General features: G+C 42.7%; 1 protein-coding gene across 1 annotated transcript; it reads left to right on the top strand.

The window, feature by feature from the left end:
* Positions 1–14464: 14464 nt before the first annotated feature.
* SF3A3 (splicing factor 3a subunit 3) lies at positions 14465–60764 on the top strand. The gene is made up of 17 exons (XM_089688793.1): positions 14465–14618; positions 18506–18553; positions 18649–18701; positions 18775–18880; positions 22884–22956; positions 24078–24169; positions 31336–31418; positions 33850–33988; positions 35235–35303; positions 36258–36325; positions 46666–46773; positions 47961–48030; positions 48418–48579; positions 50291–50401; positions 50521–50611; positions 52800–52855; positions 60535–60764. The coding sequence occupies exons 1-17, from the start codon at positions 14523–14525 to the stop codon at positions 60610–60612; spliced, it is 1503 nt and encodes a 500-aa protein (XP_089544919.1). The 5' UTR covers positions 14465–14522; the 3' UTR covers positions 60613–60764.
* The last annotated feature ends 4221 nt before the right edge of the window (positions 60765–64985 follow it).

The raw sequence follows: 64985 nt of genomic DNA, 5'->3' as shown, positions 1-64985 counted from the left end.
ATGAAGGGGTTTATTTACTAAAGCTGGAGAGTCCAAAATCAGACTCCCTTCTGCATAGAAACCAATCAGCTTCTAACCTCAGCTTGTTCAATGAAGCTTTGGCAATGAAACCTGATTGGTTTCTATGCAGAAGTGAGTCTGATTTTGCACTCTCCAGCTTTAGTAAATAAACCCCGAAGCTTCAATGAACGGCTATGGTGCTCCACAGCGTCACGGTAGTTCACTGAAAACTATGTTAAAAACCTTTTGCGCTGCTACTAAAAAAGATGGGACTATTGGGACAGCAGCACACACCTGGCTATACCACTAGCAAAAAATAACAAACAGAAAATTGATGTTGCGCTAATCACAATAATGCCACAGATATTCCAAAACAAATAATGAGATGAGAAGACAATAGATAATACACCATAACATAATCAGTAAATGGAAGGAATATGGGAGTGAAGGGAAAGGTGAAATAATAAAGGTCCAAAATGAGGACCAAAAGGTGTAACAGACAATAAACCGTGACCATGGGCAAAATGATCAGGGAAAAAAATATTAACTAAATCACAGTAATAGTGGGACATATGAGTCCGCAATAACATAAATGAAATAACGTGAATACAACTGATGAGAAAGTGGAGCAAAATGTGAAAAATACAAAATGAAGTGCTTAATATTAAAAGTGGACAAACCACTTATCAAAGAAGAATGACAATAACAACGCACAGTGAGGCCAAAAAATGTGACCATGCGATTAAAGGATCATAACACAATGTGCATCAAAAGGCCATGTGACATAAAACGACTAATAAGTGACCATATAAATACCATAAATAAATGTGGCAAACATATATAGAGTACAACTAGTATAAAACAGAAAATGGTAATACAAACGCACAGTGAAACCACATAAATGTATTACTGTGCAACGTAAAATACAATTACACAATGATGAAATAAATAACGTGACTAAAAAAATCATAAATGCGACATAAAGTCCATGTGCAAAAACGTCCAACAAAAACACATAAAGAAAAAAAAAAGAAACACAACGTGGATAGTTAAATGATTGTTGAATCCCACACCAGCTAAATTGCCTCCTCACCTCCGCGGTCAGACCCCAAGGGGCCAAAAGGCTTTCAGGACACTCACTGCAGGGGCCCTTTAAGTGGAATCCTAAACTGCGATGTAGGGATGATATCCCCCTCACTGGTGGACCATACTGTTCAGCGGTGATAATATATCGTTCACCTTTGGACACAGAAATCCTCCAGCGCACAGAACTCCTGCCAGGGGTTCGTTGGACCAGAAAAAACAGCCAGGGAGACAAGAAAAAGTGCTTCCATAGTGTAATATTGTAAATGAATCAAATTTTTTGTAAAGACATATGGGTGTACCAATATGGCTGCGGCCGTTCCTGTCGGAAATGACGTCACCACATTCCGCTCTCTAACCTACGCGTTACATCACTGTCATGTCACTTCATCAGGGTCAAGGTAAGATTCACAGAAGAAATGTTAGTGATCTTCCTCATACACATCCAGTTGTCATTTTTGGTGCATTTGTATTTCAGTTAGATTGCTTTTGATGGAGGCTCACTAATGAGAATCTTAAGGGATAGTTTACAGCTACTTTGCTCTCTGAAGAGCTACCCGCATTTGGTTTGCTCTCCAGAGAACTTTTAAAGGATAAGTTCACCTTTTGGACAAAAATAATAAATGCACATTTTTGTTGCAGGTAAAAAAAGTGCATTTATTATTTTTGTCCATTGGAGCCTGGAAAGCATTGCACCAGCTATCTGTAGATCGCTGATGCCATGCAGGTCTCCTGTAGACCTGTCAGAATATCTGCTTGCAGTACTGGATGTACGAGGAAGCAGATATTCTGACAGGAAGCTTCAATGAACTGCTATGGTAGTTCACTGAAAACTACAAGCCGACTTGCAGTTCATTCACTCACAGAAGTCTGTGAATGAATGATGCAGCCATGTGGGCGAAGCTGCAACTATGGGTACATGTTACATGTTCCACCCTAAAAACGGGTGGAGCCTATCCTTTAACAGGCGGTGAAGAGGAGTTGTATCGCCTCCATCTAGTGGCCTTCATCTAAAGGTGAATATCCTTTAACAGGCGGTGAGGAGGAGCTGTACCGCCTCCATCTAGTGGCCTTCATCTAAAGGTGAACTGATCCTTTAACAGGCGGTGAGGAGGAGCTGTACCGCCTCCATCTAGTGGCCTTCATCTAAAGGTGAACTGATCCTTTAACAGGCGGTGAGGAGGAGCTGTACCACCTCCATCTAGTGGCCTTCATCTAAAGGTGAACTGATCCTTTAACAGGCGGTGAGGAGGAGCTGTACCGCCTCCATCTAGTGGCCTTCATCTAAAGGTGAACTGATCCTTTAACAGGCGGTGAGGAGGAGCTGTACCGCCTCCATCTAGTGGCCTTCATCTAAAGGTGAACTGATCCTTTAACAGGCGGTGAGGAGGAGCTGTACCGCCTCCATCTAGTGGCCTTCATCTAAAGGTGAACTGATCCTTTAACAGGCGGTGAGGAGGAGCTGTACCGCCTCCATCTAGTGGCCTTCATCTAAAGCTGAACTGATCCTTTAACAGGCGGTGAGGAGGAGCTGTATCGCCTCCATCTAGTGGCCTTCATCTAAAGGTGAACTGATCCTTTAACAGGCGGTGAGGAGGAGCTGTATCGCCTCCTTCTAGTGGCCTTCATCTAAAGGTGAACTGATCCTTTAACAGGCGGTGAGGAGGAGCTGTATCGCCTCCTTCTAGTGGCCTTCATCTAAAGGTGAACTGATCCTTTAACAGGCGGTGAGGAGGAGCTGTATCGCCTCCTTCTAGTGGCCTTCATCTAAAGGTGAACTTATCCTTTAACAGGCAGTGAGGAGGAGCTGTATAACCTCCATCTAGTGGCCATAATGTGGTATATTCCCGATTCACACTATTCTTATGAATGGAGAACATCCGACCTGGAGAGTAGATAAACTAGTAACAATTTTGCCAGCATTCACACCTGCTTATTCATTCAGTTATCTAACCAACCAATCACATGTCACACAATTTCTAGAGTTTATTTAGAATAGTGTGATAAACTAAAAAAAACATTTAGTAAAAGGAAATACCTAGTTGATGGGAGAGGTCAGAGGAGGATGACAAGACTAGTTTGAGCTAACAGAGGGGCTACTGTATTAAAAAGTCCTTCTGCATCTCAATTTTGTGCACAGCTATAGCGTTCCCCCCTCTCCTACTAATAACCCAATATCCTAGTATCTTATGTTAGGGCACCACTATGCTGGCCCAGCACATGGCATGCTTGAAGTGCTGGAGATTGGACAATGCTATCAATTATTCCAAGATGTACAAGCAGCTATGAGACAGGTAGGGCAAGAGGGCAAAAATAAGGCTCCTTTCACATGAGCTAAATGCTGATTTTGCATTGCGGGAACATGTCACAACTGCCAGCCTGCGAGCCAGCAGTGCTGTCTGTCAAACTTGGTTTGTCACGTTAAATTTGCCTCACTGCATTTCAAAGTTTCATGGCTGCTACAACATGTATTCATCTGCATGTGGGTGGGCAGTCTGGGGATGGTAAAAATGCAGATCAACTGCCTGTTTTTACAACCTATTGGCTGTTGTGTGAAAAGAGACAGCTATATGATACGGTATATTTAATTACCCCTCATTCACATCTGTGCGGGTGGTGCTGCTGCGGGACCTGAACAAATACCTGCAGCTGCACCACCCACACAAAGGAATGCGGGACCCGCAGACTGGTACCATTAATTTTAATGGCACGCCGCCCGCACTGGAAATTTTATCTATACTGAGAATATCGATTCCCGTGCGGGCTGCGATTTCCCAAGTAGTGCAGTCCCTGCATTCCTTTGTGTGGGTGGTGCAGCTGCAGGTATTTCTGTGGGTCCCGCAGTGGCGCCACCCGCACATATGTGAACAAGGGGTAATGCCTTCTTTCCTGTGTGTCCCGGGGCACAGGCGTCCATTCAAATAAATGGACTCTCGTGCCAGTGCAAATCGCGGCCCATACGACCACACAGATGTGAACGACGGGTTACATCGTGCCATGCTGGACCAATGTAAGTTGGCAATGAAGATTATTCCTAGAGTTCTGCTATAAAGCAGTGGATGCAGAGAATAAAGCTTGTTACGCTCATTGAACTGGTTACAAAGATCCGACTTAAAATGTTCAGTAAATCTTCTGAATCCATAATATTTATTGATTGCGTTTTCCAGAGATTGATAGCACAAATGCAGTGGAACTCTGCTATGGTTATGCTGTTAGCTGCACCACTTTTAGTTTTAGTTTCTGTGCCAGTGACCACTCTCCTGCTTACAGCTTGGTACAAAGCATTTCCCTCTATAGGCATTATCTGTGTTTTTTTTTGTACATTATAAATTAATATGAGCTTATATAACCAAGCATACATTCTTAGCCTATTTGTGAAATTAACAAATTTAGTGAACTTTGGTTGTGATTGTTTTAAAATAAGCACAAAATTCTATTTTGTAGAACATTCACTTTAGTAAAAAAAAAAACTGATAATATAAAATAACTGATATAAGCATTAAACTTATAAAAGTTATTAATTAGAATTACATTATTTATGAGGTTTTAATCCTAGCTCCTCTGCTCTACAAACATTGTATGCTTAATTAAATGTGCAAATTGCCCCACTTAGTGGTTAAAAGTGATAACTACGGGAATGCTTGAAGGTTCAGAATAAAAGAAACATCAAGAATCTAATAATACTTAAAAACGTAGACTCTTTTTTTGTTTAATCTACGATAGTGTGATGGGGATTTAAAAGCAATGTAAGGTTTTTATTGCTGTCTGTGTCCCCATTGCAGAGATTCAAGTTTTCCATTTGTCCTGGTGAACATTGTCCCAAAGTCTAAGAGTTATGGAAATTCCAAACTTTTGAGTTGTCACCAGAACAGGAAACAAAAACCAGAAACTGTCCAGTGGGGGCACTTGCTCTGGTACCAACTGTCTAAAATGGATTTATCTCACTGCAACGTGTACAGAACAGGACATAAAGAGAAATCTCTTAAATGGGACCTAGATAACATTCCCAACTCTATATGAGACTGGTGCTACTCCCGTAGGATCCGCAGGAATGCTGTCCAGGTTTCCCACAATCTTCACCACGCAGCCAGGCACACAGGCTCATTCACATATTTCTTCAATGACCAGTTTAGGGGTGTTGTTTGTGGTGTTTTTATTTTTGGAGAACTTGGATACGGTTGAGGGAATTAAGTGGGTTACTCCAAAAAGAAAAAAAACAGAACTACTGTATGTACACTTGAGGACTCAGGTATTCTTCTGGATAAGCTATGATAACGTCTGTGCTTGAAACAAACAGTAGACTTCAGCTTTAAGATAGTAGTTGTCAGGGATCGCGGCTCCATGATCCCGGATCGCGGCGCCGTCCCCCACGCATGCGCATTGGCGGCAGATCGCGCCGGGACACAGGCACTAGGTCCCGGTGAGCCGCGGCTGACAGGACGCCGCGCATGCGCAGTAGGAGCCGCGGGCGCGCCTCAGGCGTCCAATGACAGCCGGGGGCGCGTCCTAGCCGGCCAATGACAGTGCAGGGCGCACTATTTAAAGATGCCCTGCACTGTCACAGATTGCCGCAAGGTCTTTCTGTGATCCTGAGTTCCTGCACCTGTCTAGTGACCCTGATTGACCCTGACTACGCTGCCTGCCCCTGTGATTGACCCGGATTGCCCTGACTATTCTGCCTGCTCCTGTGATTGACCCGGATTGTCCTGACTACTCTGCCTGCTCCTGCGTTTGACCCGGATTGCCCTGACCATTTTACGGACTGACTTGCCCTGCTGACCCTGCGTGTGACCCGACTATTCTTCGCCCACCGATTCTGTACCCCGCTTACCCTCACGGGCCCACGATCTGTTACTACCCTGCTGGTGCCGCCATCCTCTTCACATCTGGCTCTCCCGGTACCTGTCCCCGGAGGTCTCCTCAGCCACTGGTGGGCCTGCTCGGAGGTCGTGACCTGGCCCGGGACTGTTTCAAGTCCATCCCCACCATCAGGGGCCCTGGTGAAAGCACAGCCCGGGCTTAGACCCCACGCTCTGAGTAGGTCTGTCAGTTGGCAGCCTGAGGCACCACCTGGTGGATCATAACAGTACCTTGCGGCCATGACAGAGCCAGGAAGTGGACCGGCGTCCCTAGAGGATATTTGCCAGCACCTGGCAACTTTGACCCAGGCCTTCCAGAATTTCCACAGTCGCTGCGCCCGACTGGAGGACCGCATGGAGTCATTAGCCCCCTTGACTCCCCCTGCTCAGAGTCCTCCATCTGCAGAGCCTCCCGCTACCCCGGTATCCGGAGCGGTTGCCACACCCCTAGCTCCTGAACCCCGCGTTCCCCTGCCGGAACGATTCCGTGGTGACCGGAGCCGCTTCCGAGCCTTCCGGAACGCTTGCACCCTGTACTTCGACTTACAGCCCCGCACGTTCACCACCGAGACCGTCAAGGTGGGGTTTATAGTCTCTCTCCTACAGGATGAGCCCCAGGATTGGGCTCACCGTCTGATGGAGAAGCACGACCCCCATCTTGACTCCGTTACCGAGTTCTTTCAGGCTATGGCCGTTTTGTATGACGACCCTCAGCGGGCTGCTTCCGCAGAGGCTACCCTATACTCTCTGCGGCAGGGCCGCCGGACAGCCGAAGAGTACGCATCCGATTTTAGGCGTTGCATGGGAGACACCAGATGGAACGATGCGGCCTTATGTCACCAGTTCCGCATCGGGCTGTCTGAGTCTCTCAAAGACGAACTAGCACGAGTAGGCCTACCTGACTCCCTGGAAAAACTGATTGAGTTGGCCATTCAAATTCACCATAGACTAAGGGAACGTCAGCTTGAAAGGAGCAGCCAGGGTCAAAGGGTGGCATGGATTCCATCGAGAGATACAGCTCCAGCCCCAGGGAACCATCCGCGAAGCACGGAAACAGGGGACAACCCGGAACCCATGCAACTGGGACAGGCCGTTCCCACTTATCGGTCGAGGAACGTCAGAGGAGACGATCACAGAACCTATGTCTGTACTGCGGGGAAGCTGGTCACCAAGTGCGCTCCTGTCCTGCAAAAATGAGTAAGTCCACGCCCGTTTCTTTTACTTTACCTGCAGGAAGGGATGATCAGTCGAGTTACCTGGCCATTCCTGTGTCTTTACAGCTCCCCGGAGGAACATTGTCGGTGACCGCAATCGTTGACTCAGGAGCCTGTAGTTGCTTCATCGATCTGACTTTTGCCCACCGGCAAAAGATCCCTCTCCAGACCAAAGAAAGGGGGTTCAACATCTTCTTGGCAGATGGGTCCCGTATAAAATCAGGGGTGGTGGACCAGGAGACACCACCCATTTTCACCACAATGGCAGACCATCACCAGGAGTTCCTACGTTTGGATGCCATCGCATCCCCCCTTTTTCCAGTCATTCTGGGGCTCCCTTGGCTGAGGGCCCATAACCCCCAGATTGACTGGGAAAAGGGAACAATTCAATTTCGTTCACCTTATTGTTTGAGTCACTGCCACGTCACAGGATCCGTGGTTCCCCGGTTCCTCCTGTGCTTGGATGGCGACACCAATCTATCCCAGGTTATTCCTCCGGCCTACCATGACTTCTTAGACGTCTTCAGTAAGCGAGGAGCTGACATTCTTCCTCCGCACCGTTCCTACGATTGCCCCATAGACCTCCTACCCGGATCTGAAATCTCATTCGGCCGTATCTTTCCCTTGTCCGAAACGGAATCGGGAGTGCTGAGGGAATATATTGACGAAAACCTTCAGAAAGGATTCATTCGTCCATCCACATCCCCAGCCGGGGCCGGGTTGTTCTTTGTAGAGAAGAAGGACAAATCGTTACGGCCCTGCATAGACTACCGTGATCTGAACAAGATAACGGTAAAGAATCGTTATCCCTTACCCCTAGTCCCTGAGCTCCTCCAGAGACTGAGATCTGCAACGATATTTACTAAATTAGACCTGCGGGGGGCCTATAACCTTGTCCGTATCAGGGAGGGGGATGAGTGGAAGACGGCGTTCCGTACGAGATTCGGTCAATATGAATATTTGGTGATGCCGTTCGGGCTCTGTAATGCTCCGGCGACCTTTCAGCACTTTATCAACGATGTTTTTCGTGATTTTCTCAATATTTTCGTGGTGGTTTATTTGGATGACATCCTAATTTTTTCCCCCTCACTGGAGGTTCATCGAGGTCACGTGTTACGGGTATTAGAGCGGTTGCGTCAACACGGGCTATACGCGAAGGCAGAAAAGTGCTGTTTCGAACAGCACGAAATCACGTTCTTGGGACTGGTTCTCTCTTCCGCGGGGGTTGCGATGGATCCCCAGAAAGTCACGGCGATCTTAGATTGGCCAATACCCGCCGACAAAAAGGGGGTACAGCGTTTCATCGGTTTTTCTAACTTTTACAGAAAGTTTGTTAGGAACTTCTCCGGTCTGGTCTCCCCGATCACGCAACTGACGAAACAAGGGGTTCGCTTTAAGTGGACTCCCGAAGCTCAGACGGCATTCGAAAAGCTCAAAAGATTGTTCACCTCTGCTCCCATTCTCTGCCATCCAGATTCTTCTCTCCCATATGTTTTGGAAGTGGACGCCTCCGAAAACGCGGTAGGGGCGGTTTTGTCCCAAAGGAATGGTACCAAGGAACTACTGCACCCTGTGACGTTCTTCTCCAGGAAGTTGACACCGGCGGAACGTAACTATGACATTGGAGATCGGGAGCTCCTGGCCATTAAAACTGCTCTAGAAGAATGGAGGTACTTACTGGAAGGAGCCACGCACCCAATCCTAATATTCACAGATCACAAAAACCTTGAGTATTTAAGAACGGCAAAATGACTGAGACCTCGCCAAGCGAGATGGGCTCTTTTCTTTTCTCGATTCTCATTCCATATAACGTACCGACCCGGCACTAAGAATACCAAACCAGACGCTTTGTCCCGCATGTTTGAGGACCCCGACGACGCCGTGGTACCTGACACCATCTTACCTTCTGGAAGCTTCCTCGCGCTACAAACGGAACTTCGCTCCCGGCTTCTCGATGCTTCTGTAGGACTACCAGCTCCGACTGGGTCACCCCTCCAGAGCCATGATGGGCTATTTTGGAAGGAAGACCGGATCATGGTCTCAGAAGAAGTGCGAACCTTGGTCCTAGGGCACTGCCACGACCATCCAATGGCCACTTCGGGGTAACGAAAACTCTGGAACTACTACGGCGCTCGTTCTGGTGGCCGGACATGATCAAGGATTGTGAGCGTTACGTCCGGACTTGTCCCACCTGTCAAAGAAACAAGCCCTCCAGGAGCAGGGCATGGGGATTGTTACGTCCATTACCCATACCCAAGCGGGCCTGGCAAATGATAGCCATGGATTTCGTGGTCGAACTCCCACCATCCCAAGGCTACACTGCAATAATGGTGATCGTCGACCGCTTCTCAAAGATGGCACATTTTGTGCCCCTGGAGAAGACCCCATCGGCACCGGAAACGGCACGGATCTTCATCAAGGAAGTGGTGAGGCTTCATGGGGTTCCTGAAGATATAGTGTCAGATCGAGGGGTCCAATTCACCTCCAGGTTCTGGAACGCCTTATGTAAATCGCTGGGAATCAAGCTGTCGCTTTCATCCGCCTACCATCCACAGACCAACGGCCAAACTGAGAGGACCAACCAGACGCTGGAACAGTATTTACGGTGCTACACATCCTACCTTCAGGATGACTGGCTGTCGTTGTTGCCTTCCGCAGAATTCTCATACAACAACTCGAGTCACTCAGCTACGGGTCAATCCCCGTTCTTCTCCAATTACGGGTATCATCCCACGTTCCTCCCTGATCTAATTTTATAAAGGTGTATACTTGTGAGCTACTATGGTGTAAAAAAGGTGCTTTCGGTTAATTATTTTAAATAAAGTGGTGCATCAACACATAAAACACATACTCAAAACATTGTGTGAAAATTAGACAAAATAAAATAATGTATGTGTTGCGCTCCTCAAAATATTGTTTGGTGATATATAATATAATATATTATGACGTGTGTTTGAGATAAATTAAATAAATAAATAAAATAAATATAATCTCATAATACTGTAATGTGGATAAAGTAAAAACGTGCCCAGTGCTATAATTAATATAAAAATAAATAAAATAATGTGTATAATAATGATAAAATATATGATATAATGTGCCACAAATCAAGTAAACAAAGAGAAACCTCTTTGATCAATAATGAATATGTGCAAAAAAATTTATGCATGTGCAAAAAATGCAAATATTGCCCTAAACAATGAGAAATATATATATATAATGAAATGCAATACTCAATTAATTATTAATAAATAATACTAAAAAACGTGCAAATCATGTATGGTTATCACTCCACTTGTACCACCTGAGACGGTGATTAGGATTACGTGCTCCTAATTCTTATTTAGGCTGAAATATAAACGTCCCAATCTATGTAGATATATGAAAAGTCTAAAGTGATAGTAGACTGTGATGTTGCTTTCCTTCCACTAGATGGCCTCCCAGTTCCTTCCGAGTATGAGGGATGAGTGGATAGATATAGGTATCTCCCCTCGTGTGGTTTTGGGTCTGTCTCCTATTTCCTCTTCCTCCCCTTTGCTCCTCCGATTTAGGCCATGAAAAAGAAGAGAAATCCCCACATGGTGCTTATATCCTTTAAAAAGGTTTTAATGTGTCTCCTGACAATTGCACACTCACATTGCCAAAGATCAATACAAAGCGTTTTTTTAAAATTATGTGCCCGCGCACAAAGACAGTACTCGCCGTTCCTCTGATGTTGGCGTCGTGACGTCAGAGCCCCTCCCCTACGCGTTACGCCACAGGGTCACGTGGCTTCCTCAGGGGGATGTGATGACTACGCTGCCTGCCCCTGTGATTGACCCGGATTGCCCTGACTATTCTGCCTGCTCCTGTGATTGACCCGGATTGTCCTGACTACTCTGCCTGCTCCTGCGTTTGACCGGGATTGCCCTGACCATTCTACGGACTGACTTGCCCTGCTGACCCTGCGTGTGACCCGACTATTCTTCGCCCACCGATTCTGTACCCCGCTTACCCTCACGGGCCCACGATCCGTTACTACCCTGCTGGGGCCGCCATCCTCTTCACATCTGGCTCTCCCGGTACCTGTCCCCGAAGGTCTCCTCAGCCACTGGTGGGCCTGCTCGGAGGTCGTGACCTGGCCCGGGACTGTTTCAAGTCCATCCCCACCATCAGGGGCCCTGGTGAAAGCACAGCCTGGGCTTAGACCCCACGCTCTGAGTAGGTCTGTCAGTTGGCAGCCTGAGGCACCACCTGGTGGATCATAACAGTAGTAGTAGTAAGCTAGAGCAGAGTCCCTTCAAGTAGGAGATTAAGTGGACAAAGCTCTTTGGGACACCATCCGATGTCCCCTTTAACTCAACCCACAGCTGACTCCCTATCGCCAGCAGAACAAAGTCTCTAAGATCCTTTCAGAGATTTCTGTACTTACAAGGCCCAAGACAGATGGTTGCCTTCTTCCGTGGTACCAGACCAGATCTTCAGTAGACAACCCCTTAGTCAACTTTAGCAGTACCCGGGTCTCAGCATTCAGGCCCTCAGGATGTCCGCCTGTGGCCTACGGCAGCAGATGCAGCAGCATTGCCTGGGAGTTCCAGCTGAAGAAAAACAGCCCAAAGAATGATGCTGCCACCACCATGCTTCACTGTGGGTATGGTGTTCTTTTGGTGATGTATAGTGTTGTTTTTGCTCCAAACGTATCTTTTGGAATTATGGCCAAAAAGTTCAACCTTGGTTTCATCAGACCATAACGCATTTTCCCACATGCTTTTGGGAGATTTCAGATGTGTTTTTATAAAATGTAGCAGTCCTTGGATGTTTTTCTTCGTAAGAAAAGGCTTCTGTCTTGCCACTCTACCCCATAGCCGAGACATATGAAGAATACTTAGAAATTGTTGTCACATGTACCACACAGCCAGTACTTGGCAGATATTCCTGCAGCTCCTTTAATGTTGCTGTAGGCCTCTTGGTAGCCTCCCAGACCAGTTTTCTTCTCATCTTTTCATCAGTTTTGGAGGGACGTCCAGTTCTTGGCAATGTCACTGTTGCACCATATTTTCTCCACTTGATGATGACAGTCTTCACTGTGTCCCATGGTATATCTAATGCCTTGGAAATTCTTTTGTACCCTTCTCCTGACTGATACCTTTTAACAATGAGATCCCTCTGATGCTTTGGAAGCTCTCTGCGGACCATGACTTTTGCTGTAGGATGCGACTAAGAAAATGTCAGGAAAGACCTACTAGAATAGCTGAAATTTATTTGGGGTTAATCAGAGGCACTTTAAATGATGGCAGGTGTGTACTGACTCTTATATAACATGATTTTGAATGTGATTGCTACATCCCCAGTTATAAGAGGGTGTGCAAACATTTGCAACCACATTATTTTAGTTTTTTATGTTTACTTCCGCCCCTAAAATATTTCAGTTTGTTTTTCAATTGAGTTGTACAGTGCTTTTTGCACATGCATTTTTGACACATTTTTGATGCATTTTGCAGGGTTTTTTGTCAGCTTATTTCTGGGCAGATTAAAATGCAAAACGCACCAAAAACACACTACATGCATTTCTGCTGCATCTCTATTGAACTCTATTTAACCAAACCGCACCGTTTTACATTTTAAAACGTCCCTGACCCTTTTCAAAAAATTCACCAGGTGAAAACGCAGAGATGTGAACATGTCCCATAGGAAATCATGTTAAATATACTATAGTGTTTTCTGCAAAATGCACCACAAAACGCTTAAGTGGAACCTAGACTTATGGGTATTGTCAGAGCTTACAGATGTTGTTCATACTGTTTAAATATTTATTTACTAAAGCTGGAGAGTGCAAAATCACGCTCACTTCTGTGTAGTAACCAGGGCTTTTTTTTCTCAGTGAATAGGTGCAGGAACTCCCCACTCCGGCTCATGCCTATGCACCTCTGAGCACCATTTCTTGGTTTCACCCCTAGTCACTTCCCAGTACCACCCCTTTTAGACCTCCCTGCAACAATGGACCCCCACAACAAAATACCACCCCAGCATCATTAGATCCCCTGCAGCAACAACAAATCTCCCAGCATCCAGCATTAATAGACCCTCCAGCAGCCAGCAACAGAAGACTTCTTCCTCAGCAGTAGATCCCTCTCGGCAACAACTGACCCCCAGCAACAATATACAGTATCCCCATGCATGAAAAATATCCCCTCCAGTGACAATATATGCTCCAGCATCAATAGACCTTCCAGCACCCCCCCTATTCATTACATACACTCAGTGCTGGAGGTGCGTTCCCCCACGTTCCCACTGAAAAAAACGCCCTGGTAGTAACCAATCAGCTTCTAACCTCAGCTTGTTCAATTAAGCTTTGGCAATAGAACCTGGAAACTAATTGGTTTCAATGCAGAAGTGAGTCTGATTTTGCACTCTCTATCTTTAGGCCCCATGTACACAGGGCACTTCTGAATGATGGAAACTGACTGATGGAAAATGTAGGTTAAGAAATGTCTGTTTAGCTGCGTTTGCATACCGTGTTTATGTGCGTTTGCGTTTAGAAGCGTTTTTTAAAGATAACATCAGGAGACCTTCCAAAATGCCCAGAATGCACTGAAAAACAGTAAAAAATTAACTATTTCAGACATTTTGTGAGAAATAGAGAGAGCAGAAGCAGAGAGAGCAGTATGTGTTGAGATTACCTGTCTTTTCTGGTTGTATTCACTATGGATCCCATCATGAGCATAATGCAGCACATTCTACCAACTTTTCCTTCACGCAAAACCTGGAACTGACTGCGCTGGTGTACTAGGTCCATTTGAATACATGGAAAATGCTTTGCGTGCATTTCTGATGATGAAAAAATTGGATATGGAAGTTAAAAAAAGCTTCTAAATGCAAACGCTTATAAACGTGGTTAGCTGTGTTTACATGTGTTTGCAAGCATTGGGCATTTGAAAAATTGATAAAATCTACTCCTGAACGCAAGTTTGGTGCGTTCAAAAACACGACTGTAAACGACGATGTGTACATGGACACATAGGAAAACATTAGGGGCTGCCGGAAAAAACGCAGAAAAGCTCCTGAACGTGAGTTTATCAGCTACAGTGTACATGAGCCCTTAGTAAATAAACCCCACAATGCCAGTCACTAACAGATCGCTGTGGGCTCCAACTCAACTTCTTTCACTCCGTGCAAACCAGGCAGTTACCAGCAGAGGGCACTGCTACACCGTGTTCATTCTTTCCTTCACTTAGTGTAACACACGATGCCAGTCACCAGCAGATGGCGCTGCGGCAATTACACTCTTTTGCAGGAATTGAAAGCGCGGAACTAAAGTTTTTGGTTTTCTCAATCGAGGGGAATCAGTTTCCAGAACACTTCACTTCCGGATCGGGCCTCTTTCAGCATGGAGACTATGTTAGAGCAGCAACGGCGCTACCATGAGGAAAAAGAGCGACTCATGGACGTCATGACCAAGGAAATGATGGCGAAAAAAGCCACGGTGAGGCTTTGTGTGTCTGCAGAGAGGATGGGGGCTCCGGCCATGTATAGGGAGGTGACTGAGCGGCTGGTGTACAGGGGGCCACACAGCTGGTCCTGGAAATGGCATTTATGTTTCCAGTATATTATCTTCTATTATCATTGACACTGTAAAACTGCATATATTAAACAGAAAGGCAAGTATTAGTAGTTGGGATTATTTTTAAATGTGCTATGGGGGGAGGGGCAACAGGCAGTACTGTGTGTGATCAGGCCACACTTAGGTTAACCACTTTCATCCCAGGCCAATTTTCAGTGCTGTCGCACTTTGAACAATTGTGCAGTCATATACTGTACACAAACTAAATTTTTATAATTTTTTTTTTTTAGAAAAATAGAGCTTTCTTTTGGTGGTGAGAGAGAAAACAGGTGGCGCGCACACCTAGTGCATTATCCAAGGTTTATTGTAGGAGTGAAAGAATAATAAAAACATACTCACAGACGAAGCATGTATCTAAAAAGCATAGAAAAATGACAATGGCCACAACGGCAGGCAAGGTGTTCTCACTGTCAGTGCGGTCAAATGGCTGACGCGTTTCGGGGACGAATTTCTTTCCTCAGAGCTGATGACCAACCTTAGTGATCACCAATCACAACACAGAGTACATTGCGTACCACAGTTTCCAAAAAAAAATAGCCATACACTGAGACACGCCCCCGCATTGCGAAGTGTCCTTTGGGGGGCGTGTCCCAGTGTATGGCTATTGTTTTTTTGGAAACTGTGGTACGCAATGTACTCTGTGTTGTGATTGGTGATCACTAAGGTTGGTCATCAGCTCTGAGGAAAGGGATTTGTCCCTGAAACGCGTCAGCCATTTGACCGCACTGACAGTGAGAACACCTTGCCTGCCGTTGTGGCCATTGTCATTTTTCTATGCTTTTTAGATACATGCTTCGTCTGTGAGTATGTTTTTATGATTTAATTCCTACAATAAACCTTGGATAATGCACTAGGTGTGTGCTCCACCTGTTTTCTCTCTATCCAGTGGCTGATTTCCCCATCTGAGGAGAGCTGCACCCCTGGAACATTTCCTTTGGTTGTCGCTGTCCTGGTACCCTTGGCTTCCCTTTTGGCTGTGCATATCCTGAGGCGCTGGAGAGTGCATACGATTTCTTTTGGTGGTGCTTAATCACCGCAGGGGGGTTTTATTTTTTGCTAAACAAACAAAAAAGGCCAAAAATTTTGAAACCAAAACGTTTTTCTTACTTTGTTATAAAGCTTTGTAAATAAGTGATTTTTTTTTTCTCCTTCACTGATGTGCGCAGATGAGGTGCACTGATAGGTGGCACTGACAGGCATCACTGAGGAGGCACTGATAGCCAGCACAGATGGGCACTATTGGCCTCACTGATGAGGCTACAGTGATCATCAGGGAACTGATGATTTGTATCCAGATGATCAGTGTAGATGTTCCCCTGAGAAATGCCGCTTACCAGCTCTCCTCTCGCACTGCCAATAACTGGCATTTCCTATTTACACTGTGATTGGACACAGCTGGTCACATGGTAAGAGCTGGCTCTGATTGGCTATTTACTTGGACACATAAGCTGTGTCTGTCGGACACTGTGATCACAGATTTTGCACGGTGCGCTCCCCATTGGGGGCACAGTTCTGGGAGGACGGCCATGGATGCCCTCCCCGAACTAGTCACAGGTGTGGAAATTTTTTAAAAAACTGCTTGTCTGGGGACTATATTGGGGTTCCAATCTACTTGTCCCTCATGACAATCTGCTTGTCCAGATAAAAAAATAAATAAAAGGTTTTTTTTTTTTTTTAAACCAAAAATCAGAGGTGATTTTAGGAATGTCTGGGGCTTTTAAAAACAAAAGGGTCTTTATGGCAAAAAGACCCTGGATGTCTCCCCTGTGCTTCACTGAATGTAATGCATGCAGTGCTCCACTGCATTAAATTCTTTCCTGGCCCCCATGGCCGGGAATCTGTCAGCGGGCACCCGGAAGTGACATCATACCGTTCCTTCCAGGTCAGGACAAGAATGGGAGGGGAGCGGTCGTGTTGGAGAGGCTGGCACTGTGTGGAAGCAATCGACAGCAGCACAACCACCCAAATGCTTCCACCTGACAGGTGTGCCCTGCTGCTTGCTTTAGCAGGGCTAAAGGTTGGAAAAAAAATCTACCTGCCTGGTGCCCGGAACTACATGTCCCGGGCGTTAGGCGATATAAATTCAACATTGCTGTAGCCATCGTTTGGCTATAGCACAGTTAGGAACTGGTTACAGAACATCTATGGGGGGTATTCTTATGGAGCCCGGCACATCTGCATGTTTGAGGTGCATTGTTGGTCCAGTAGGTTGTATGCACATTGCATTTTCTTTATGTGTGTTGTATAACCGCTGAACATCAATACACATTGCAATCTGATTTTACCACCCCCATTAGATCGGCCAACAAGGGTCTGCCAGATTGTATAGTTTATTTTTAAAGTAGATATAAAGATAAAGGCAAAACTTTTTTCATTTAATTTTTTTTTTTACTGTTGGATAGAGTAAGAAGGAATATAACCCCTGTCAAGTTTATTTTTTTCCCATAGGGGAGATTTCCCTTCGCTTCCTCTCTTAGCCAAAACAGGAAGTGAGAGGAAATCCCTCCAAAGTGAAGGAATCCCGGGTTGTCACCAGAATAAGTGTCCTCTGTTCCTGTTCTGGGAACAACCTGAACCAAAAAATAATGCAGGAGCTCACCCCCTGCTGAGCTATTGTGTTCAGACGGGGATTGCCCCCGCCAATACACACCAGTCAGTGCTCGCAACCATTGGCTGAGAGTACTGATTGGCTGCTGGTTTACCAGTATATTCGGTTGACAGAAGCTGGTTAAGGATATGTACACCGGGGCTGAATGTTGTCCAGTTTCTACTATACTGGCTGATTTTGGACAATATTCAGCTCATGTGTACAGGGATTTATAGTTTGTAATTCGTAAAGTGTTATTAAAGGCAAATTTTTTTTTTTTAAATAACAAATGTGTTATATTTCCCTGCTCTATGCAATGGTTTTGTACAGAGTAGCCCTGATCTTCCTGTTCTCTGGTCCCCTGCTGGCAGTCCTTCCTAGTGCCCCCAGAGCAAGCAGCTTGCTATGGGGGAAACCCTAGCAGACTTGCTGCTCTGTGTGTATATTTACACACTGTGTCCCTCCGCTCCTCCTCCTGCTCCCTCTTCATTGGCTCACTGGTTGTGATTGAAAGTAGTGGGAGCCAATGGCTACTGCTGCTGTCTCAGTCAATGAGGAGGGAGAGTCCCCAGAGAGCTCTCGTACACACAGGTGCCCCTTACTGATTCAGAGCTCTGTAATTAGCAAAGTTCATGCCAATTGGAGAGCTCTGACTCAGCAAGGGTTGTGTCAAACTTCTGTAGAGAGACAACTTTCTTCCCCACAAATCGCAACAGCCCCGCTCTGCAGAATGCTGGCAGGACATAGGCTTTTCTACTCAGGTTGTGGCTAATATTAAAGTAATCCAACTGTGTGGGACTATGCACAACTTTTGCTTGGATTTTAAATGGGAAGGTTCACTTGGGCTTTTATTCCATATGGTAAATCTCATGTAGATGCTAAAAGCTTACTGTCGACTGAAGACTGGTGACAGGAGTGCAGACCAAACTGTACTCCTGCGAGCCATAAGAGAAGTATAGCCACAATAGCTTTGGCCCTACTTCTCCTTTAATGTACTGCTATAAAATGCAAAAGTGTACGGTTAGCCCTAGAATGGACCTGTGCGAGAGAATGCAAGCTCTGTTTATGTTGCAGCACCCCCTGGCCACCAGTCCCCACTACAGTGGTTGCAATACATTTTCTCTGGTATTGGTCATACAACAATGATTTTCTTTCACTGCAGTTCCGAGAACAGATCAACTCAGATCACAGAGCACGAACAATGTTGGATGTAAGTACTGTTCAGTATTATAACTTTTTTTATATATAGATAGTACAGCTGATGACTGACTAATGTGTTGTGTGTATTTTTGTTTTTATTTAAAGAGGTTCATGGATGTCAGCTCAAATTTAAGAGATTTGTATGAAGATAAAGACGGGTGAGAATAATTTCTAAATATATGCTAGTTGGGTTGATGCGAAGGTGGTTTTGACACATTTCTTGTTTTATAGATTAAGAAAAGAAGAACTGAATGCAATATCTGGCCCTAACGAGTTTGGTGAATTCTACAATAGACTTAAACTGATAAAAGAGTATCATCGGAAGCATCCAAATGAGGTGAATTGATCATTAGAGTAACTTATAGTTTGTATACTTTTTACTCAAGTTTTGTCAAAAGACTTTTTTTTTTTTAAAGCAAGTGTGAGGTCTGGTTTACACTACTGCAGGTGCGGGAATGACACCTGTTCCTGCAACCACAGCCAAAACACACTACTCTTTAAAAACACCTAGGGCTGCCATTCATTCTTGATGGCGCGCCCATGCATCTAAATATGCAGCGGGTGCAGGAGCCACAATGAAATTGCATGGTGCAAAAGCAGCATAAGATTTCTTTGCCACTGTATTTTAAAAATGGTGTAAGGAACCTTTTTCCTGCATGAAACATAGGCACAGCAGACCATTCAAATGAATGGGCTACCGTGCCTGTGCAAGCCTGGCTCGCAGAGCCACAATAGTGTGAACCAAGGCCTAAGGTGATTTATCTCTCTTATACACAGAAAACAATGTATGTGCACCTATCTAGTACCCATATTTGACAGATATTTTAATTAATACATGTGCTTGGCAGAAAGGGTGTTTCACTCTTTACCCAGTAGCATCAGCCTTGATGTTGGTAAATGGTTAAAGTACACCTTTAATAACAAGGTATAGCATTTATTATTAAATGCAGCAAAGGTGCTCTTTACTAAACTGTTTAAATGGTAAGTTAACCATTTGGGATAACATAATAAATGCACATATTTTTGCAAAAAAAGAAAAAAGTGTATTTTTTTTTCCCCACTGAAGCCTGTTGAGCTTTGCACCCATTATCACTAGATCACGGATGCAATTTCAGGCTCCTGTAGACAAGCCCTACAGCTTCTATACTTCTGTACGGGCTGTCTGTTTGAAAGCTGCAGAGCTTGGGAATGAATTACGAGAACGCTCATTGGCACCCTCGCAGTTAGTTGAGAACTACAAATCATCTGTGTGGGGGCCAAACAGGACTTGTTTTTCATTCACAGATCGGTGTGGGGTACTGGGGGTGGACTGCCAGATCATGTTACACATTACACTCTAAATATGTGTAACATGTAACTTTCTACAAAAGATGAACTTGGCCTTTTAAACTGGTGTCATCTAACCCACAAATGTCTTTCTGTGTACCCACTATAAACACAATCAGAAAGGTATAGAAAAAGAGAGATCTGGAAACCTAGAATACCAGTAAGCTAAAACATACTCTAGAATTAACAATTTAACCAGTTCCCGACTGCCAGATATACTGCTACAGGGTGGCAGGGGTGCGCAAAATCACAAGTATATATACACGTGATTTTACATTTCCGGGTAGGGGCTTGGTGATTACCAAGGATCTCTGACGGGAAGGAGGGCTGCTTTGTTTACTAACAGTCCTCCTCCCTGTCGGCTCGGGCACACAACCAGCCACCCAGAGCAATGTTCTTACAGTGAAGCACCAACACGCTGCCCCCCAGTAAAACACTCCCAGCACACAGTTAACCCTTTGATCACACCTCATGTTAACCCCTTCCTGCCCAGTGCCAATAGTATAGTGTCAGTGCTTTTTTTTTTTTTTTTTTTTTTTTAGCACTGATCACTGTATTGGTGTCACTGGGGATGTCGGTAACACCAAGGCAGTTCCCCCAGTGTCAGAAAGCCCACCGCAGTCCCACTATAAGTTGCTGATCACCGCCATTACTAGTGGGGAAAAAAAAAACATTTCCAGTATATATACCGCCATTTGTGAACGTTATAACTTTTACGTAAACCAATTAATTTACACGTATTGGGGATTTTTTTTTTTTTTAGCACAGACATGTAGCAAAATGCATTTTGGCCTAAATTTATGACTAAATTAAATTTTTACATTTTTTTTTACTGGACGTGTTTAATAGTAAAAAGTAAAAAATACAGGGTTTTTTTCTCAAAATTGTCATGTTTTTTTTTTTTTATAGTGCAAAAATAAAAACTGCACAGGCAATCAAATACCACCAAAAGAAAGCTCAATTAGTGGGGGGAAAAAAGTGCATAAATTTCATTTTGGCGCAGCGTTGCATGACCACGTAATTGTCAGTTAAAGTAACGCAGCGCCGTAACGCAAAAAATGGCCTGGTCCGGAAGGGAGGTAAATCCTCAGGAGAGCAAGTGGTTAAACCATTAGCCATACACACAACAGACAGAGACATTTTGGGGTTGATTTACTAAAACTGGAGCACTCAGAATCTGGTGCAGCTGTGCATGGTAGCCAATCATCTAACCTAAGCTTGTTCAATTAAGCTTTGCCAATAAAACCTGGAAGCTGATTGGTTTCTAGGCAGAAGTGAGCCTGATTTTGCACTCTTGAACTTTAGTAAATAAACCCCTTTGTGTCTTTTGTGTATGATTAGTGGTTTTGATTATGGTATAATTCTGGTTTTCTTTCATCTAGGTTTCACACTTGGGTCCATGGAGGTCACTCGTGTAATCAAGGGAAGAAGAAAGACGTTAAAGTGTAATTCCAGTACAAAACCTAAGTAAACTAAAATCTACTCCCATTATTTCTATCTTGTAAAAGGAAAGAAGTCTATACTTATCTATTTTGAAGCTGCTCCAGTCCAGTCACATGATCGGGTCCCAGTGCTGGCTTCAATGTACAGGAGAAACAGCCTACAACAGCTGCCCCATAGTAAGCCTATGTGTGATGTAATCGCACAGGTTATTCAGCCATTGTTGCTGCTCTCTCCTTCAATCTGAAGCTGACACTGGAGAGATCATGTGACCAAGCCAGAGCGACTTCAAAATAGGTAAGTATGGGCATCTTCCTTTTACAGGGTAGATAGAATGGTGGTGGGAGTAGATTTCATCTTAGTTAGGTTTTGACTATACTTTAATTAATATGGGTGAAGGAAAGTATCTTTTCACTAAAAATAGCATGTCAAACAAAAAGTATGCCGAGAGCTGGGCCATCCCACGTTCTGTGCATATCTCAACTTTTCCTATATTGTGCCAGTTCTCCCCATGGTTGTCTCCCATCAAAATAAAAGTTCTATATGGAAGTTCAGGAGAGAGCAGGGTTTAGCTCAACTTCACATGAAAGCCAGTGTTTGCATCATCACGTCAGTTGCCTGTATATTTCAATTTACTGATTGTGTTGACATTCTGTTGGCACTATAGTAACTCCTGCTTATACACTTCATCATATATGTTGTTAGTGCTTATTACAGATTTATTTAATAATATAAACAGTCCAGAAAACACAGTAGGAAATGAGACTTTATTCACTTATTCATTAGCTGGTATGATTTGCTAACGGCTCTTAATCTCGACAAGGAGTTCCAGTAAGAACTCAAAGTGTATTTCCACTTTTGCAGCCAATTCTAAGACCCCCTCATTGTTTGTATTCCCATTCACACAGCATACCTAAAAATAATTTAGAAACATTTCTTACGTGTTCTAGTTCTTTTGGAGCAGGATTACAGTGTACGTAGGACCTTGCATGCAGCTTCTATTGTGTAGAATAGCTTGTAGTGTGCAAATAGAGGGACAAACTAAGGAATATTATTATTTTTTTCGTTTTGTTGCATTAACATACAATGTACCACTCAAGTCTTGGGATGTTTAAGATGTCTTAACTACAGACAGTGTGCACACCCAGCACAGTACATGTAGGGTTATTTAAGGTAAACATAACCCCCCCCCCCCCCCCAGCTCCTTTCTTAACATTACATAAAAAGGGAAAGCTAGTTAGGATTTTTAAGCAAGTAAAAAATGTAACCAGGACTTTTTTTTTTGTTTTTTGTAAGGTTTCGCTATGTGAATGGGAGCATGTAACAAATATGAAGTATGTGTTATCCAGTTCCACTGCAGGGGTGTAAATACAATTTAAAATATTCATATGGCTAAAAATAGCAATTGTGGTAAATTGTACATGCGGTATATTTTAGTGAACTGAGCCTGTAGTACTGTTGGCATTCTACAGCTTATTTTTATTAAAATATTTTTCAATTTCTTGTATATATTTCTCTTTCATACATGAAACTTAAGTAGCAATTTTTTTAATTCAAATTTCTGTTTTTGGCAGATCTGTGCCCCAATGTCAGTGGAATTCGATGAGCTGCTGAAGTCCAGAGAGAACCCAAGTGAAGAAGCTCAAAGTAAGTACTTATGATAGGTAAATTCTGTGATTGGTTCCTGGCCTGTATGCTTACAATAAATTATCTTGATTTCTGGGGAAAGTATCACTTAATTGGACTTTTTTTTTCTTTTATTGGAATGACTTCTCCTAGATTGTAAGCTTCAAGGAGCAGCACCCTCCTTTCCCTCTTGTATTGTTGCTGTATTGTCTCCTGTTTATATTGTAAAGCGCTGAGCAAACTGTTGCCGCTATATAAATCCTGAATAATAATAATGACTTGACTCATTTGTATGATGATAAAATAGAATAAGTATAATCTTTGGATATTCATGTTTTCCTTTGAAAAAGTGCTGTATTATGAAGTAGCTTCTAGCCTAAAGATGTCCATACTAACGCCAAGTTTGATGTCAATTTAACCAGCTTTAAATTGAACAAATAGATCAATGCAACCTACCACCAAGAGCTTTTACTGAAATGCCAAAACAATTGAAACTTGGTGGCAGGTTGCCTTCTTCCATTCCATCATTAATGCTATTGAAAACAGCTGAAATTGACAATTGCCTTGTTTATTTTCAACAAACTTTAGATGGTTTCACCACCCTGCAAATTTCTTTAGTTTGAGTGAAAAAATTGTTCCTTGACAATCAATTTTTTTGGCTCTCATCACCCAGAAGTCCTCCCTACTATTTTTTTTTTTTTTTTTTTTTTTTTTTTTTATTGTGATGCTGGGCAAAATATAATGTTAGACTTTATTACTAGGACACTATATTGTGTAGACCAGTGGTAGGTAACCTTTGAGGGGTGGAGGTCTATCTGAAAAACACAACAGGGAACAGATCTAAGATCACCAGGGTATGGTTCCCTTGGCTGTCTGCTCGGAGTTCTAGCCTGGTCAGGAGCTAGCGGCATATCAGGGTCACGATCCACCTGCCAGATGGCTGTGAATAATGGGTTGTAGATCACGTGTACATTGAAAAAGTGCTAATATGGATCTTTTCCAAGTTATAAAGCGAAGAAGCGTAGTATGCTAGCTATGCACTTCTTTTTACGTTCCTTAAACTACTTCCATTTTTTTTCAGTCATTATTGTGAAGAAAAAAAAATAATCTCTCTACTGTATTCAAATGTGTTCCTGCTATAGATTTGGTGGAGTTCACAGATGAAGAAAGCTATGGCCGATACTTGGACCTTCATGACTGTTACTTGAAGTACACTAACCTTAAATCATCAGAGGTAAGAAAGCTAGTGTTTAAATAAAGGCTAGTTTTCAAAATAAAGAAACTTAAAGTGGTTGGAAAGGGCTAAGGTGTGTTTTTTTTGTTTTTTTTTTTAACCTTTTAAGCATTCTCTTCATTAAGGTTAAAAACCTATGTTCAGACCTGTCAATATATTTTTTCTGCTCGTACCTCGTACAGACAAGCAGATACACTCTGACAGGAAGAATAAATGAACTACCAGAGCGGGCAACAGCGCCATGGTAGTTCATACACTCTGACAGGAAGAATGAATGAACTACCAGAGCGGGCAACAGCGCCATGGTAGTTCATTACGAACCACAAGACGAGAGCCACAAACTTGCCGGAGCTTGTAGTTTTCCCATTCACAGAATACTGTGAATGAGTGATGATGCCGAGCGGTGCCCCGCACTGCCACTTTGGGTTTTTTTTTTGTAAATTGTGACAGCTAGCGGGGGAAAAAGATCCCCCACTAGCTGTCACAACAGAGATTGGTGGGCCGGTCTTTTTGTAACATGTTACACCCTGAATATGAGTGTAATGTTACAAACGGTAAACTTATCCTTTAAAAAGAAAACACAATCCCTTTAAATAATTGCTTGACATACAACATACATAGTTGTCGTAAAGGTGTGCTTTTTGGGAAGTCCTATTAAGTAGTACTTAAAATGAGCTCTTAATATTTTCAAACTGTAGTGTCAAATTATAAATGTTAAGCTTTAATTGCTTTCCTAAAAAGAGCTCTAGTATGTCTTGTCTGTGGTTCTCTGTATGTAATAAGAAGACAGCATGTGTCATAACCAGTAGAGCAAATTATAAATTATTCTTCATATGTACACCGTGATATCAGCTACTTTAAAAAGAAAATTTTAAAGGCAGAAAAATTTTAATTTTTGTCTAAAAGGCAAATGTCAATCTTTATTTGTAACATATCTTGTTTGCATAAAATTGACCCATAGGTCTGTAAAGACATACCAAAGTTGTATCCAATTAGTGACATGCATACAATACAATGTACATATATCCTTTTGCACAAAGATACACTGAAATAACTGCCAAAATTTTAATTTAACTTGGTCAGTTGATGTGTAATCTTCCAACATGTTTCGGAAAATAATTCTTTCCTCTGGTAAAAGTGGGTATATCAATTCCAGAATATAACAGCAGAACATCAACAGTATACTAAACGTGGTTGGAAAAAAAAAACATTCATAGATAAAATAGGCAGATCTAGGCACATGCATGCTCTACATAAAACAGTTGTTTTTTGTTTTCTGCATAAAGCGTTTTTTTTTCCTGCCTTTAAAGTCCTAGGGAAAGGGGGGGGGGGGGCATCATTCAGTTATCTTTCTATGCATTTTTACATTAAAAAAAGAGGATGAGAACGAGTCTGTTCACTGAATGTACATAGAGTGTTTAGGGTGGTACTGCCAAAGATTTCTGTTCTGTAAAGAAAATCACATTTTCTTCCCCAGCTACTCTCTACCCTGCATGCATGACTTTAGAACTTTTTGCGTACTTATAACCTAATTGTAAAATATTACCTAACACTGACACTTTAAAGTGATTCTAAAGGTTTATTTTTTTTTAAAGAAAAAATAACAAACATGTCTATACTGCTCTGTGTAGTGGTTTTGCACAGAGCAACCCGGTTCCTCCTGTTCTTGGGTCCCCCCACTTGCTCTCCTGGCCCCTCCCTCCTGTCAGGTACCCCCACAGCAAGCAGCTTGCTATGGTGGCACCCGCTGCTCCATGTGTCCATTCACACACGGAGCTGCGGCTCAGCCCCGCTCCTCTCTCTTCTCATTGGTTCACTGGCTGTGATTGACCGTAGTGGGAGCCAATGTCTCACGCTTCTGTCTCAGCCAATGAGAAGAGGGAGTCCCACGATAGCCGAGACTCCAGTGCACATCACTGGATCAAGAGGGGGCTTAGGTGAGTATTAGATGGAGCTGGGGGGCTGCTGCACACAGGTTTTTTACCTTCATGCATAGAATGCTTGAAGGTGAAAAAAACCTTGAGCATTTAGAACCACTTTAAAACCTAATTTCTCTAGTCATCTTCCAGGATTGCACACCTGAGAGATAACTCCACATGACAGGAAACACAATAAAAATGACAGTTTAATTTCCCCACCCTTCCCTCCACTCTTCAGTGTTTGTGTTTCCCTGGTAGCAAAACATTTGTTTTTTTTTCTGGAGACCTAAGGCCTGGGGCCGAAAGGTCCCCCTTGGGGGGTTAAGCAGCTGAGACGGGGAGGGCATGCTGTGTAGCCATGATCACTCACCCACTCCAGGGATCCCAGTCTGTAGCAGCTTCCCGGGTACAGGGGAGATGTGCCCGGCGGACCAGAAACAGGCACCCTTCTACCCTTGTTCATGGCAGCAGGGAGGCTTGGCCTGGAAAGGACCAGGCCATGGGTCTTTTACCTCGTAGGCACATTGGCTGCCAGCCGTTGATGTATAGAGAGCACGTCGCGCGCCCGTAGAGCTTGCAGGGTGGCTGCGATGGAGTCCACAATAAGCTCTGTGCAGGACCGGAAGTGGCTGCAGGCCAAGCCTCTTTCACTGCTGGATTCCGGTGAGGGTGGGACTCCTGTCTTAAAGATGGCAGCGCCGGTCTGCATTTTGTCCCTCATGAGGCCGGTGAGGAGCCTCCAGGAATTGCCAATGGGAGTACTTGCCCAGTGAAAGGGTCGCAGAAAGGGCCTGAGGGGCCCTGCTGAGGATGGATTTTTGTCGGTACAATCATTGTAAGGTAATGTTCGTTACCTTACAATCCTTTAAGACAGCTCTGACATCCAGGGAGTTGGATACACGATCATCTAGGGAAGGTTCATCTTCCCAGGAGGAGACTTGGACGGGGAAGCAGTGGGGAGGTCTGGGACCCTCATCTTCTCAGGTCACAGAGGAGGACGACTTAGAGGAGGTTGAGGTCTCTGACCAAAGCTCCCTGGAAGAGGGGGGAGATTTGGAAGGTGCTAGCCAGGCTAGTGAGGAATCCAGACTGGGTAGACACCTTTTTGCTTTGGAGGATATGGAGGGACTCCTAAGTGCTATTTATGCCTCAGAGGACATCCCAAAATCATCAACGCAGGTCTCAGTCCAAGATAAGATGTACATGGGGGTTGGTGTTGGTTAGACCTCAGGCTAGGGTTCTACCTGTGCATTAAACTCTCAAAGATATTGGTTTGAGAGAGTGGAAGGATCCCGAAAGGTTTTAAAATTAAAAATCTGGAAGTGGCAGTACCCCTTTGGGGAAGAGGAGGAAGATTCTTCAAGACTGCTAAATTAGACGCTGTCTAAAAAAAACACCAGGATACAGGTAACACCAGGGATCAGATGGACTGTAGATCTGAGACGCTGTTGCATAGAGCTTGGTATGCCAATGCCGCTATTTTGGCCCCAGCCCTGGCATTTGCCTGCATTGCTAGGAATACTGATGCTTGGACGTATAGAGTAATTGCAGTTGGCAACTTGGCAGCTCTTCTCAACTCAGCCCGGAGAGCAGTGTGAGTTAAGGCCTGGGAGGTCAATTCGACATCAAAAGCCTAACTCTGGTCTGCTTTTTGAGTGTTCCTACTGTTTGGTTCAGGGATGGACCAGGTGTTGTCGAGGTCTACTGAAAAGGGGAAAAAAAAGGCCAAAAAAAGATAAGGGGAAGATGTTTTTTCGAGCCCCCCTTAATCAGGGCCAGCAAAGATTTTGGAAGGACTCGCTTAAGAAATGGACCAACAAGGGTAGACCGAAAGGGAGCGTCCTTTTTTTCTGACATCAAATCCACTAATAAGGACCCCAAATTGCATAGATCTCAGGGTAGGCAGAAGGCTGTCCTTGATCCTCCGGCAATGGGGGAGGATTTCAGAGAGCCTGTACATCCTTCAGTTGATAAGGGAGGGGTACCAGTTGGTATTCTCAGTCCCCCCTCATACCTTTGTGTTGACTTATCCCCCAAGAGATAGGACAAGGGCAGGAGGGGATTGTCCCAGTGCCAGCAGATCAGCTTTTCCGAGGGTTTTATTTCCACATCTTTGTAGTCCCAAAGCTCTCAGGGAAATTCCGCTTGATTATAAACCTAAGAAGTTTGAACAGTTTCCAGCAATACAAAAAGTTCAATATGGAAAGTATTTACAGTCTACGGAAACATCTGCTCAAGGGAGTGTTTATGGCCACTGTGGACCTCCAGGAATAGCTACCTCCATGTTCCCATCGCCTCAAAATACCAAGCCTTCTTGCGGTTTGCCATTTTCATGGGGGGTCAGTCATTGGCAGTTCTGAGCCCTTCCTTTTGGGTTGGTGGCCAGTCCGAGAATATTCACCAAAGGTGGTAGCCTATTTGCACCTTCAGGGGATTTTCCTCATCCCTTACCTAGACGATCTGATGATCTATGGCCTCTCTCACCAGCAAGTCTTGAGAGACCTGGAGAAAGTGATCCTCCCTTTGGGGTGGATTGTCAATCGGGAAAAGTCCTCATTAACTCCCTCCAAAACCAAGGTGTTCCTGGATATATAGTAAACTCCAGAATCCATCAGCTCTTCTTATCCCAAGAGAAGACAGAAAAAGTAGAGAGGGCTGTCTCTGGGTTGGTAGCGGTTCGAGATTGTTCCCGACACATCATGAGAGTCCTGGGACTCGTGACAGCCTGCATACCGGCTGTAGAGTGGGCACACTTACATTCCAGGTATCTTCAATTCTTGCCTTCTATCCTTTTGGAACAGGAAAGTGGAGTTGCTGGACGAGAGGATTTCCCTCCCAGAGAACGCTAAGGTAGTGGCTTGGGCCCCACAATCTGGGGGGACAGATGACCGTGAGCACATGGGGACCCAGTCCGGGTAACCACGGACACAAGCGAGTGGGGCTGGTGAGCTCATCTAGAGGACTGACCAGGGCCCTTGGGAGCCACACCTAAGTCAAACCTCCTCCAATTACAGGGAGCTGCTAGCAGTTGGCCAGGCCTGGAAGTCCTTTGAAGACAGGATATGGGGAAAGGAAGTCCAGATTCTTGTCAGACAGTATGTTGACAGTGGCATACCTGAATCATCAGGCGGGCACCAGATCCTGGAAGCTCCTGGACCTAGCTGAGGAGGTTCTAGGATGGGCACAGAGCATGGTCCTTTCAGTTTCTGCAGTCCACATAAAGGGGTTGGCCAACACAAAAGCAGATTTTCTCAGCCGATAGTTGATCCACCAGGGAGAGTGGCAGCCCAGAAATAGACCTTTTTGCCTGCAGGAAAAACAGGAAGATGAGGCGTTATTTTTCAAGGCCTGGGAGCAAGGGTCTGAACGCATTAATGCAGGAGTGGGATTTCAAGCTGATATATGCATTACCCCCCTGGCATTGATCCCACAGGTACTACGGAAGCTAAGCCGGTCAAGCTGCAGACTGATCTTGCTTGCCCCTTGGTGGCCAAGAAGAGCCTGGTTCGCTATTTTGAGGATGTGGTCCGCAGCTCCCCCGCAGCGTTTCCCAGTCAGGAGGGATCTTCTGCAGGGGCCATCTCTGCACCCCAAGAAGGGGGTGTTCTGAGAGGGTGATGGAGAATCTTCTTCTCCGTAGGAAGCCAGTCACTAGAAAAATATACGACAAAGTGTGAAGAATGTTTTCTAGCTGGTGTCAGGAGAAAGGGTTTCGCTTCCCACGGTCTCCACGATCCTAGACTTTCTCCAAGCAGGGGTGGATAAAGGTGCAGCTGTAAACACTCTAAAGGTACAAATGGTGGCCTTATCTGTCTTTTTGGACCAGAGACTTGTGAGAAGCCTAGTTGAGAGGTTTCTGGGGGCCAGGGAAAGGGTGAGGCCCCCCCCCCCCCCCCCATTAAGATACATAGTTTTCCAGCTTGGGATCTGACCTTCGTGTTAGAGGCTTTAACCAAGCCACCGTTTGAGCTAGTGGCACAGATTTCTGTTAGGGTTTTATCTTTTAAGTTAACCTTCCTTATAGCCATTACAGAAGCAAGGAGGATAAGCGACCTTCACAACTTTTCTATCAAGGAACCCTTCCTGGTGGTATTAGAGGGCAGGGTAGTGCTTAGACTAGACCCTCTTTAGTTGCCCAAGGTGGCCTCACAGTTTTATAGGACATAAGAGATTGTCCTACCATCCTTCTTTGAAAACCCTTGGAATAAGAGGAAAGGGCATTTTCATTTTTTTAGATGTAAGATGGTGTTTACTGACATATTTGGATAGAGTAAGTGGCTTCAGGAAGTCGAGTCTCTTTTTGGTTTTGTTTATCGGACTGAAGAAGGGACATTAAGCATCTAGGCCAACTGTAGCTAGATGGATCAGACAAGCCATCTCCTTAGCCTATGTGCAGTCAGGGGTTTCAGTTCCCGTACACCTAAGGGCTCACTCTACTAGATCGCTGGTGACCTCTTGGGCGGAGAGGGCTGGAGCATCGATTGAACAAATCTGCTGAGCAGTCACTTGAACAAGCCAGGGCACCTTCATGAGGCACTAGAGAGTAGAGCTGTTGTCACCTTAGGACCTGGCGATTGACAGGAAAGTATTAAAGGCAGTGGTGCCACCCTAAGGTAGGCCTGAGTTCCTTGCTTCACGTCTTAGATCCTGGAAGATGACTAGAGAAAAGTATCAGTTACACTTACCAGTAACAGTGTTTCTGGGCAATCTTCCTTAATGGCAGGCTTACTTTCCACCCGTATCTAGTGTTGATCAATTTGAGGCAGCATGCCTTTTGTGCACCAGGGTGTGGGAATACTCTTGCATAACTGAGAAGTGGAGGGAAGGGCGTGGAATTTTTAAACTCTGTTGTTTTTTGATTGTATTTTCTGTCAGGTGTGCCGTCCTGGAAGATTTCCCAGAAACACCGTTACCAGTAAGTGTAACTGGTACTTATTTTTTAAATACCCCTTTGCACATGAAAAGCAGGTAATCTTCTTTGAAGGGAGAGAGAGCACAAAAATCTTGAAGGTTTGCAGTCCTTTCCCCCTCCAACTGAAAAAAGCTACGTTTTATCCTATGCACTCCTTCATATCTGTCATTTGTTCTGGATATACGTTCAGGTGGTTACATTTCATCATGAACCACTAATTTATTCCAACAGTGGATATGGAAGGTTACTTGCAAAACCATTGGGACTTGAGGGCAGGTTTGGTTAACACTAATGTAAGTGTTCATAAACAATTACTTTTTTACTTTTATTTTCAGAAATTGGATTACATCACATACTTAACGACATTTGACCAACTTTTTGACATTCCTAAAGAACGTAAAAATGCAGAATACAAACGGTTAGTGGTTTAAGATTTTAGTAGTTGCATGGTGTCTCAAATAGTAGGTTTATAGACCTGATTTACCACATAGGCTTTTATTGGTGCTTGTACTGTGTTTCTGCAAATTTTAGGAAAGGTGTGCATGTGTGTTTTTGTATATATTTGTGTATACACACTGATCAGCCATAACATTATAACCACTGACCGGTAAAGTTGGGTTGAAAAAAAAGACACTAGTCCATCTAGTTCAAGCAATAAAAACACACACACACCTCTCTATATACACAAATCCTATACTCGGATCCAGAGGAAGGCAAAAAAAATTCCCCATTAAAGCGTGGTCCAGTTCACCCCAGTTTGGGGGGGGGGGAAAAACCTTCCTGATCCTCCATAAGGCAATTGGAGATTCCCTGGATTGAGTGAATATCATTGATTATCTTCTTATGGTGTATCGAAAGCAGAGAAAATGGGCAAGTGTAAGAATTTGAGTGACTTTGACCAGGGCCAAGTTGTATTGGGTAGATCCATGTTGACTCGTGTCCACAGCCTAAAGTGCCTGAAATGGACACATGAGCATCAAAGCTGAACCACGACACAATGAAAGAAGGTGGCCTGGTCTGATTGATTTTGTTTTGTTTTACATCATTTGGGTGGCCGGGCATGTGTACATCATTTACCTGCAAAAGAGGTGGCACCAGGATGCACTATGGGAAAAAGGAAAGCCGGCGGTGTGATACTTTGAGCAATGTTCTGCTGAGAAACCTTGGGTCCTGCTATTCATGTGGATGTTACTTGAGACATACCACCTATTTAAACATTGCTGATCAAGTACACCTTTCATGGAAATGGTATTGCCTGATAGCAGTGGCTTCTTTCAGCAGGATAGTGCACCCTGCCCCACTGCAGTAATGGTTTGAGGAAAACGACAAGTTTGAGGTGATGACTTGGCTCCCCAGATCTCAGTCCAATCGAGCATATGTGGGATGTGCTGGAAAACAAGTCCAATCCACGGAGACCCCACTTTGCGACATAATGGATCTGCTAATGACAGCTTTGAGCTGTTTTGGGGGAAGAGGGGGACCTACTTAATATTAGGTGGGTGACCATAATGTCATGGCTGATCAGTGTATTTTGTGTGTGTGTGTGTGTGTGTGTATGTATGTATGTATGTATGTATGTGTGTGTGTGTGTATGTATGTGTATATATATATATTTAAACTGTTGCTTTCTTTTAGAGTGCTCATTGAGTAAAAGATGGAAGGAGATTTTAATGCTCTGTGTTGTAGGGGTATGGTGTGAACAGGCACCAGTAAAACATAAATATCTTTGTGTTTATATGTTCAACCCCTAAGCGGATCACAGAAGTGGGGCTATATATCTGCGTACCTGTCTTTGTGCTGTGTGCGCGCCATTATGATCTCACAGTGACCAGTTACTGAGCAGCCTGCCCATGTGTTAACTTCTGAATGGAGACAAGGTACATTGGGGTTGATTTACTAAAACTGGAGAGTGCAGAATCTGGTGCAGTTCTGCACAGAAACCAATTCGCTTCCAGGTTTTATTGTCAAAGCTTAATTGAACAAGCTGAGGTTAGATGATTGGCTACCATACACAGATGTACCAGAACCTGAGTGTTCCAGTTTTATTAACCTAACTGTATCTCTCTCCTTGCAAGAGAGGAAGATGTTAAAGAAAAGGGAAAAAATAACTAGATCAAGGTTTGATCTGGATTAGTGTTAGGCTCAAGGTTGGGGTCAAAGGTCAGGGTCAGTATATTTTAGGTTTGATTTAAAAAAAAAAAAAAAAAAACGCGTTTTAAATTTGTGTCCAGTGTGTTAGGCAGGATTAAAAAAAGGAAAATGTGCACCATTGTTTCTGGCCCTAATAACGGGTACAAACAACAACTAACATACACATATTTGGTATTGCTGTGATTGTCAGGAGCAGGAAAATATATTTTTGGTTGTTCTTTGGTGGTAAATTATGGTAATAGCAAGAAGTGTACAGTTAAATTTAAAAACGATTCTTTTTGCTATTTTTTGCCAGTTTTACTTTAATAATCAAGAAATCAGGAGATATCCGTTACCATTTGCCACCAAAGAGAGCCCGATTTTGTCCTGAAAAAAACAAGGTATATTCCACCTGGATACACAAAGTAGTTGCGATGTGTTCAGTTTTACTAGCACGTGTCAAACTTGCAAAATTGTGTTCAGGCATTAACATTTGTTTTACCCTGTGTCATTCAGGGGATAATATGGATCTTCCTGAGTATATCCTGCTTTGTAAATATTACTTGGGTATTGAGAATAAGATTTGTCTAGTTTCTGGTTTTGAAGAATGTGGATTTGTTTTTCCTTTTTGGCATCTCATAAATGTTTCTCATTCGTGTTCTGTTAATGACGTGTATGTGTACATATAGTAATGACCTATGTTATCCCCTTTTTCACAGGTATTTAGAAGTGCTTTTGGAATATTTACAAGATTATACAGATAGAGTAAAGCCTCTGCTAGATCAGAATGAGCTCTTTGGAAAAATACAGAATGAATTTGAGAAGAAATGGGAGACTGGGACCTTTCCAGGCTGGCCAGTAAGCAAATAATATTACGAATAGCTTATTGCACCGAAAAGGAGATTAGGCATAACTGAAAAGTAAGAGATGGCCCATAAGCAGCCTTATTGACAAAGAAGGTCTAAATCAACCATTGTTTGTCACTTAGCTTGCGTGTTCCATTAAAAACTTGTCAGCATTAGTCAATAATAACAAAAGAACCATTTTAGCTTTAGTATAATGAAACCGTACCTAACACTTTTCTGTAATAGGCCCCACACTGTTCTGCTTTGACTAGTATCCAGTAGGTTCTCAGCAAGCAGTACAGTGGGTAGCCTAAGAGGAAGGGGGTGCTAAAAGGCTGCACAGCGGCTAAATGGTTAGCACTTCTGTGTGGCAGTACTAGGGTCGTTGGTTCGTATCCTAGCCACGGCACCACCTGCCTGGAGTTTGCATGTTCTCCCTGTGCCTGCGTGGGTTTCCTCTGGGTACTCCAGTTTCCTCCCACACTCCAAAGACATGCTGGTAGGTTAATTGGATCCTGTCTAAATTGGCCCTAATATGTGTATGTAGGAATGTGAGTTAGGGACCTTAAATTGTACGCCCCTTGAGGGTTAGGGACTGATGTGAATGTACAATATATATATATATGTGTGTGTGTGTGTAAAGCTCTGCGTAAAATTGATGGTGCTATATAAGTACCTGAAATAAATTAATAAAGATAATAAAAATTATTTATGTGGTTCCCAAAATTGAGAATATCCAGACGGGATTTTCCCAGAATACCCAGGCATGTTTACATAAATCGAAAATAAGCCTCTCCTAGAACTTACAGAATTAATTTTGACTGGAATGTACCTGTTTTAAGAGCTTTTAGACTCAATATAAAATGGATATATAAAATATTAATGTTTTGCTGTATAGCCACTAGATGATAGTGGCTTACAGAATTAATTTAGACTGGAATGTAAATTTTTTTTGGAGCTTTTAGATGCAATATAAAATTGACCTATAAAATAATAATGCTTTGCTGTATAGCCACTAGATGGAAGTATTCTGTTATGTTTACTGGGTAATTGCATGCAAAATTATGTAGTATCTCTAAAGGGAAGACAAAAAATTGTAGTTTTAAAATTAGCAGTTACAGTAAATGAGCATAGAGATCCTGTTCATAAGGTAAAATAAAGATTGATAATTCTGTCAATGTTCAATTTATGATTGTATTGAAAAAGCAGAGTTGTAAATGTTTCTAATATTACTAATGTGTTGCTTGTTTCTCATTTAGAAAGAAACTAGCAGTGCTCTGACACATGCTGGAGCTCATCTGGATCTGTCTGCTTTTTCATCGTGGGAAGTAAGACTTTATTACGTTGCCATTTTGTTTTGTTTTTTGAAAGGGTATAGCAATATATTTGTATAATAAATATCCAAGGTCTGCTTTTGGGATAAACAAAACAGTAACCTATACTCCAAGTAACAGAAATTTGAGGTTAATATGGAATATTTGATATTTAGTTATGTTGGTGGCTTTTAATCCTTGAGTCTTAAAATCCTAAGTGGCTTGAAGCGATATGCCGCCTCCTCACTGCTTGTGTTAACCATTGAAATCCTGCCATGCTATGCCATTATCATGTGTATTATGCGTGGTTACAGCCTGACTCTGTTAACTTGAAAAGGTTACGTTTGGCAGCAGTACAGCCTACTGAGCTCAAACTTGTGGGAATGTGTACGAACAGCAGCTAAGCAGTCAGGAGGCAGTAAAATCATGGCTCAGCCATTTGTTTTTTTGTTTTTTTTTTTCTTTCATTTTAAGGTTATTGTATTGTGGTATTGTTTTTTTGTTTTTTTTATGTATTGCCATCACAAAGGGCTTACAGTGTGATAGTACATATAGAGTGACAGGTGTTCTTCGAGATCTCTTGGACACCCCTTATGCCTCCTTTGCATTAAGCCCTGTTTACACTATGCAGAGGAAATACGGTTTTCCTCGTCTCCCATCATTCAGCATTCTGAACCTTTTTTTGATTGTCAAGTGTCATAGCTTACCGAATTCCATCCACTCGATCACTTCCATTATAGTGTCTATAGTCGGCTGTCACATTTGTAAACAAGCTTACTCTTGCTGTTACAGCCATAAACTGGTTTATATTCCATGATGAATCAGCAGTATGTTGCGGCCTTGTGAACAGGTTAGAGGCAGAGAAGTGTCATGGGTAGTTATAAAGCTAAACTAGGAAATGTTCATGTCAACCATGTTTACATATCTGCATTCCAATGAATTGTGCATGTTTTTCTTGATTCCTGACAGGAATTGGCTTCTCTTGGATTAGACAGATTGAAATCTGCTTTGCTTGCTCTGGGTCTAAAATGTGGAGGGTAAGTTACATTGCAGTCTACTGTTGTGTTTATAGTTTAAGCAACAGTTATTCTAGAGCAGCCTTTTTCAACCAGGGTGCCTAGAAGGACATTGGGCACTTGCACAGCATCCTTTCTCGCCCCTTCCCTGCCCCTCTGCGTTAAGCATTGGGGTCACACTAGCTGGGTGAGAGAGAGAGAAACTGAGGGAAAAGAGAAACAATGGAATACTAGTCAGTACCAGTCTGCAAAAGTGTATTTGCTTTGGAAGAATAAATCACCTGCAACAATGGATGGACCTAGAAATGTTACTGAGCTCTGTAAAACTATTTGTTTAGTTTTTTACATTGTGTAATGGATGCCTCGAGATTTGTGCAGAAATTTAAAGGGTCCCTTGACTGAAAAAAGGTTGAAAAACACTGTTTCTAGAGTACGTTTGTCTTGAGAGAAATGTGATGGCTACTATTGCCAGACTTCTGGGAGGGGCTTCCAATGACTTCTGATCAGAGCTGGGATCACCATAATGCTCTGTATGTATCTTTCTAAAATATTATATTTTGGATTCTATGCAATTTGTTACCTAAAAGGAGAAACAAAGTTTGCTATGCAAAGTGGTTCTTTAAAATCTAAAATATATTATCCCCAAAACTGAGTCACAGTACAGTGTAGCGACCAGATGTTGTGTTATCCTATTTAGCCACAGTTATGACTACATAGGTTGGTTGTATCCATACTACTGTCTTATTTTTTATTTTATTTTATTTTTTACCTTTTTTAGGAGAATTTTTTATCATTTTGGCTGTTCTCTCAAACTTTTAAGACTCTCAGTGATTTAAACTACTACACTTTACACAAACATTTCTCAACCAGAGTTCTATCTTCATCTGTCAAAGGTGGCGTGTCTTGTATTTTTGCACTTCCCATGCATTTTCATGGTGCAGGTGAGCCCACCGTCAGCAACATGGAAATTCAGATTTTAATTTTTTTTTAATTCTTTATTTAACCTCTTGCCGACCGCGCATAGCCGAATGACGGCTTCACCGCGGCCGGCCAGTTCTGGGTGGACGTCATATGACGTCCTCCCAGAACGCGCTCTCCTGCGCGCCCCAGGGGGCGCGCACCCGGCGATCTCCGTGATCGCTGTGTCCTACGGACACAGCTGATCACGTGATGTGGTAAAAGGCCAATCACAGCGGCCTTTTACCACGTGATCAGCGGTGTCCAATGACACGCTGATCACAGGGAAATGCAAGTGCTGGTTCTCGGCTGCACTTTCATCACGCTGTCAGATCGTGAGGAAAGTACTGCCGAGAACCGGCAGTTGTCAGAGCGGGGATCGGCACCGATCATCAGGGCACTGATGATCAGTGCCCTGATGATCGGTGCCCAGCAGTGACACCCGCAAGTTCCGCCCAGCAGTGCACCCACTAGCTCCGCCCACCCGTGCCCAGCAGTGCCCCCACCTGTGCCCAGCAGTGCACCCACCTGTGCCACTCTGCGGTGCCACCTACCTGTGCCCAGAAGTGCCACCTACGTGTGCCCACCAGTGCCACCCACCTGTGCCCACTCACCTGTGCCCACCAGTGCCACCCACCTGTGCCCACCCACCAGTGCCACCCACCTGTGCCCATCCACCAGTGCCACCCACCAGTGCAGCCCAGCAGTGCTGCCAGTCAGTGCCACCAGTCAGTGCCCAGGGGTTGTGCCAGTCAGTGCCCAGCAGTGATGCCAGTCAGTGCCGTCTATCAGTACCCATAATCAGTGTCGCCTATCAGTGCCGCCTATCCGTGCCACCTCATTAGTACTGCCTATCAGTGCCCTTTAGTGCTGCCTATCAGTGCCCATCAGTGCCGCCTATCAGTGCCCATCAGTGCTGCCTCATCAACGCACATCAGTGAAGGAGAAAAAATACCTGTTTGAAAAATTTTATAAAAGAAACAAATAAACTTTTTTTTTTTTTTCAAATTTTTTGCACTTTTTTTATTTATAGCGCAAAAAGTAAAGCGCCCAGTGGCGATTAAATACCACCAAAAGAAAGCTCTATTTGTGAGAAAAAAATGATCAAAATTTCATATGGGTACAATGTTGCATGACCGCGCAATTGTCAATCAAAGTGCGGCAGCGCTGAAAGCTGAAAATTGGCCTGGTAAAGAAGGGGGTATAAGTGCCTGGTAGGCAAGTGGCTAAAGGATTGCAACAGATAACAAGAAATATATTGACTCCCATGTACATGTCCAACATAAGATTGTACACAATACAAGGAACATTGCGGAGGATAAATGGAAAAAGAAATGTATAAATACTCATTATGCATGGATAAAGATGGACATACACTGCAAGGTCAAATTGATTAAAACTGTTCCTGTATTAGATATAAGGCAGTTCCCTTGAGACAAATATGAACATGGATAACTAAGGGCATGCAAATCCCCAACAAATTTTTTACAAGTTTTTCAAGACAGAAAGAGGAAGGAGAGAGAGAAGACAGTGGGGGAGGGAGGTGGAAGGGGGGGAGAAGAGAGAGCCTCTGGGGGAACCTGTAGGCAGCACATCACAACTTCTATCCATGGCTAGAGCTGACAGAAGGAGACCACGCTAGTCATATATATTCATTGGAGAAACGAAAAAGATTCCAATAAAACCACCTGGTCTTATGTTCCTCAGTTTTGTCTCGCAAAGTTGAGGTCAAGTCCTCCAGTTGTTCTAAATCATTCACCCTTGTAAACTATTGGGCAACTGTCGGGGGCGATTGTTGTTCCCGTAAGCTAAGAATGCAGGCGCTTCAGAAGATATTTGTGATACCGCTTCTGCGATAAGGTTAGATTGAGCAGAATCGCAGCAGGATTATCTTGCAGTGAGATATCTGTAAATTTGTGAATAAGGTGGAGCACAGGTTGCCTGAAGGCTTGAAGTTTAGGGCATTCCCAAAAGATATGTAAGAGAGTACCTCCTGACAAACCACATCTCCAACAGCAATCACTTTGTTGAGGGTACAGTTTCGCAAGGACCGACGGAGTCCTATACCACTGTGTCACTATTTTTTAGGCGGTCTCTTGGTATGTGTTACAGAGGGCCGATTTATGTGCAAGGCGTTGCTTTTGGGAAACAGAAAGTAACCGTAAGTCTTGTTCCCAGTTAGTCAAGGGACAGACTGAGCTTTGAGATCTAGGAGGTATTTGTAAGAGGTAGAGAGATCTTTGGATCAGACTTTCTCCCAAACACAGCTCCTCGAATGTGTGTACCTAAACATTCACTATTCCCTAGAAAGCTAGAGAATACAGGAAGTGGGATAGTTGGAGGGTCTTCCAACAGACCGTGAACGAGGTGGATGGGCTGGGGAACAAGGTATCAAACGCAACCCAGCCAGTGGGTCGCAGAAAGTGAGATGCACGGAGTAGGCCCTGGGAGGTCAGGGATCGGAAGCTAGATTCAGTAAGCCCGGATGGAAGCTCTGGGTGGCCTATGATAGGCGTCATGGGAGTGGGAAATCTCTCCAAAGATGCCAAGGAAAAAAAATCTGTTCAGATCAGCCAGCACAGGACCTGTTAGTGGATTAGCATTCAGGTGGGATACATGTTGCTTTCCTGCCCATGGAAGTCTTGCAAGCGGAACTCCCGCCAGTTCTTGTTCCAATGTAACCCATAATTTGTGCTTCTTGTGTCTACACCAGTCCACTACTCTGGTCATCTGGACAGCTGTATAGTATAGTGCAGGATCTGGGAAACCCACGCCGCCCCTCAGCTTAGGTCTGCGGAATAAATTCCTGCTTAAGCGTGGATGTTTACTATGCCAAACAAAACTAGTGAATGCAGAGTGCACAGAATGGAGGAAAGCTTGTGGGAGTTTAACTAGTAGGACCTGTAAAAGATACAATAACTGTGGCATAACATTCATCTTCAGCACGTTACACCAGCCAAACCGCGACAAGGCAAGGGAAATCCCACGTTTGTAGGTCAGCAGACAAAACTGTCAGGAGAGGTTTGAAGTTCAGAGGGTAAATGGCATCCATGTTTGCCAAGATTTTAGTTCCCAAGTATTTAAGTTGCGTAGCCCATTTGAATGGGAAGTAAAGGCGAAGTCTAGCAATTGTTAATTTTTAAAGATTAACTTTAAAATTGGAAAGTGTACCAAATTTTTCCAATTCCAACAGGAGGGAGGGCAGAAAAGTAAGGGGACTAGTGACATAAAGTATGTCGTCAGCATAAGCCGATACCTTTTTATAGTGGTAATCCTTCGTGAGCACACCCTGGACAGAACTATTGTATCTAATATGTTGAATAAATGGCTTCAAAGTAAGGATGAACAATAGGGGCGATAGTGGATAGCCCTGCCTAATTCCATTAGATATCCAAAATGGGTCCAAATTAAAACCATTTAAGCGGATAGAGGCGGACGGGTTATTGTATAACGCGGAGACCCAATACAGCATTTGTGTCGGTAATCTTATCTGTCATAATGTTTCCAAGAGGAAATTCCAATTCACTCTGTTAAATGCTTTTTCTGCATCCGTGGACAGGAGTAAGAGCGGAGTATGTGATTTCCGCACCTTGGCAATGATATTGAGTCCTCATGGTGTTATCTTGTGCTTCCCACGTTGGGACAAAGCCTACCTGATCCAACAAAATAATACGGGGCAATAAAGGGGATAATCGCTTGGCGATTTATTTATTTATATATTTTTTGGGTGAAAAGCTTCAAATCACAGTTCGAGTGAGATAGGTCTATAGTTACCACACAAAAGCGGATCCTTACCTAGTTTGGGACTGATATGCTAGCATGCAAAAGATCGGACGGAACAGCTTTGCCATCAGTAATAGCATTAAAGGCAGTGGTGAAATGCAGTGGTGAAATGAGGAGCTAGAATCAACTGAAAGGATTTATAATAAGCTATGGTGAAACCGTCTGTTCCTGGTGCCTTTCTAGGTTGGATAGAGGCTAATGCTACAGTGAATGCCTCCGCTGAGATAGGTTGGGACAAGGTGTCTCTTTCATCAACAAAGTGTTGGTTTTATTCCTGTATATATTGGTGCACATCCATGAGCATCTTTGAGCTCGGAGGAATCGTCAAGGGAAGATCCAGATTGTAGAGCTTAGAGTAAAAATCTTTGAAAGTTTTAGCTAGATCCAGAATAGAGTGAATCTTTTGACCTGACTGGGAGGAAAGGGCAGAAGCATAGGTTTGACCTACACAGTGCATTGACCAGTAATCGGCCACATTTGTCCCCAAAGTCATAGAAGGAGCGGTGGGCCTTCAATTAAACATGTTTGGCTTCATAAAGGGAGTGTTCACGAATAGATTTGCAGACCCTTAGGAGGTCAGTTTTAACCGTACGATCTGATCCCGTCTTATGTGCATGCTCTAGGATATGGAGCCGAGTCAGAAGGTCAGACAACGCTTTCGCCCTTTTCTACTTGGGCAAATGGCCATGCTTAATCAGATTTCCTCATACAAAGCACTTATGGGCAGACCATACTGAGAGCAGGTTATCCACGGAATCTACGTTGTTGGTAAATAAATGTGGTAAGTTCTTAAAGTATATCCGCAGCACTGTAGGGGTCTTTCAGAAGGGACTTGTTGAGTTGCCAGGACGATGATTTAGGCTGTGTCGTATGCACTGATAATTCCAAGAAGATCGTTACATGGTCCGACAGAGCGATATTACCAATGTCCTTCCTGGAAACTTGGGGGATGGTCGTGTTTTTAGCAGGAAGAAGTCAATTCTAGAATAGGAGCCATGCATGGAAGAGTAGAAGGTAATATCCTCCAGATATCTACAAGTTGATGGGAATGGAGAAAGTCCAAAAGATGGTCCCAAACCTTCTCGGGTATAAAGGAGGAGCCCTTAGAGGAGTCTCGACGAGGGTCTAGGGTCAGATTGAAATCACCCCCCAATATTAAAGTCCCTTCTAAAAAGGAGTCAAGTGTAGAGAGGAATTTCTCTAGGGTTGGCAGCTGGTCACTGTTGGGCAAGTAAACGTTTGCAAGGGTAAATGTATGTGTATAGATCCGGCCTTTAAGCAGCAGGGCACCACCCCACCATACACACTCTGCATGGAGGCATGTGCTCAGGGGCCCATTCAGAGTGAACAATGTTCATCAAGAGTGGTTGGAGGTCTCTGAATCGGGTCTGACAATGACAAAGAATTAAAAAGACTCGTTACCGACGAAATTATAGTAACCTGTGGAAACTATCGAGGAGAGGCAAGGTAGTAGGCTCAGATGAACTATGAATAAGTCCATTTTTGTGGCTACGTCTTCAGGATGCATTCCATTGGGAGTTCCGTTGTCGTCCCCTACAGAACCACTGGTTGGATCTCTCCGTTTGGGGTTGGCTCCTTGGAGCTCTTGGTGGAGGATCTGGCGAGGCAACAGTGATTAGCCAGTCTGGCACATGGAGTGGGACAATTTCCACAAAAGCAAAGAGATCAGGTAGCTCAGAAGGTTGACGTAGGGTTCCCTTTCCTTACGATCACATGCAATGGGTGGCCCCATTTGTAGGTTAGTCCTGACTCACCAAGCTATTCGAGTAGAGGTTTGATCATCTTGTGCATTAGCAGAGTTTGTCTCGAGACATCTGGCAGTAGATGAACACCTGCATTGTCAAATTCTAAGACTCCAACCTGCCAAGCGTGCTGTAGAATTTCCTCCTTGAGGATGTAAGAATGTAAATGGCACAATACATCCCTAGGCCTATCTGGTAAAGGTTGATGAGGCCCAAGGGTTCTGTGTACTCTATAATTTCCATGTCTTGTGGACAGTCTAAGTATCTGTTGAAAATGGCCTGCTCTGAGAGATTCGCTTGTGAGGATTGTAAGGACTGAATAGAGTGGAATGTAGCGTCATGTTCTTGTTCTATCACCAACAACTGGGAGTCCAGAGCAGTCCTTGCACCTCACCCCTCAGCGCAGTCTCTACCCTGCTTGCAAGTGTCTCAATCAGCTCTGGTGAGCAGTTTTTGAAATAGAGACCATAGTGTCTGAGCTGTGGGTAATTCTGTCATAGGTTGTAAGTCAAATATCGAGGGCATTAAAGTACTCAGTGCCCTGTGGGGATCGCCCTGGGTCCACACAGGCTGGCTGAGGCTGAAATGCCCTGGAAAGGCAGGACCCTCATCAGAGCTACATGGGGCCGGGCTGTGTGTGTGCACAGATCTCTGTCAGGGAGAGGGAGACAGGGTGAGAGATTGCTTGGCGGTGTGTACGGATGTAGTAGATGTGTGTCCTCCTGCTGCGTGGCCCGCTCCGCCAGGACAGAGGCTGTGGTCGCCGCTGAAGTCACAGGGTGGGTGGGCACCATCTTAGCTGGGTCCGGAGTGGAGACCGCCGGCTGAAGCAGTCTTAAATAGTACTCCATAGCAATGGAATTGGTCCGGGCACCCTCTGCTCATTGTCCGGGAGTTGCCGGGGGCTGGAAAAGTCTCGCAATGCATGGTGTCTGCTACAGGTAGGCTGTGAGCAGCCGCTGGCCGGGAGCACTGATGAGGCACGTCTTCACACGGCCATGCCGATACCATGCCCCTGGAGATGCAGATGTTCATTCAGGGCTAGTTACATTCAGGGCAGCCCCACAATCCAGAAGGGGACAGAAGTCTATCTCTGTCTAGACCTGCTCTGACTTCTGTGTACTGCAATTCTACCATAAGATTCTATAGATGTTAAAGTGATGGGGGGAACTGAGGACTCTGATATGAAAGTGGGCATTGAGGACTCTGCTGCAAAAAGGGATTGAGAGGGGGTAGGCTCTGTGGACTGTGTTGTGACTGAAAAAAAGATTTAGAGACACTGTTTTATACTGCAATAAATAAAGAGCTTCAGAAAAGATAATATGCACGCATCTTGGGGGTCTTTTGCTGCTTGATGAATTAGTTAAGACATCTTATTAAAAGTACAAAACTCAATAGACCTCATTTTCCAGCCTAAGTAATTGTTAAGCCTTCAGGGAAAGCAAGACATACAGTTAAGGTTTGAGTTAAGGCGCCAGCGTATTTCTTTCCTGCAGTTACGGGTTGCAGGAAAGAAATTTGATTTTCCCTATCAACACAGACAGTGTTGACAGGGGAATCTCCCGCGCCGAGCTATTGTATTCTCCCAGCTGGGGAAGTCATCCCTACCAGGAGAAGACAATGAATGTTGCTAGCGGCTATACCAGCCTCTAGCTGTAATCACATGTAAAATCCGGCAGACTTGTTGTACCCAAGTTGATCAATCGATCAGCTTGGGTACATTCAGCCTGCCCATACATGGTTTGAATCTCGGCCGTTTCCTGCTGAACTGGCTGAGATTCAAAGCCTTCTATGGCTGGCTTATAGGTAATACTTTTTTGTTTTGTATAGAGTGCAGAAAACGTAGAACACCTGTGAGGTTTTTATTGTGGTTTGTGCCTCTGTTGAGGAGATTAGCCCTTTCTATTTGTCCTGTTTACTGCTATCACCAACAGTGTGAATGAAATAAAATCACAAATTTTTGTTTTTTCACCAGAACAGTAGTAGAGGGAAAATCTTCCAGTGGGGATGTTAGTTTTGGTGATAACCAGGGTTTTCCTCACTTTAAAGGGATGGGACAGGAACTGAAGGGAAATCTCCCCAATGGTACACAAATGACAAAAGAAGACAGTGGTTATAACCCACAAATTATTCTATCCAAAAAAAACCTTTTTTTTTCCCTTTAGTTCTACTTTAAGTGGATGTGTGTTCCTAGTTAGATAGTATTTTTATCATCCAAAGAATATTGTACAAAATAGCATAGTTTGAATGACAGATTTTTGGTTGATAACATTTTTAAAGTTGCCACATATGATTTTCTGGTCATTTTCACATTCTAACTAACCGCCACATTATCATTTTTGTCCTGAAAGTGGAATAGACATGACTGTCTTTTTATAGTTCACCTCTACTTAATTATACTTGCCTTCACAATACTCACCTGATGCTTCTTCCTTCATCACAACTACTGCAGAATACCTGGTGTATTTGGGTGCAGTATGGGGAGCATATAACATCCTCCCATGATACAGTATTTGGGCCCAGTAACAGTTACTAGTCCAAATGCTGCCACACATCATTTCCTTTGTGTAATCTCCAACAAGGCACTTACACCGGAAGAAGTGGCAGGGGAAGTTCTGAGGAGGAATATAGGTGGGTCAGGGGGTGTACTTTAAAGAGACTTTACCCTGAATGGGAAAAGTGACAGTGTCTACAAATAATGTAAATAACCGTATTTCTTTTAAAGCTCAGAATAGTGTAAAATTTTAAAGGCTAAGTTCACCTTTTGAAAATTAGTTAATAAACATTTTTTTTTTGCAGGTAAAGCAGAGCATTGCACCAGTGATCAGCAGCAGATCATGGGTACAATCTCAGGCTTCTTCAGATGCTGAGGATAGCTGTCTGCCTGTACCTCTTGGACTACAAGAGTTCTTACCAGTGCCCTCGTAGTTTGAGAACTACAAGCTGTCAGTCGAAATGGCTGATGGTACTTGTAGCCTATCCATTCACAGCAAACTGTGAATGAATGACGTAGTCGTGTGGGTAGAACATGACTACCCTGTTTTCAGATTGTGACAGCGGGTGTGGGGAGAGGATTCTCCACCTGCTGTCACAGGGAGGGGGGATATTGGGGGGAGAGGCTGCATATGCTCGAACATGTTCCACCCTAAAAACAGGTGGAACATGTAACCTTTAACCACTTCAATACTGGTCACTTTCACCCCCTTCCTGCCCAGGCCAATTTTCAGCTTTTAGCGCTGTCACAATTTAAATGACAATTGTCATGCAACACCGTACCAAAATTTAAATTTTTATAATTTTTTTTTTAGACAGATCTTTCTTTAGTGGTATTTAATCACCACTGGATCTTTTTTTTTTTTTTTTGATAAACAAATGAAAAAAGACCGAAGATTTTGAAACAAATTTCTTAGTTTCTTTTATAAAATTTTACAAATAAGTAATTTTTTTTCTTCACTGATGAGGATGCACTGATGGCCGTTGATGTGGTGGTACTGATGAGACGGCACGGATAACCTGCACTAGTGGGTCTGCAATGATAATCAGGGCATCAGTGTAAACTTTCTGGTTATTGGCTCCCCTTTCTTCACAAAGACAGTGTGTGAGGAAAGGAATACTGTTTATGTGTGACCAGCTGTGATTGTCCATTTACCGTGATCTGTGACACAGCAGTCACAGAGCACGCCCGATGCTCGCATGTGGGAGGACGTCCATGGACATGTTCCCAGAACTGGAGAGCTGCACTGTAGGTGTTTTTACGCTGGTCAAGGAGAGTTTAAAATAGTTGTTTTTCATGTTTTCTGTCAGACAAAAGTACAAAGCATGCCAAAGTAAATTCTGCACTCTTTTTACATTTTATAGAACTCTTGAAGAAAGAGCTCAGAGATTGTTCGGCACAAAAGGAAAATCTCTGGATTCACTGGATCCCTCTTTGTTCACGAAGAACCCGAAAGCAAAGGGGATCAGACGGTAGGTACCTGTCAGTTATTATTATTATTATACAGTATTTATATAGCGCCAATAGTTCACTCAGCGCTGTACATACAATAAATGAGACAGTACAATAACAATACAATGCGATACACGAGGGGTTCGAGGTATTAAATTTATATTTATTTATTTATTTTTGCATTGTCTAATACAGTATCTTTGGACTGTCTAAACTGATTTGCAGGTTTTTGTTTTTTTTACAAAAGCAGAACAAAGAGCACTGAAAACGTTAAGAGCAAATTAATCTCTTAACTAATATAAGTTCAGTACATTAAAATATGCTAGCTATGGTTCCCTATCCTATTTCTTAATCACTTGGAGGAGGAAGGATGAACTTAACTCTCAATAGGAAAGTATATCATATTTACTTGTTTTAACCTTTTTTTTTTTTTTTTTTCTTTTGCATTCCTCCATTTACTTCTTGGTTTCCATGCTTAGGCAAATGTCCTACATCCCAGAATTCTTCAGGAGGAGAGTGAGGGTTCTCAGCTCAGCCAATGCCTGAGCTAAGGACAATTGGATTCCATGAAGTAACTGCTGCATGAATCATCTGCCCTTATTCAAGATGACTATGGCCAGAAATACCAGGAGGTTTTTTCTTAGCAAAATAAAGCTTGAAGACATGGATGGAGGAATTTGTTTTGAATATTAAAAATTTAATTTTTAGCATTTTTTGGTTTGTGGTACTCAGATGTTGTGCAGTTCCACTTTAAGTGCATAATTCTAGAATTGAATAGAACCATCTCAAGTGATTGAATCTTCTTTGCAGATTGTCCCTTTTAACTCTATGGGGTTTATTTACTAAAGTGGGAGAGTGCAGTGAATGGGAACTACCATGCAGAGCTGCACCAGATTTTGTGCTCTCCAGTTTTAGTAGATCAACTCCTATGGCTGCTCATTTTTACTACTGTTGCAGTGTTGGATGTAGTATGTAAACACAGCCATAATTCTGGATAAGCAGGTGCTATGACAGAGTGATTCATGTGCACCTGAGCTATGTTTTTTTTTTTATTCTATGATCATTAGGTCTGAGAGTGGCACTTATAGTGTGCATGTGTATACTTTTAAAATGTAAAAATGGTGTTTTCAGTGCCTTGTATTAATTTGATTAGTATAATTGTTTCATTACAAAGAAACTTGATTTTGCAATATGTATATTTCAACAGAGACACAGAAAAGAATAAGGACATTGCCTTCCTTGAAGCTCAGGTTTATGAATATGTTGAAATCCTATCTGTAAGTCCCTTTTATTTAAAACCTAAAAAAAAAAATGTATTTGTATGATGCAAAACCAGGCAAATTAGAGATTTTTTTTTAATGACTGATAACTCCACCTGGCTCGATTTTGTTCCAGGGCTGCTGGAACACTTCTGTTTATAATCTACGTGTAGTTGATGCTACATACAGTTAATACACTGCTCCCAGCCAGCGTATGTGTTAATGAAGGAAATAGTTTGTTTAGAACGGGTTGGTGCAGATGTACTATTTAAAGTTAAATCAAACTTTGAGTTAAGCTTTAATTTTCCAACATCCTATTAAAAGTTGAAATATTGGATTAGGGGAAACTGGCCTTTTAACAATCTGTTGGTATAATTTCATCTTGTCTGTTCACAATAATTGCAGGAGCAGAGACACCTGACTCATGAGAATGTGCAGAGAAAGCAGGCTCGAACAGGTGATGAGAGGGAAGAAGAAGAAGAGCAGATTAGTGAGAGTGAAAGTGAAGATGAGGAAAATGAAATAATTTATAACCCCAAAAACCTTCCACTTGGCTGGGATGGAAAGGTCAGTGTCTGTTTTTTTTTTTTTTTTTCATAATCTGCACTTTATCATATAATCATATATACTGTGTGTGTATGTATGTATGGAGATATATATGTATATAACACCAGCACACACACTGTATATGTGTATTAAAGTGTGTGTGTGTGTGTATAATATATATTTTATTATTACGGTATATAGGTGACTCTTTAAAAGCATTACAGGTCATCAGTTTTCATAAGTGCTGGTGCTGGAATCATTGCGCTTTCCCCAGTGTGCATGGCGATATGTAACACATAACAGCGCAATTAATGTTTTTGTGCATAGGTGCCCCCAAGCCATGTGCATGTATGTGGGGGGGCCTTAATATTTTGTGTGTGTGTTGGGGGGGGGGGGGGGGGTTTAAGTGCTTTAGGTGTAGCTTTAATTTTTTTAAACCTTTTTTACTCATTACTTTAAAAAAACTTTGTCATCACGTAGGGGACAAAGTCTCCTGTGTGATTATTTTTGGTGAAAGGTTCTCTTTAGCTAGTTCCCTCCCGGCCTATAGACAAATTACAGGTGGGCGGGAGCTCTCGTTCTTGATGGACATCATGTGACAGCCGTTGACAGATCACTGCACTGGCCTACTGCTCGGTACCATGTGATTGCTGTGACCAATCACAGCTGATCACATGAAAATTGTACACCATGGATAGCTTTCATTCATGCCATCCATTGTGTACTATTGTGTTGCTCACGGTGATTGGTGTCAGTGATCACATGATACAGATAGGGCCAATCACTGCCCATCTGTACCATATTGATTAGCTGTGGCCAGTCACAGCTAATCACAACAAGACACACTGAATCAATTTCATTCAGTAAAAATGTTTGTTTTTAACAGTGAAATTCACTATTATAAGAAATCACAATTTGTAAAAAAAAAAATCCTGATCACCTCTCCATAGTTATAAAATGTTAGGGTTAGGGTTAAGGTGACACTGTAGTGTTCTGGTCACAGTATGTAAAAAAACAAAAAAGAAAAGGGGGAAAAATGGAAAAAAAATTATCACCGTTACACGAGTTATGATACTGTACTGCACTGGCGACCATAGGTACAAAACAGGAAAAAAAATATTTAATTTTTTTAAAAATTGTGACAAAAAAATTTAAAACTTCAGAAAACTCACCATGCCTCTTACTAAATACCTTGGACTGTTTACTTTCCAAAAAGTGGTCATTTAGGGAATATTTGTACTGTCCTGGCATTTTCGGGCCTCAAGAAATGAGATCTCCTGTCAGTACATCATATTTTGTGGACTCACTCTATAGCTTTCCTATAGACTAAATAATATACACGGATTTGGGTTATTTTTACTAAAGACATGTAGCTTTAAACATTTTGGCCTAAAATTATGAAGAAAGATTAGTTGCAGTAAGAGTTAAAGTGGTTCTAAAGTCATAGCAGTTGGCTTTCTTTGGGGGGGCACATTCAGGAGAGGAGGAACAGACGACACCAGCAGGGGACCCTAGAAGAGGGGGGAAAGGAGCTGCTCTGTGCAATATCCTTGCACAGAACAGGTAAGTATAAACCTAAGTTTTCATTTTAAGTAATATCACTTTAAAGAGAGTATACGGTGGTTTTGTACATATTTTTTTCAATTGGTCAGGAATCAAGTAATATAAACATATAAGATAAACTGTGTGATCTCATGTTCCATCCTTTTTTTATTTATTTTCTTTTTTGTAGCCTATACCGTACTGGCTATACAAATTGCACGGACTTAATATAAACTACAACTGTGAGATTTGTGGGAATTACACCTACAGAGGGCCCAAGGCTTTCCAACGCCACTTTGCAGTAAGTCTTTATCTAATATGTTCTACAACTAAAGCAGTATTTGTTTTTGTTTTTTTTAGGTAAACCTTACAAGTGCGGTAACTGCAACTAATGTCTTTCTGCTCTTATCTCATTACCAGGAATGGAGGCATGCACATGGTATGCGCTGTCTGGGCATTCCAAACACAGCTCACTTTGCTAATGTCACACAGATAGAAGATGCAGTTTCCTGTGAGTTAATATGGCACATTCCTTGTGTTTTATGTTATCCCAATGTTTTTGTACCAACGAGCACTTCAGGACTTACAGTATGCATGTTTGCACTTTTGTACATGCTGTGCAGTACAGCTGTTGAATGCTGCAGCTCTAAGTTGGAGTTAAAGGGCTTTCTGTTTTTTGTTTTTTCCTTAAGTATAAAATCTTTACAATGGAGGGGCAGGTTTGTGAATGGACTGTATCTAGGATTGCCAGGGCATTTGTAAAAGCTGTGGCTTCTAGACTGCTAATCATTGAAGACTTTGCTGCTGAAAGTGTTTTTTTTTTTTTGTTGTTTTTTTTTTTTTGCTGATATAGTCAGGTCCATAAATATTGGGACATGGACACAATTCTAACATTTTTGGCTCTATACACCACCACAATGGATTTGAAATGAAATGAACAAGATGTGCTTTAACTGCAGACTGTCGGCTTTAATTTGAGGGTATTTACGTCCAAATCAGGTGAACGGTGTAGGAATTACAACAGTTTGCATATGTGCCTCCCACTTTTATTTATGGACCTGACTGTATAAACCTTCCACCCCCCACTTTGAACTTTATCAATATATTTTATTCATTTTTTTCAGGTACTTATAGTGCCGTCAATTTACGCATCGCTTTACTTACACACACACACACATATATATATATATATATATATATATATATATATATATATATATATATATATATATATATATATATATATATATATATATATATACACACACATTGCCTTGAAGCAGAGATCCACAGCTCAGGTGGGAGAATCTGTCCACTGGACAACTATTAGTCGTGCACTCCCCAAATCTGGCCTTGATGAAAGAGTGGCAAGAAGAAAGCCATTGTTCAAAGAAAGCCATAAAAAGTCCTGTTTGCAAGAAGCCATATGGGGGACACAGCAAACACTTGGAAGAAGGTGCTCTGGTCAGATGAAACCAAAATTTTACTTTTTGGCCTAAAAGCAAAACGCTGTGTGGTGGAAAACTAACCACTGCACATCACCCTGAACACACCATCTCCCCACTGTAAAACGTGGTGGCGGCAGCATGTTGTGGGGATGCAGCAGGGACAGGGAAGCTGGTTAGAGTTGATGGGAAGATGGAAGGAGCCAAATACAGGGCAATCTTAGAAGAAAACCTGTTAGAATTTGCAAAAGACTTGAGACTGGGGGGAGGTTCACCTTCCAGCAAAACGACTCTAAACATACAGCCAGAGCTGCAATGGAATGGTTTAGATCAAAGCATATTCATGTGTTAGAATGGCTCAGTCAAAGTCCAGACCTAAATCCAAGAATTGAGAATCTGTGGCAAGACTTGAAAATTGCTGTTCGCAGGCCCTCTCCATCTAATCTGACAAAAATGTCACTCTCTAGATGTGCAAAGCTGGTAGAGACATACCCAAAAAGACTTGCAGCTGTAATTGCAGTGAAAGGTGGTTCTACAAAGTATTGTTGACTCAGGGGGGCTGAATAGAAATGCGTTCCACACTTTTCACATATTTATTTGTCAGAAATTTTGAAAATCATATATCATTTTCCTTCCACTTCACAAATATGTGCCACTGTGTGTTGGTCTATCACATAAAATGCATTTACGTTTTTGGTTGCAACGTGACAAAATGTGGAAAATTTCAAGGGGTATGAATACATTTTCAGGTGTGTGTGTGTGTTTATATAATTACATTCACATCAGTCCCTAACCCTCAAGGGATATACAATCTAAGGTCCCTAACTCGCATTCATACATACACTGGTGCCAATATAGACAGGATCCAATTATCCTACCAGCATGTCTTTGGAGTGTGGAAGGAAATCAGAGTACCTGAGGAAATCCACGCAGGCACAGGGAGAACATGCAAAATCCATGGTGCCGTGGTTGTGATTCGAACCAACAACCCTTGTCCTGCCAGGCAGAAGTGCTAACCATTTAGCCACTGTTGCCCATATTACATATATTGTAAGGTAAACTATAGTTATGGTTCAAAATGGTAATCAATTTCTGTATGCTTCTTCAGCCTGTGGATGCTGTGCAAGAAAATTTGTTGATTATTTGTATGCCTTTTAAAAGTTTTGAGGTTCCCTTTGGTCTTGTCTGAAAGCTCTACACTGCCATTGCTGTTGACCTTGTACCTTTTTCTTTTTTGTTTTTGTTTTTTGTTAGTGTGGTCAAAACTCAAGCAACAGAAGGCTTTAGAGAGGTGGCAGCCTGATACAGAGGTAAGCCTGTGATGTCATTTTCTTTCTCAGTGGAAACAAACAAGCCTGCCATCTCAACATATTATGAAAGCTTATGATGTTGCACAAAGCAGTTATTCTTATTTCCAGTTACTTTCACTTCGGTGGTTTAACAAACGTTTATAGGAAACAAAGCCCCTAGGGACTTTGAGATCCCTCAAAGGTATATATTCTTCTTGCCGGTAACATAGTCACTGCTACACAGTTGCCTCGTATGTTCACCTCTAACGTGGCAACCCAACAACTGGTGTCACAACAGCGCATTACCCAGAAACAAAATATTTCTTCCCTATGCAATTTATTAGTAGTTTTTTATTCATTTTTTATTATGCTAATATTGCTTTGTTATTTTGTTCCATTTGTCTGAAACCAAAACTGGGTTTGGTACTCGTACTGTTCACATGCTGTTACCGAATGCCAATTAAATGAGTGGAAAATCCATAGTGGTATATCCTACCACAAATATACTCTATTATTAATGCTTGAGTAAAAACAAAGAAACATACCCAATATTGGGCACATTTCTTTGTACCTAATGAATTAGAATACATTTTTAAGCAAGAGTATGAGTTTGTCATATTCAGGGTTAATTCATCTACATCACACTGAAGACTCCTTCACTTTATTTATACAGGTTTTATATCAGCTGTTTTTGTTAGTGGTGCACCAAAATGAAAATTCTTGGACCAAAAGTGAAACCAAAAATTCAGGATGCATTTGGGCGAAAACTAAAATGAACAGTCTATTAAAAAAAATTAGTTTTATTTATATATATATATATATATATATATATATATATATATATATATATAAATAATTGTATTCAACTTTTTTTAATTAATATCATGAATTTAAAGGAATATGAATTTATTTTCAGCACCATTTCAGTGGAAAATACAAATAACCAGCTTTTTGGTTCGGGAACAAACTATCTAATCCACACAGAAAAACCTGACAGAAGAGATGTATATACTATTAGTGGTTGAATCTGGTACATATCAAACTCCAAGATCAACATTTTTTTTTATGTAAAGAAAAACATTTTTTTAAAAGCCCTGAGATACTGTTCTGCAGATTTTTAGACAGGATTGTAATGTAAAATTATGCATGATGGACTTTCTTGTTTCAAGCCATCTTTGTCGGCTGTCACTTATGCAGGCCATACACAAATTAATTTTTCCTTCAAATATTATTGTTTTAAGAATGTTGTTTTATGTTTAAGTCTTTTTTTTTTTAAAGATTTTCAACATTACAACATATGGTGCATTAGTGTGGTTCACATTAGGTACAAGAAGGTATATACATAGTAGATTCCCTTCCCCACCAATCGGCTAGGGGCAGCAAAGACGTAGGACTGTTTACCTGAGAGGTATGCTTGGAGTGGTATGAACCAGGGTTAAGTAAACTATTGTACATAAAGTGGGTGAGGGGTAGGAGAGGGGAAGGGTAACTGGGGGGGGGAAGAACTGGACACCAGTCAGTTGCATAGCTTTAGTATGATATGGTTATATGGATATCAATTTATAGTACAATTGGGGTTTTGTAACCATCGAGGCCATTGGTACTTGAATTTTTGATATGAGGAATTGTGAAAGGCTGATCTTTTTTCCATCTCGCATTGGAGATTAAGGTCAGTAAGGAGATTTGTAAGAGAGGGAGTTTTGGATGATTTCCACAGTTTAACAGCCGCCAAAACCAACATTGCTAATGTATGGATGATGATGGTGCGGGAGTCGGCAGGAAATTTATCAATTCCTATGTGTAGGAGTGCAAGAGCTGGGTTCGGTGTCACTGGGGCTCCAGTGACTGAAGAGAGCAATTGGAATACTTTGTTCCAGTAAGATTTGAGCGATTTTACATGCCCACAGTATGTGGAAAGTGGATCCTACTTCTCCGCATTGTCTCCAACAGTTGGGGGAATGTTGAGAGTAGAATAGGGAGAGTTTAGCAGGTGTTAAGTACCATTGGTGTAGAATTTTCATGTATGATTCTCAATGGGAGCTACATCTGGAGGCTTTGTAGGTGATAGAGAACGGTCTATCCCGTGTGTGGGTGTATCAGTCGCGCGAAAGTTGTTTCCCAGGTGGCTAGGGAAGTAGTTTTTAAAGTGTACTGAGCATTGGTTATGAGCGAGTAGAAGGTAGAGATTCCTTTTTTCGGGTAATGTGGTTTTTCTAAGAAGATGAGTGCAGTAGTAAGAATTGCTATTGTATGTAGGATGTTCATTTTTTGCAGAGAGTGCGCTATATGCAGGTAAGTGAAGGATTCCATATTAGGGAGCTGAAATTTTTCTTGGAGTGTTGAGAAGGAGTCTTAATTTATTGTTTGTATAGATGTCTCGAATGTGTGAGATGCTTTGGTTTTCCCACTGTAGTAGGTTTAGAGAGGGAGTGATGTAGTGTAGAGCTGTAATTGGGGTAGGAATTTGTCTGGTATCTGTTAAATTGAGTGTTAGGAGATCATGCCAGGCTTGAAGGGAGGCTCGTATGCATGGATGGTTGGATATGATTTGGTGATGCGAAGTTTGTGGTAGGAACAGCATTTTATCGGGTGTAGGTGGAAGATATGGGGGCGTTTCCATGGTGGACCATGTTTTTTCAGTAGTTGGGTGCCACCAGAAAAAGATCTGGTCTAAAAGCGAGGCATGATAGTATGATTTTAGATTATGAAGGCCTGCTCCTTCTCTGTATGTTGAGCATATTAGTAGGTTTGAAGTGCATTTGGGTCTTTTCGAGTTCCACATGAATTTGGTAAAAGTTGCTTGTAACTTGGAGAAGAAGATATTGGGGACTGGGATGGGGAGAGTGCGGAATATGTAGAGGATCTTGGGTAGTATGCACATTTTTAATGTTGCCACTCTCCCCAATGTCGATAGGGTTGATGTGCGTAGGTTTTTGAGTTCCTGTGGGATGGATTCAAGTAGCGTTTTATGGTTAGTGGTGTATAGTTGGTCAGTTGTGGTGGTGAGTTTGATCCCCAAATAAGGGATGCTACGGTGTTCCCAGGAGAAAGGGAAGTGTTTGGTTAGTAGTTTTTGGGTCTTCTCTGATGTGTAGAGATTTAATATAGAGGATTTGGGCTTGTTGAGTTTATAATATGAGACTTTTGAGTAGTTGTGGAGATGTGCGTGGATCGTTTGGAGAGATTTGACGGGATTGGTAATCATCAGAATGATGTCTTCTGCAAAAAGGCTAATTTTGTGCTCTTTTTTGAGGTGTGTAATGACTGAAAATGTTGGGTCATCCCTAAATTTGGATGCTAGGGGTTCGATAAGTAAAGCAAAAAATTATGGGAGACGGGGGCAGCCTTATCTAGTGTCAGTGGATATATAAAAGGTTTGGGAAAGTGTGCCGTTAGTTAGAACTCTGGCTGAAGGGTTGGAGTAAAGGGATAGAATGGCCGATAACATCCAGTCTGTGATACCAAATTTTTGAAGTGTGAGTTTCATGAATTGCCAATGTATCCGGTCAAATGCTTTTTCAGCATCTAGAGATAAGAGTAAGGAAGGTTGTCTGGTGGTTTCAAGTTTATATATAAGTGATCTAAGTCTTCTGGTGGCATCTGGTGCTTGTCGACCAGGGATAAATCCCACTTGGTCTGGGTGGGTTAATGTAGGGAGGTGGGGGAGTAACCTTTGGGCAATTATTTTGGCATTGAGTTTGATGTCCGTATTCAACAATGAAATTGGTCTGTAATTCTGGACTATTTAGGGATTTTTACCGGGTTTGGGGATAGTTGTGATTATAGATTGCAGCATCTCATTGGGGAACTGTGGAGGCGGCATGGTTAAAAAGCAGACAACCATGAAGCAAGGTTGGGGTGAATATTTTATAGTATTCGTTTGTGAAACCATCATTTCCCGGGGATTTGTGGAGAGGTAACGTTTTTATGGTTTTCTCTATTTCTGTGGGAGATATCGGTGCAGATATCGACATGAGTTGTGCAGTGGTGGTTTGGGGAAGATTAACGGTTGCCAGGAAATTAAGTATGGATGCGGTAGTCGGTTGGGTTGTGTCCGGGTCGTCTTTAATATTTTATAGGGTTTGACAATAGTTTGCGAAAGCATTGGCTATGTCTTGTGGATTTGTAAGTGAGGTATGAGTGGAGGGGTGTTGGATTGAAGTGATCTTGGATTTAAGCCGTCTTTAATTATTTTTTATGAGAAGTGAGTTTGCTTTATTACTTAGGGAATAGAATTGTGATTTTGTCTTTTGAAGGTTGAGGTCATATTTGTGGAGTAATAGCAGTCGGAGTTTCTTTCTGTCTGCCGTTAAAGAATTAGAAGTAGAGGCGTTTGGGTTCTTTTTGTTAATTTCTTCATTTATTTTTATGGAGTTTAGAAGTTGGTCAATTTGATATGAAGGGTGGAGGGGGCAGATAAATCTTTTAAAGTAGTACTAAAGGCTTGACTTTTTTGCATGGATAGAATTTTAAATATAATGCCCAGTACTGGTAAACCTTTACTTTACAGTTAACTATAATGCCTTATATTACATCCTATCTATCACCCTCCAGCTTCTCTGGGTTCAGCTGCTGATCTTCCCTGCACAGAGCCCTTAAATTGACTGTAAACGTGGGATTTTTTTTAACAACAAACTTGTACTTACCTGCTCTGTGTAATGGTTTTGCACAGAGCAGCCCTGATTCTCCTCTTACTGTCTCGCCTGGCTCTTCCTGAATTCAGAGTGCCCCTATAGCAGGCCGCAAAGTATAGTATAAAGTGCCCCTATATCAAGGTAGAAAAAACTTTTTCCTTTAGAATCATTCACTTCCTTCTCCTGTCCAGAACTACATTTTCCTACGAGGTATTGCACCTCACACAGGTAAAGTGAATAACATTGATTAACTTGTTACAATAGCATGTAGAACTGGGTGGCGTATATTGGGCAGTCTTATTTCTTCTTGTGCCAAGTCCCGAGTGCCTGAATCACTTCTAATAAGATACAGATACTGTATATAAAGAGAGAGATGTATGTGATTAGATTTCTCTGACCTAATAAACCTTGCATCCCCTGAACAATAAGTACCGTATTTTCCGGCGTATAAGACGACTGGGCGTATAAGACGACCCCCTACTTTTCCTGCTAAAATGTAGGGTTTGAGCTATACTCACCGTATAAGACTACCCCTCTTCCAACGCACACCAAATAAAAATGAAAAAACATCAGATTTGATTTCAATATGGTATGCTATTTCAGTATGGTATTCCAATGATGGGGTGCTATTCCTCCCACTGACACCAATGATGGGGCACTATTTCATCCACTGACACCAATGATGGTGCCCCATCATTAGTGTCAGTGTGTGAGGAATAGTGCCCCATCATTAGTCAGTGGGAGGAATAGTGCCCCATCATTAGTCAGTGGGAGGAATAGTGCCCCATCATTGGTGTCAGTGGGAAGAATCATGCCCCATCATTGGTGTCAGTGGGAGGAATAGTGTCCCATCATTAGTGTCAGTGGGAGGAATAGTGTCCCATCATTGGTGTCAGGGGGAGGAATAGTGCTCCATCATTGGTGTCAGTGGGAGGAATAGTGGCCCATCATTGGTGTCAGTGGGAGGAATAGCGGCCCATCATTGGTGTCAGTGGGAGGAATAGCACCCCATCATTGGTGTCAGTGGGAGGAATAGCACCCCATCATTGGTGTCAGTGGGAGGAATAGCGCCCCATCATTGGTATCAGTGGCAGGAATTGCGCCCCATCATTGGTGTCAGTGGGAGGAATTGCGCCCCATCATGGTGTCAGTGGGAGGAATTGCGCCCCATCATTGGTATCAGTGGGAGGAATAGCGCCCCATCATTGGTATCAGTGGGAGGAATAGTGCCCCATCATTGGTATCAGTGGGAGGAATAGTGCCCCATCATTGGTATCAGTGGGAGGAATAGTGCCCCATCATTGGTATCAGTGGGAGGAATAGTGCCCCATCATTGGTATCAGTGGGAGGAATAGTGCCCCATCATTGGTATCAGTGGGAGGAATAGTGCCCCATCGTTGGTATCAGTGGGGAGAATAGTGCCCCATCGTTGGTATCAGTGGGGAGAATAGTGCCCCATCGTTATTGTCAGTGGGGAGGAGGAATAGTGCCCCATCGTTATTGTCAGTGGGGAGGAGGAATAGTGCCCCATCGTTGGTGTCAGTGGGGGAGGAACAGTGCCTCATCGTTGGTGTCAGTGGGGGAGGAACAGTGCCTCATCGTTGGTGTCAGTGGGGGAGGAACAGTGCCTCATCGTTGGTGTCAGTGGGGGAGGAACAGTGCCTCATCGTTGGTGTCAGTGGGGGAGGAACAGTGCCTCATCGTTGGTGTCAGTGGGGGAGGAACAGTGCCTCATCGTTGGTGTCAGTGGGGGAGGAACAGTGCCTCATCGTTGGTGTCAGTGGGGGAGGAACAGTGCCTCATCGTTGGTGTCAGTGGGGGAGGAACAGTGCCTCATCGTTGGTGTCAGTGTGGAGGAGGAATAGTGCCCCATCGTTAGTGTCAGTGGGGGAGAAGAGCGGCTGCTCCTTCTTCCAGTTCGGCCGCTCAATTTTCGCGGGGCCGCTCGGCTCCACCTCCTCGCCGGTGATTGGTCGCCTGTGTGCCTTTCCAGTGCTGGCGCCCAATCACCGGTGAGGAGGCGGAGCCGAGCGGCCGCGTGACCATCGAGCGGCTGAACTGAAAGAAGGAGCAGCCGCGCTTCCTGGACCGGATCGTCGTGGGACCGGAGCCAGGTAAAGTACAGCAGCCCCTCTGCCCACCCCTGTACTTAGTGTCCGTTGGAGGAGGAGGGGGGGGGGGGGGCGGCGCCGCGCCGCCCCTCGAAAAAGTGCTGCCCTGACACGGCTCGCACCGGCGTATAAGACGACCCCCGACTTTTCAGAAGATTTTCAGGGGTTGAAAAGTCGTCTTATACGCCGGAAAATACGGTAAACCTAAAGAGTACATACAAAGAACACTAATATATGAGCTGCAATGAGCTGGTATTTAACCTTAGAATCCATGGTTCTGAAAAGCAGCTACTGGCAGCTATTGCTATATATATCCAATAAATAACCAGTACCAATTTCCTATCATAACATTTAAAGTGTTACTAAACCCACAACAGTAAAATCAACCTGTATATGCAGTAAAGCATGCATGTTATACTCACCGTGGAACCTTAGGGGTTAATCCTCTGCATTGTGTAAAAAGGCCGTTTTGATCCTTTCTTCTGTTCCTCCCCTTTTTCAAGCAACCGTCCCTTATCTTCTAGGACAGACTGACCCATAGGCATTTTGCACACGCTCAGTTTGGTGTGTATTGCTAGAGAGGGTTTTTTTTTTGGTTTTTTTTGGGAGAGTGCATGCGATCAGCACAGGACTAATCAGCACTGTCCAGACAGAGGTCAGGGGTTTTGCATCCTCCTAGAGCAGAAAGGAAACTCCTCCTACAAGCTTTAGCTAGTGCTTGGCTGAACACCAGTAGAAGCCACAAGACTGCTGTAAATGCTGATGAGTAAAATAGTAAAATAATTGCATTTTCATGTTCTGTGTACTGTGGGAGACCAAATAGAGTGGATGTAGGGTCCTGGGTTTTGTAACACTTTAAGGATCCTGTAAGGGAATACAACCTGACTTGGCTGTAACTGTGTTCATCTGAGTTTGTCTAATAACTTAATTCTAATGAAGACATTTTCATTTACAGGAGGAATATGAAGATTCCAGTGGGAATGTTGTCAACAAAAAGACATATGAAGATCTAAAACGCCAAGGCCTTTTGTAATGCAGATTGTTTCTCTAGTTGTTCCATTTTCCACATTCTCCAATAAATTGTCCCAACACATTTTGTTTGCTAGTCCCCAGTGATTGGGGTGGTAATTGCTTGTAAGATTGTCTTTTTTTTTTTTAATTAAAGTGTCAACAACTTTTTCAGTACATGTAGGCCATTCTTATAATTTTTTTTATTTATACTTATAGAATAATGAAGTGTGTGATGACAGATCAGTGATATGTATGTAGGTATAAGTAAGCCTTTGTGTCATGTTTCCAATTCTAGTGAACCCTTTCACTTCACCACTACTTAAACCATAGCTATTCTTACCTTTTTGTTAGCAGGTTTGTCTATGGTCAGAGTGGGGCTTCATCTGAAAGCAAGGGCTTAATACAGCAATATAATGATCATAATGACAATTCTAACCATTCATGTCAACTAAAGCAGATCTTTCTACCTCTTCAAAACCAGACACTTCACCTCCTTCCTGCCCAGGTCTGATCTGAATATAGATTGCTCTTCAAAAAGCATCACACAAGTGAACAACTCAGGGTGACACTGACTGGTGTGGCTGTGATCAGGGACACTGGGACTGGTATGGTGGTGATCAGGGGCGCTGCGACTTGTATAGCAGTTATCAGGGACACTGTGTCTGGTGTGGTGGTGATTAGGGATACTGACTGGCAGCATTGGTCTGGTGACGTTGTACTGCTGTGGAGGTGATCAGAGACTATGGCTGATGGCACTGGCATTCAGCGATCAGAGCAGCCAGGACCACTGAAGCACCATAGTGACATTGCACTTGCTCTGATGACCGTATGTAAAAGTTTTTGTTTTTTTCTGCACTTTTTTTTTTTTTTTAACCATAGTGACATTGTTCTGCTCTGGGAGGGTGATCAGGATTTTTTTTTACACTATGATTGCGTATACAATGATGATCACTGTATAAGCAATCATTTCCTAACTGTTTGGCATCATTCATGATGCTATCATTTACTACTGTGATTGGCGGCTACAGCTATCACATGGTGCAGTGCTACTGTGATCGACCATGTGATCATTGTGACAAATCAGAGATTACAGATTCCTAAGGAATGTCATCGTGCATGAAAGCCATTGTTATTATTCTGCAACCTCCATGGTACCAGGGTTAATAACAACGACCCAGTACCCCGATCGGCACACACAGATTGTGCCGCTGTGTCTTTCTAGCCAGAGAGAACAAACAAAGGTGATCACAGGCCCTTAAAGTATGGGTTGTCAAAGAGGAGACTGTCTCCAACAAACTCCTGCAGTCCTGAGTTAGGACTACAGCTCTGTAATATTGCCATATATCAAGTATTCCTAAATCACCTGATCTTCTAGAATGTTTTGGTATGTGCATGGCTATTTGTGGTTTCTATGCATTCAATAAAAATTTAATAAACAAACATACTTGAAAGCTGCGTAAAGAGAAGTCTAGGCAATGGCACAGGTACCATCTGCAGGAAAAAAAGGGTATCCTAGATAGGACAGTCATCTTAACTATGTTAGTACATCTTAACCAGGTAAAGGCATGGGAATGCAGGCCACACCTTTTTCCCTCTCCCGAATACATAACCATCTAGTTAATTTTACCGCTTCCCGTACGCCCTATAGCAGAAATACTGCTACAGGGCGGCACGGGTGTGCAAAATCGTGTATATATACGTGTGATTTTACAGTTCCAGGTAGGGGGCGCGCGCCGCTATTTGCCGCCTCGGCTGTCAATCATTGGGTCCCCGGCCAGTGATGACTCGCAGGCACCCGGGCAATTCATTGATTTAAATAAATAACAACATTATACTATTAATAATCAAGCTTATATTTCTCTTACAAATAAAAGTCAAACTGAATAAATATAACAACATTCCCCTGTTTAAATATAAAGGGTGTCAATACCACAATGCACCTTGCCACAAGGGAGGGCGGTGGGGAACTTTTTGCACTGACCAGCTGCTAAAAACCCTCCAACAGAGCTCCTTTATATAATGAGCCCCCGCCATTCTAGAATCTTATCGCTAGTTATCTGACCATCCAGAATTTTAACCTAGGTCACGCGATACCTGTCTCTTCCTGCTCATTCTCCATACAGCATTTAAAGACACAGTACCAACTCATCTGTGTGTGTGTATATATAATATATATATTTATATATATATATATATTTATATATATATATAATGTGTGTGTGTGTATGTATGTATTGGTTTAAATAAATAATAACATTCTCTAATTAATAATCAAGCTCATATTTCTCTTAGGCCCCTTTCACACGGGCGTTCCTTATGTCAGTTTATGGATGAAAAATGTACACCCATGTATTTCTATGGACTAGCGGATGTAAACGAATGATCATCTGTTAATATCCATCCGTTAACATCTGTTTTTTTCAACGGAAGAAAACTATTTTTCTTCTGCTAAGAAAAATGGACAAAAAATGGACGTAAACAGACAAAAACTTATGTAAATGGACAAAAAAAGATGGAAAAAATGGATGAAAAACTGATTTCTTGGAAAAAACGTGACTGAACTGATGAAAAAAACAGACCGCCCATATGAAAGGGGCCTTATAAATAATCAAATAGCTCAGTCATTTAAGGATTCGAGTGCAAACTGAATAAATATAACAGTCCCCACTAGCCAGGCGTGAAAGTTTAAGGCCTGCCCCACACGCACGGTCATCTCAACGCTATTATTCATCCCCAAGTTAAAAAATATCTAGGCCAACTTCAGTTAAATGAACACCATCTGTGATCTATAGATACCCCTAAATCCCCCTTCTAAATCCACATGTCTATACGAAAAGCCCCCGATAAGAGGCATGAACTTTTCCACAGACTTGTTCAAATGTCTTTTAATTTCATCCAGATTTTTTTAACTGTGGATTACTTAACCAGACGAGGTACTACTTACGAGAAAATAATTATGGTATTCAGGGATGATAATTTGAAGCAATGTAAGTCATGCTTCATCATGAACATTAGTTCCAGAGTATTTACATTACCTATATTTCCCCCCAAGGTGAACAATTAATATATCTGGAGCAGGCCACACTTCAAATAACCTGGAAAGATGAAAGAAAATATTAGACCAACAGAGACCTAGAATGCCTTTCAGGAAACTTGAAAATTTTCAGGATCCATGGACAAATTAGAAGTGTAACATCGTTGCACATTATAAACTCAACACAAGAGTGTCCTAGGATCCATATACAGTTGCGTTCAAAATAATAGCAGTCAGACATCACTAACCTGATCAGTCACTGTGTTTGGTAGAAATTATATTTTTTTATTTTTAGGCGATAGAAGATATACAGTTGTGTTCAAAATAATAGCAGTGTGTTGAAAAAGTGAATAAAGCTCAAAATCCTTCTAATAGCTTTTATTTCCATACACACAAATGCATTGGGAACACTACACATTCTATTCCAAATCAAAACATGAAGAAAAATATATCAAATTGGTGTTGTTCCTCTAAAAATGAAGAAAAGTGAATATTAGACTGTTCAAAAAAAAATAGCAGTGTTTGTATTCTTCTTTACAAACTCAAACATTCACTATATAAACTGAAAAATGTTTGAAGATTTTGCTTTCCTTTGAATCACTTAATATTTAGTTGTATAATCACTGTTTCTGAGAACTGCTGTACATCTGTGTTGCATGGAGTCAACCAACTTCTGGCACCTGTGAACAGGTATTCCAGCCCAGGATGATTGGACTACATTCCACAGTTCTTCTCTATTTCTTGGTTTTGCCTCAGAAACTGCATTTTTGATATCACCTCACAAGTTTTCTATTGGATTAAGGTCCGGGGATTGGGCTGTCCACTCCATAACGTCAATCTTGTTGGTCTGGAACCAAGATGTTGCACGTTTACTGGTGTGTTTGGGGTCGTTGTCTTGTTGGAACACCCATTTCAAGGGCATTTCCTCTTCAGCATAAGGCAGCATGACCTCTTCAAGTATTCTGATGTATTCAAACTGATCCATGATCCCTGGTATGCGATAAATAGGCCCAACACCGTAGTGTGAGAAACATCCCCATATCATGATGCTTGCGCAACCATGCTTCACTGTCTTCACAATGTACTGTGGCTTGAATTCAGTGTTTGGGGGTCGTCTGACAAACTGTCTCTGGCCACTAGACCCAAAAAGAACAATCTTACTTTCATCAGTCCACAAAATGTTGCGCCATTTCTCTTTAGGCCAGTCAATGTGCTCTTTGTAACCTCTTCAGCACATCTTTTTTTCAACAGTGGGACTTTGCGGGGGCTCCTTGCAGATAGCTTGGCTTCACATAGGCGTCTTCTAATTGTAACAGTACTCACAGGTAACGTTAGACCTTCTTTGATCTTCCTGGAGCTGA

This window comes from Staurois parvus, unplaced genomic scaffold (assembly GCF_062004578.1).
Source record: "Staurois parvus isolate SC_StPar_1 unplaced genomic scaffold, SC_StPar_1.0 ptg000454l, whole genome shotgun sequence".
Taxonomy (NCBI): Eukaryota; Metazoa; Chordata; class Amphibia; order Anura; family Ranidae; genus Staurois; species Staurois parvus.
This window is presented reverse-complemented; position numbering and strand designations above follow the sequence as displayed.

Bases quoted from the DNA above. Each gene is read 5' to 3' on its own strand.
- SF3A3 (XM_089688793.1), top strand. From the start codon at position 14,523: ATGGAGACTATGTTAGAGCAGCAACGGCGCTACCATGAGGAAAAAGAG. The intron at 18,554-18,648 runs GTAAGTACTGTT...TTTTATTTAAAG, and splicing joins GAGCACGAACAATGTTGGAT to AGGTTCATGGATGTCAGCTC. The intron at 35,304-36,257 runs GTAAGACTTTAT...GATTCCTGACAG, and splicing joins CTGCTTTTTCATCGTGGGAA to GAATTGGCTTCTCTTGGATT.